Source organism: Culex quinquefasciatus, chromosome 2, assembly GCF_015732765.1.
Source record: "Culex quinquefasciatus strain JHB chromosome 2, VPISU_Cqui_1.0_pri_paternal, whole genome shotgun sequence".
Lineage (NCBI taxonomy): Eukaryota > Metazoa > Arthropoda > Insecta > Diptera > Culicidae > Culex > Culex quinquefasciatus.
Genome location: NC_051862.1, coordinates 214262468 through 214334556, shown reverse-complemented (window position 1 = coordinate 214334556; position 72089 = coordinate 214262468). Strand labels below are relative to the sequence as shown.

At 37.5% G+C, this 72089-nt stretch overlaps 1 protein-coding gene across 1 annotated transcript; it reads right to left on the bottom strand.

Annotated features, from left to right (window-relative positions):
• Positions 1–17751: 17751 nt before the first annotated feature.
• Positions 17752–54692, bottom strand: LOC6038012 (protein Wnt-6). The gene is made up of 4 exons (XM_038257801.1): positions 53515–54692; positions 29335–29582; positions 20220–20767; positions 17752–18592 (listed from the first exon to the last, which is right to left on the bottom strand). The coding sequence occupies exons 1-4, from the start codon at positions 53574–53576 to the stop codon at positions 18131–18133; spliced, it is 1320 nt and encodes a 439-aa protein (XP_038113729.1). The 5' UTR covers positions 53577–54692; the 3' UTR covers positions 17752–18130.
• Positions 54693–72089: the final 17397 nt, after the last annotated feature.

Genomic DNA, 72089 nt, shown 5'->3' with positions numbered 1-72089 from the left:
TTGAATTATTTTTTATGGTTTCAATTATGGTATGATTTTAGTTATATGGTTACATGGCCTAATCAATTAATTGGATTAAAATAATTTTCTTAGTGTAAAAGTGGTTGAAATCAAACGATATTTTATTTATATTTAGGTAACCCTCCAATGCCCTTGCTAGCTCACGTGCTTTATAAATTTATAACAAACAGTAATTTCTCGAATATTGTAAAACAAATTCTTATCTAACAACTCTTTTTGAATAATTTAATTATATCAATTCAATTTTCAACCAATAAACAAAAATGTCAAACAAATCTCAATTTTATTCCTGGCCGGAAGAGGTGAATATATATGAATGATATAACAAAAAAATCGTTAAAATAGGTTGTCGAAAATAAAATAGTGTATATTAAATCCATAATAGCCTAATTTTTGTTGCTCAACATATAAGCAAACAATTTTCCTAAATAATAAATAAATAAATATTATCTGAATTAAACCTTAACATAAAATTTACAGACAAGCTCAATATGAATGTGAAGGTTGAAATGAATTAAATTCTCTAATTATTATTTTTTTGCATAATTTCAAAAAAAGGTAGGTAAATGTATACTTACGCTTGTATTTCGGGAATTCCCGGGAAAAATACAAATTTCCAGGGAAACGGGAAATATTTTTTTCCGGGAAATTGGACGCTCTAGGTTTTGTACATCGAAAATTGAAATAAGTCAAAAGATTTTTGAACTAACCCAGACATGCTGAACATGATATTAAATGCAGGAAATTGCACTATGATCGATTTCAGTTGATTTCACATAAATTTACAACTTTTTGGAAAAAAACAATTTTTGTTCCCGATTTTTCGGGGTAACTTTAATTTTTCCTGGCATGTTACAACCAAAGCCATTTTTGCTGGAACTTTTCGTAAAACATTGTAGGGTAGGGTAGTCATCAATGAGACACTTTTGGTTTTCAACTTTCAAAAATTTTTCTCATTTTTTCATCAGCATGTTTTAATGAGCTTTTTGTTGCATTATCTTTCTTTTAATGTGTTCTAACATTGACCAAAATATGAGATCGATCCGACATCTACAGCCAGAGTTATTCAACTGTCTCATTGTAGACGCACTTGGCAGGAACAATGAGACAGCAGGGGGAACAATGAGACACACTACGAAAATCAAGATTTTTCTAGTAAAACATCATGTTTTTGTATTGCTCCATTGCAGGTAACTTGCCTTGAACATTTTAGAGCAATTTTGCCAACATGAAACTTTAATTAACAAAAGTTATACTAAAAAGTATTTAAATTTTGTAAAATCTGTATATTTATACCAAATAACTTTGTATTTTTGGTTAAATTAAGTTTAAACTCTATAAATATGCCAAAAATCACTTTTAATTCATGTTTTGAAAGATTTTCATAGATTTTGAAAAATTTAATGAAGAAAAATCAAAGTGTCTCATTGTTACCCATGAGCTGAAATGAGTGGGGAACAATGAGACAGCCCTGGATTCTGGGTATATTCTAAATTTTGGTCAAACCTAATGAAAGGACATTGTAGCCCAATTCAATTCCTATGGAACGTCAAAAGAAATTTGAAGAAATATTAGTTTTGGTGTTAATGGCAGCCTACGAGCGAAAAAGTAATTTTTGTCCATAATTTACTTTTACACCCCAGAATCAAACATTTATGAATAACTTTTCAAGGGAGCGTCCATAACCAAAGCCACTATAATGGCAGACGTGTATCCAGTAGGCACACCTTTCCCCCAAATATGAGCCTGATTGGTTGAAACTACGACTTGTGAAAGCCATTTTATCATTGTTCCCCGTGTCTCATTGATGACTACTCTACCCTAATGAACAATATCTTCAAGCATGACTTCCAAAATGCCTGTTAAAAATCTTGTGGGTTGTCTGAATTGAAAAAAAAAAATGTTTAAATGCTTCTTGAATGTAATATACTTTCGGTTTCATTTACATTGAAAATTGTAATGAAAAAGAATATAGGGTTATGCTTTTATTAAAAAAACGTTACTTAATCCACCCTTAGGTGGTTGTTGCCTTCCTCACATTTAGAGGGTAATGCTATCCAAAGTAGATACACAAGGGTGGACCTTTCAGTGTTCTATCAACTTGATTTATTATTCACCATCAGATTGGGTAGTCAGATCTTTATAATTCAGGGCACTTATGTGCTTATAACTTTTGATAGGGTTGTCAGATTTTAAATCTTTTGAACTCGTTGGAAAGGTCATTTGATCATCATTTATCCATCGACAGGTCGCATGGTAGATCCGGACAACGTTTTCATCGAAATATATGATATCCGGTCCTTAAAAAGTTCATAAATAACACTTAAGTGCTTATAACTTTTGATAGAGTTGTCAGGTCTTCAATCTTTTGAACTCGTTGGAAAGGTCTTTCAAATACCTTTCGAAAAATGTACAACATGACGGGGTTTCTCACAAAAACCACCCTTTTTACAATCTTCCGGACTTTTGTTAGAATTGTTTTTTTAGAATAACTTTTGAAGTACTTTACTAAACTTTATAATTTTCAATAGCGACGGATCGAATGAGACTAATACGGTCCAAATCGGTTCAGCCAGTGCCGAGATAATCCAGTGCAAATTATTTTGATCAGCATCCCACCACACACACAGACATTTGCTTAGAATGTGATTCTGAGTTGATAAGTATACATGAAGGTGGGTCTAGGAGGTCAAATTCAGAATTTCGTTTTTCGAGTGATTTTATAGCCTTTCCTCTGTAAGGTGAGGAAGGCAAAAATCATTTCCGGTTTTGGTGGATAATTGCTAATATATGACATCAACTTTTGGCCTGTTGGACTTGACCATCGACAATTTGAACCATATTTGAATTGAACGATGATCTTCTGATAACAATCTTAAATCCCAAGTTTTGTGTCAATTGGGTAAACTCTGATTGTCTAGAACCAAATTGTCGAAAAAATATTAAAAAAAGCATTCTTCTGGTTGCAAGAAATTCGATTAAAATAACATTTAAAACCTTCAATATCACTGAATTTAATATTAAATTGAGGTTTAAAATTGCTGATTCGGCAGGTTTAAAATTGCTGATTCTTATTTTTACTACTATTGATTCATCGTCTTTTTCAAGAAAAAAACATGTTTTAAAATAGTCAGTCTATTGGTAATGCTAGCATTTTTCGACTTTTTCTACCGAATAAATTCATTCAGTTTTAGTTGACTTTTTGGGCAAATCTTTACAGATTTTCATCTGATTTTGGTCAAAATTCACTCAATATCTAAGGGCCTCGTGGCGCGGTGGTTAGCGGCTTCGGCTGCCGATCCCTAAGTTGCTATGGGGCGCGGGTTCGATTCCCGCCTTATCCTCCTGGCTTTCTATCGGATGGGGAAGTAATAAGTCATTTGCGTAAAAGAGGTTTTGGGTGACTCACCACACATAACCTTCGGACGCCTAGAAATGAGCAGAAACTTGCAACAGAGCCCAGTTAAAGAGGATTGCTTTACTTTTTTTCACTGAATAATATTATCATGGATGATTTTTCAATTTCATTGAATCTATTAACATTTGTTTGGCCATCTTTAGTGATTAGTGAAAAACAAGGGATATTTTTTTCTTGAATTGAAATGACTCCATGTGTTTATCTGTATTTATAAAAAATGTTTTTATTCAACTCCGTTTGCCTTTCTTTAGTATTAGCCTTTTGGAAGTATCAAACGAATCTAACTAATATGGTGCAAATTTAATTAATTTAATTTGTTCACCAAAACCGCCATTTTCACATCATTATCCAATACGCAGTGTGGTGGTGGTCCCCACCGGGGACTCCAACCTGGTCCAAAAAGAAAGCCAGCAAAAACGTTGCTGCTCCCACTGCTCCCCACTTGCTGTCAGTCCGAGTTAGTGCGACTCCGGTCGGCGAAGTGTCCCCAGGGAGTAAAGATGGGGGGCGCCCAGCAGCGGTTTCACCAATCTCGGTGACTTGTCCCGTTGTGCAGCAGGCCTCTACGTGTGGCGTCAGAGATTAAAAGCGCAGTCATATCCATCAATATCAATAACCGTGGCTGCGGCGGAACTGCAGGTTGGGACCATGGCGTTGACGCGGCGCGCGATCCCCACGCGGATGATACGCGAGAAAAAGGCTAACGAATGGATTCGTCGAGGGGAATCGATAAGTGGTAAAAAGTTGCTGACTTGCTCGAGCTGGACTTGGGGAAAAAGTATTACATTTAGAGAAACCGGGCAAAACATTGTAATTACAGTTTTGAAATCCATTTTTCTAGCTCACGCGGTGTAGCGACGAACAAAGCGATCTGAGGGGGAGCTGTGGCGAATCGCGCCGGAGTTGATTACGCGCGGTGGCCCAACGGTGGAGGTTGTCGTGGTTTTACAAGGAGAAAAACGACAAACAAAATCGATCAGCTGCGCGAGGAGGGCAAGCTGTGCGCGAGAAGAATCATAAAAATTATTAAAGAAAAGTGAGCGTAATGAAATTAAAAAGTGTCCCGCTGTGCGCCAAGGTAACTCTTTCTTGATATGGCCACGGGACGGAACGGACCGGGTCCCGGGAGCCCATTTGACCAAATGTAGCCACGGCGATCGTCACTCTTTTATTGACGTGACTACCGAGGACCACCAGCTCTCGTTATGGACAGTTTGATGGGGCCCAGCGTAGCACCACCGGGAAACCATATTGGAAGCCCCGGTCGGGAAATTAATATGTCGTTATTATAAATTCAGTTGTTGGCGTTTTTTACTGGTTGTTGAGCTGACTCGATCGGTGATATATCGTCTCCCGGATGGGGTGGAAGTTATTGGTTGCGCTTGCGCAGTCAAGCTTACGCGCATAAATACTGGGATTTAAATGCCGTTTTGGTGTTGCAGCAACACCGGAGTAAAATGTTTGTATGTTGGCTTGTTTGTTGTTGTTGAATGGTGAGCAATGACAAGGGTTTGTGAACCTAGTGATTGTCAGGTAGGTTGGTTTTATCTGAATACACTACTCGACAAAACAAAACTTGTGTCAAGGGATTGACGATATCTCATCCGTTCCTGAGAGAAAAGGCATCCCCGAATCCGATGCAATCGACAGAATTTGATTTTATGTCCACGCGGACTGATGCGAATCTGGTAAATTTTTTAACATAAAAAATCGAACAATTTAAAAAAAACCATGCGTCTCCTCCAAATTATATGAGCCATCTACAAGAATATGGAAGCGCCTGGTGCATAGCCATTTCCTTATGCACAACGGAAACAACCAATACAAATGTATAAAAAAGTTGTCAAGTTCTCGGGGGGTCCACAGCTAGCATTTTTTGTACGATTATAAAAATAAATATAAAAGTTTAAAATTAATTTATTTAAAAAACATATTTTTGATTTATTTGTTTACTGAAATTTTATTTATCTCAAAGGTCTATGGGTATTTCGGGATGTCCATGGTCATCCAAGGACTGCCTGGAGTTAAGATCTACGAGTCTACCGCCGTAACAAGCAAGAGGTCGTCGGATTTTGACCCCGGATCTTGTGCGTATAGCATCAGTGGATATGGTAGACTACTGTATGAATGTGTTGGGATGTTCATGGTCATCCGAGGACTCCCTGGAGTTAAGATCTACGAGTCTACCGCCGTAACAAGCAAGAGGTCGTCGGATTTTGACCCCGGATCTTGTGCGTATAGCATCAGTGGATATGGTAAACTACTGTATGAATGTGTTGGGATGTTCATGGTCATCCAAGGACTCCCTGGAGTTAAGATCTACGAGTCTACCACCGTAACAAGCAAGAGGTCGTCTTATTTTGACCCCAGATCATGTGCGTATAGCATCAGTGCATATGGTAGACTACTATATGAATGTGTTGGGATGTCCATGGTCATCCAAGGACTCCCTGAAGTTAAGATCTACGAGTCTACCGCCGTAACAAGTAAGAGGTCGTCGGATTTTGACCCCGAATCTTGTGTGTATAGCATCAGTGCATATGGTAGACTACTGTATGAATGTGTTGGGATGTTCATGGTCATCCAAGGACTCCTGGAGTTAAGATCTACGAGTCTACCGCCGTAACAAGCAAGAGGTCGTCGGATTTTGACCCCAGATCATGTGCGTATAGCATCAGTGGATATGGTAGACTACTATATGAATGTGTTGGGATGTTCATGGTCATCCAAGGACTCCCTGGAGTTAAGATCTACGAGTCTACCGCCGTAACAAGCAAGAGGTCGTCGGATTTTAACCCCAGATCTTGTGCGTATAGCATCAGTGCATATGGTAGACTACTATATGAATGTGTTGGGATGTCCATGGTCATCCAAGGACTCCCTGGAGTTAAGATCTACGAGTCTACAGCCGTAACAAGCAAGAGGTCGTCTTATTTTGACCCCGGATCATGTGCGTATAGCATCAGTGCATATGGTAGACTACTATATGAATGTGTTGGGATGTTCATGGTCATCCAAGGACTCCCTGGAGTTAAGATCTACGAGTCTACCGCCGTAACAAGCAAGAGGTCGTCGGATTTTAACCCCAGATCTTGTGCGTATAGCATCAGTGCATATGGTAGACTACTATATGAATGTGTTGGGATGTCCATGGTCATCCAAGGACTCCCTGGAGTTAAGATCTACGAGTCTACCGCCGTATCAAGCAAGAGGTCGTCTTATTTTGACCCCGGATCTTGTGTGTATAGCATCAGTGGATATGGTAGACTACTATATGAATGTGTTGGGATGTTCATGGTCATCCAAGGACTCCCTGGAGTTAAGATCTACGAGTCTACAGCCGTAACAAGCAAGAGGTCGTCTTATTTTGACCCCGGATCTTGTGTGTATAGCATCAGTGCATATGGTAGACTACTGTATGAATGTGTTGGGATGTTCATGGTCGTCAGAGGAGTCCCTGGAGTCTACGAGTCTACCGCCGTAACAAACAATAGGTCGCCGTTTGGCTTAAGTGGTAAGCAAGGATATACGCACAAGATTCGGGGTCAAAATCCGACGACCTCTTGCTTGTTACGGCGGTAGACTCGTAGATTTTAACTCCAGGAGTCCTCGGATGACCATGGACATCCCAACACATTCATAGTAGTCTACCATATGCACTGATGCTATACGCCGGGATCCGGCGACCTCTTGCTGTTACGGTGGTAGACTCGTAGATCTGAACTCAGGGAGTCCTTGGATGACCATGAACATCCCAACACATTCATATAGTAGTCTACCATATCCACTGATGCTATACGCACATGATCCGGGGTCAAAATCCGACGACCTCTTGCTGGCGGCGGTAACTCAGATCCTGGAGTCCTTGGATGACCATGAACATCCCAACACATTCATACAGTAGTCTACCATATGCACTGATGCTATACGCACATGATCTGGGGTCAAAATCCGACGACCTCTTGCTTGTTACGGCGGTAGACTGAGATCTCTCCAAGTCATGCAGATGAACACATGGTGCTATACCACTGATGCTATCGGGGGGTCGACGACCTCTGTTACGGCGGTAGACTCGTAGATCTTAACTCCAGGGAGTCCTCGGATGACCATGGACATCCCAACATAGTCTACCATCTGCCTGATGCTATACGCACACGCGATCCGGGGTCAAATCCGACGACCTCTTGCTTACGGCGGTAGACTCGTAGATCTTAACTCCAGAGTCCTGGATGACCATGAACATCCCAACACATTCATATAGTAGTCTACCATATCCACTGATGCTATACGCACATGATCCGGGGTCAAAATCCGACGACCTCTTGCTTGTTACGGCGGTAGACTCGTAGATCTCCAGGAGTCCTTGGATGACCATGAACATCCCAACACATTCATATAGTAGTCTACCATATGCACTGATGCTATACACACAAGATCCGGGGTCAAAATAAGACGACCTCTTGCTTGATACGGCGGTTCGTAGATCTTAACTCCAGTCCTTGGATGACCATGGACATCCCAACATTCATATAGTAGTCTACCATATGCACTGATGCTATACGCACAAGATCTGGGGTTAAAATCCGACGACCTCTTGCTTGTTACGGCGGTAGACTCGTAGATCTTAACTCCAGGGAGTCCTTGGATGACCATGAACATCCCAACACATTCATATAGTAGTCTACCATATGCACTGATGCTATACGCACATGATCTGGGGTCAAAATAAGACGACCTCTTGCTTGTTACGGTGGTAGACTCGTAGATCTTAACTCCAGGGAGTCCTTGGATGACCATGAACATCCCAACACATTCATATAGTAGTCTACCATATCCACTGATGCTATACGCACATGATCCGGGGTCAAAATCCGACGACCTCTTGCTTGTTACGGCGGTAGACTCGTAGATCTTAACTTCAGGGAGTCCTTGGATGACCATGGACATCCCAACACATTCATATAGTAGTCTACCATATGCACTGATGCTATACGCACATGATCTGGGGTCAAAATAAGACGACCTCTTGCTTGTTACGGTGGTAGACTCGTAGATCTTAACTCCAGGGAGTCCTTGGATGACCATGGACATCCCAACACATTCATATAGTAGTCTACCATATCCACTGATGCTATACGCACATGATCTGGGGTCAAAATCCGACGACCTCTTGCTTGTTACGGCGGTAGACTCGTAGATCTTAACTCCAGGAGTCCTCTGATGACCATGAACATCCCAACACATTCATACAGTAGTCTACCATATCCACTGATGCTATACGCACAAGATCCGGGGTCAAAATCCGACGACCTCTTGCTTGTTACGGCGGTAGACTCGTAGATCTTAACTCCAGGCAGTCCTTGGATGACCATGGACATCCCGAAATACCCATAGACCTTTGAGATAAATAAAATTTCAGTAAACAAATAAATCAAAAAATATGTTTTTTAAATAAATTAATTTTAAACTTTTTATATTTATTTTTTATAATCGTACAAAAAATGCTAGCTGTGGACCCCCCGAGAACTTGACAACTTTTTTATACATTTATTGGTTGTTTCCGTTGTGCATAAAAATGGCTATGCACCAGGCGCTTCCATATTCTTGTAGATGGCTCATATAATTGGGAGGAGACGCATGGTTTTTTAAATTGTTCGATTTTTATGTTAAAAAAATTACCAGATTCGCATCAGTCCGCGTGGACATAAAATCAAATTCTGTCGATTGCATCGGATTCGGGGATGCCTTTTCTCTCAGGAACGGATGAGATATCGTCAATCCCTTGACACAAGTTTTGTTTTGTCGAGTAGTGATACTGAACAGTACACTGAACGGAACACTGAACTGTTCACTGAACTGAACACTGAACTGATCTCTGAACTGCACACTGAACTGAGCACTGAACTGAACAACTGAACTGAACACTGAACGGAAAATTGAACTGAACAACTGAACTGAACACTGAAATGAACAACGAAATTGAACACTGAACTGAACAATTGAACTGAACACTAGATTGAACACTGAACTAAACAACTGAACTGAAAACTGGACTGAACACTGAACTGTACACTGAACTGAACTCTGAACTGAACAACTGAACTGAACAACTGAACTGAACACTGAACTGAACAACTGAACTGATCACTGAACTGAACAACTAAAGTGAAAACTGGACTGAACACTGAACTGAACACTGCATTGAACACTGAACTGAACAACTGATCTGAACACTAAACTGAACAATTGAACTGAACACTGAACTGAACACTGCACTGAACAACTGAACTGAAAACTGGACTGAACACTGCATTGAACACTGAACTGAACAACTGATCTGAACACTAAACTGAACAATTGAACTGAACACTGAACTGAACACTGCACTGAACAACTGAACTGAAAACTGGACTGAACACTGAACTGAAACTGAATTGCAAACTTATCACATACTAATCACAAACGCAAAACAGTTGTTTACGTTGCTTTTTAGATCAACTCAAGTTCAACAAACCCTCGCCAACCTACTTTGGTGGGCCCTCCCACGGCGTGACTTGTCAAATTGGGAAATATGCATTTTCATACGTTTGCGTAATGTGGGGCTGTGCCACCCAAAAGCCGATCAGCCCAAAACAAGACGCAAGTGCCAAACGGTGGGAAATTATTAATTTTCGAGCAGTGTTGAGAAAACGAGAGCAGTGATGGCAGTGATTAATTGGGTTTTGATGCTAATGACACACCACACGCACACCCGCGGACTCGCGCGACTCATTCTGGGGGACTTAACCCTCTACTGCCATTTTTTTCTGGTTTTTTACCGTGTTTAGGAAGGACTTTTGTTTTATGTAAAACTTGTTTTACTCTTGATTTAATTTGAATTCAAATGTATTTGTCTGGGATTGTCATCGATTTTATTGATAGATGTAGATCTATTCAACAAGCTCCAGCTATTATCTTTTGACAGGTTTGGATTTTTTTTCAATTTTTCATAATATTTCATTAAATTTTTCGTTTGCTTTGTGTTTTTAAGCTAAAATCATACTCTTTTGAGTCGCTACCAAATTTCAAAACATAATATGGGTCAAAATACAGTCGACTCTTCGGTTGTCAATATTTAAGGGACCATCGAAGAAGAGAATCATCAGTTTACAGAACGTTGCAAAATGAAGACTCGATTGAAAATGTGTTTTCCAAGGTTAACGATAAAATTATCGAGGCTCGATAACGATAATGATAATTTTATCGTTATCGTTATCATTTCTTCATTAATTCTATGGGCGATAATCTTATTGCCGATAATGGACGATAGCTCATTTTCAAAATCCTTCTTAAATCGACTTAATTCAACCAAATCATGTTAAATCATGGATTTTTAGATTTGTTTTTGTAAATCATTTAAATTAAATAAAAATGGTAAGTTTTTGAAAACACAATATATATGCAATATGGGTATAAAACAACGCAAAATTTTATATAAAGCTTTAATAAAGTGAAAAAAATGTACACAATTTTGGTTCGTTCGACCCATATTGTAAGTTTTAAAAATTAGAGTTTTTTTGAAAAAATACGGTATTTTCTAAAATATTTTGTTTTAAACAAAAAAATGATACCCATATTGCAAAATTTTGAAAAATTGAGTATTTTCGAAAAAAATACAGTAGGGGAACTATACCCTTTCTCAGCCTATTTCTATTATCGGCCTATCAGCACTTTGATCATGAATTACAGCTTAAATAAAGTGTTTTTGACTGTTTCAAAGTAATAAATAGCTCAAACAAAAGTGAGCAAGCAACTCTTCATTGTTGATACATCTGAAAATGTTGATTTAATAGCGAAAAACGGCAAAAGTGATGAGAATTGGTCGAACGGCTTAGTGTGATTAAAATGGGTATATTTCCCCTATTTTGTGAAATTTTTAGTTTAAAAAACTCTATTGATGTGAAAAAGAATATAAAATTTCGCTGTGTTTAAAACCCCTAATATAGCGAATTATCAAAATTTGAGTTCTTTTGAAAAATACGATATTTTTGTGAGTGAAAGGAGCGGCCGTGGCTGACTAGTTACGGTGTTCCCTTTGTAAGCGAATGGTTCTGGGTTCGATTCCCATCTGCTCCCAACGAGAAAGTTAAGAACACTTAAATTTGAAATGATGAATATCAACGAAAAATCAAAGTCGCTCGAGGCGGGGTTCGACCCTCCGTCCTTTGGATTGGTAAGCAAAAATGCTAACCACTAGGCCATGACGACTTGGTGAGCGTGGACTGGAATTAGGAATACTGTTACAGAGAGCTAGTTGTGGCGCTATAACCACGGCAAATAGAGTCCAGGGCATTCGTGGAAATACAATGTCCCATCCCAGAGGGTCCCGGAGTACAAAACCTTCTTAGCATGGTGCTCCCAACGAATACAACCAAATCTCGGAGCGTATGGTGGTGTGTCCCCACGCTTCTTCCTCCCCTGTCGATTCAGAATTGTGTTGTTGTTCGAACACTCTGTGCTCAAACTCAACCCAATTACGAGTCATCTCTGCGATACGGCTTTACGCAGTAGGCCTGGCCGCTTTAACGCTTGTGATGTTTCACTGCAATCTAATGCAATGGCACACTACAAATGTTAATAAATGACAAGAAGAGTGCTAGGCGTCATCTAACCTAAGGCACTCTCCAGGATCCCTTCGAAAGATTGGCTGCGCTAGGGTCTGATCAGATTAGATTAGATTAGACTAGATTAGATACGATATTTTTGTGAGTGATTTCAGCAACTACATATCTCGAATTTTTTTAACAGGTTCAGTATACATATGTCGACTGTTATTATTGTGTCATAAAAAAGCAAACCGCAAAGTAAACATTTTTTTTGCTTTGACCCATAGTCTTAGAGGGTTAAGGCTGCTGCAGCTCGAGTTTCAACAGATATCGTGACGTGAAATTTTAATTAATAACTACCCAAACTGCAAAAGCAGGGGGAGAACGAACTGATATTAAAGTGAGTCCTTTCGTCTTGTGTGAGCTAATCGAAGGGGAATACAGTGTGGGTTCGATTGTTTGACACTATAAAGACATGAAGGTTACACGTGTGATGATAGAATTTCATATGAAGGACTCGTATTTAACATTTTGATCTGATAAGCAGTATTAAAACTGATACAGTGACTTCGAAACAATATATTTCAGATATTTTAAACCGGAGAACAACTTTATAGAACATTGCAACTCTCTCCCTTTTTGACATAGGACTATGTCTCTACTTACTATATTGGGGGGCCAGTTCAGAAATTCGATCCAAAGCGTCACTTTTAAGCGTTAAAAAAGGGGACATTTTGAACGCTTATATCTTTTTTCCCTGTGAATCAATCCAGATGGTTGGACCACCAATCGAAAGAGGAAGACTTCAGCTATTGTTTAACTACATAGATAGTCTGACTAAACATAGTTAAAGCACTTAAAACATGCAATCAAAATGAGTAATTTTTCAGTACAAATCGGACAGATGACCAATCAGAGCGAGCGTATGCATTCGAGACCGCGCCCCTTTGTGCCGTTCTCCGGTTGTGCCGCTATTTAAGCAGAAAATTTCGCAAAAGCAAGTCACTTTGGAACGAGCACTCGAACTGTGCACGTCGGGCCGGCGCGGAGCAGCAGCAGCAGCGGCCAATAGAAGAAGAGGACCAGCAACCAGAAGGAAGAACTACCGGCAGCAGAAGGAGGAAATTCGAGCGAAGCGGACGGCGTGGAAGTCGCTATGATGCGGCGGTTCTCATGAAAAATGGCCAATTCGACAGTGGTGGCCAAAACTAGGAGTGGCCGGTGGCCTCCCCCGGGGCCTGGGGGGACATTTACAGAAACATACGAGTTGTGGCAATATGGGTATCAAAATTCATGGTTTTTTATACTGAACATAATAATGGCCATTTCGACAGTAGTGGCCACAACCTGGAGTGGCCGGTGCCCTCAAAGAAGGTTCCCCCGGGGCCTGGGGGGACATTTACAAAAACATGCGAGTTGTGGCAATATGGGTATCAAAATTCATGGTTTTTTATACTGAACATAATAATGGCCATTTTGACAGTAGTGGCCACAACCTGGAGTGGCCGGTGCCCTCAAAGAAGGTTCCCCCGGGGCCTGGGGGGACATTTACAGAAACATGCGAGTTGTGGCAATATGGGTATCAAAATTCATGGTTTTTTATACTGAACATAATAATGGCCATTTTGACAGTAGTGGCCACAACCTGGAGTGGCCGGTGCCCTCAAAGAAGGTTCCCCCGGGGCCTGGGGGGACATTTACAGAAACATGCGAGTTGTGGCAATATGGGTATCAAAATTCATGGTTTTGATACTGAACATAATAATGGCCATTTTGACAGTAGTGGCCACAACCTGGAGTGGCCGGTGCCCTCAAAGAAGGTTCCCGGGGCCTGGGGGACATTTACAGAAACATGCGAGTTGTGGCAATATGGGTATCAAAATTCATGGTTTTTTATACTGAACATAATAATGGCCATTTCGACAGTAGTGGCCACAACCTGGAGTGGCCGGTGCCCTCAAAGAAGGTTCCCCCGGGGCCTGGGGGGACATTTACAGAAACATGCGAGTTGGCAATATGGGTATCAAAATTCATGGTTTTTTATACTGAACATAATAATGGCCATTTTGACAGTAGTGGCCACAACCTGGAGTGGCCGGTGCCCTCAAAGAAGGTTCCCCCGGGGCCTGGGGGGACATTTACAGAAACCTGCGAGTTGTGGCAATATGGGTATCAAAATTCATGGTTTTTGATACTGAACATAATAATGGCCATTTTGACAGTAGTGGCCACAACCTGGAGTGGCCGGTGCCCTCAAAGAAGGTTCCCCCGGGGCGTGGGGGGACATTTACAGAAACATGCGAGTTGTGGCAATATGGGTATCAAAATTCATGGTTTTTTATACTGAACATAATAATGGCCATTTCGACAGTAGTGGCCACAACCTGGAGTGGCCGGTGCCCTCAAAGAAGGTTCCCCCGGGGCCTGGGGGGACATTTACAGAAACATGCGAGTTGTGGCAATATGGGTATCAAAATTCATGGTTTTTGATACTGAACATAATAATGGCCATTTTGACAGTAGTGGCCACAACCTGGAGTGGCCGGTGCCCTCAAAGAAGGTTCCCCCGGGGCCTGGGGGGACATTTACAAAAACATGCGAGTTGTGGCAATATGGGTATCAAAATTCATGGTTTTTTATACTGAACATAATAATGGCCATTTTGACAGTAGTGGCCACAACCTGGAGTGGCCGGTGCCCTCAAAGAAGGTTCCCCCGGGGCGTGGGGGGACATTTACAGAAACATGCGAGTTGTGGCAATATGGGTATCAAAATTCATGGTTTTTTATACTGAACATAATAATGGCCATTTCGACAGTAGTGGCCACAACCTGGAGTGGCCGGTGCCCTCAAAGAAGGTTCCCCCGGGGCCTGGGGGGACATTTACAGAAACATGCGAGTTGTGGCAATATGGGTATCAAAATTCATGGTTTTTGATACTGAACATAATAATGGCCATTTTGACAGTAGTGGCCACAACCTGGAGTGGCCGGTGCCCTCAAAGAAGGTTCCCCCGGGGCCTGGGGGGACATTTACAGAAACATGCGAGTTGTGGCAATATGGGTATCAAAATTCATGGTTTTTTATACTGAACATAATAATGGCCATTTTGACAGTAGTGGCCACAACCTGGAGTGGCCGGTGCCCTCAAAGAAGGTTCCCCCGGGGCCTGGGGGGACATTTACAGAAACATGCGAGTTGTGGCAATATGGGTATCAAAATTCATGGTTTTTGATACTGAACATAATAATGGCCATTTTGACAGTAGTGGCCACAACCTGGAGTGGCCGGTGCCCTCAAAGAAGGTTCCCCCGGGGCCTGGGGGGACATTTACAGAAACATGCGAGTTGTGGCAATATGGGTATCAAAATTCATGGTTTTTTATACTGAACATAATAATGGCCATTTCGACAGTAGTGGCCACAACCTGGAGTGGCCGGTGCCCTCAAAGAAGGTTCCCCCGGGGCCTGGGGGGACATTTACAGAAACATGCGAGTTGTGGCAATATGGGTATCAAAATTCATGGTTTTGATACTGAACATAATAATGGCCATTTTGACAGTAGTGGCCACAACCTGGAGTGGCCGGTGCCCTCAAAGAAGGTTCCCCCGGGGCCTGGGGGGACATTTACAGAAACATGCGAGTTGTGGCAATATGGGTATCAAAATTCATGGTTTTTTATACTGAACATAATAATGGCCATGTCGACAGTAGTGGCCACAACCTGGAGTGGCCGGTGCCCTCAAAGAAGGTTCCCCCGGGGCCTGGGGGGACATTTACAGAATCATACGAGTTGTGGCAATATGGGTATCAAAATTCATGGTTTTTTATACTGAACATAATAATGGCCATTTTGACAGTAGTGGCCACAACCTGGAGTGGCCGGTGCCCTCAAAGAAGGTTCCCCCGGGGCCTGGGGGGACATTTACAGAAACCTGCGAGTTGTGGCAATATGGGTATCAAAATTCATGGTTTTTGATACTGAACATAATAATGGCCATTTTGACAGTAGTGGCCACAACCTGGAGTGGCCGGTGCCCTCAAAGAAGGTTCCCCCGGGGCGTGGGGGGACATTTACAGAAACATGCGAGTTGTGGCAATATGGGTATCAAAATTCATGGTTTTTGATACTGAACATAATAATGGCCATTTTGACAGTAATGGCCACAACCTGGAGTGGCCGGTGCCCTCAAAGAAGGTTCCCCCGGGGCCTGGGGGGACATTTACAGAAACATGCGAGTTGTGGCAATATGGGTATCAAAATTCATGGTTTTTTATACTGAACATAATAATGGCCATTTTGACAGTAGTGGCCACAACCTGGAGTGGCCGGTGCCCTCAAAGAAGGTTCCCCCGGGGCCTGGGGGGACATTTACAGAAACATGCGAGTTGTGGCAATATGGGTATCAAAATTCATGGTTTTTTATACTGAACATAATAATGGCCATGTCGACAGTAGTGGCCACAACCTGGAGTGGCCGGTGCCCTCAAAGAAGGTTCCTCCGGGGCCCGGAGGACTTTTTACAGAACCATACGAGTTGTGGCATATTGGTATCAAAATTCATGGTTTTTGATACTGTACATGAAAATTGACATTCCGACAGTAGTGGCCACAACCTTGAGTGACCGGTGATCTCAAAGCAGGTTTCCCCGGGGCCCGGAGGGTCTTTAACAGAACCATACGAGTTGTGGCAATATGGATATCAAAATTCATGGTTTTTGATACTGAACATGAAAATTGACATTTCGACCGTAGTGGCCACAACCTGGAGTTGCCGGTGCCCTCATAGAAGGTTCACCTTGGCAGAACATTTATGACAATTTTGCCGACAAATCTATGAAACAAAATAAAATAATCTTATTTCAGATTTCACTAGCAATCCAAAAACACATTCAAATTGTTTGGTCCTATGTCTTTCGGTTATGTCTCTGACATACCATCTTGAACTTTTTTTTCGTTACAACTTTTTTGGAGCCTTGGGCGTTGGTATGTTAAGCTGATTTCTCCTAAAAAGATTCCTTCTGATATTTTACAGGTATCAGCACGAAAGTTCACAATTCGTTTACTCTGAATCTGAGAATGAAGTTCGTGCCTCATAACCCGAATCCACCTGTATCTGGCCGGGGGTTGCCAGCGCAATCGCACACGAAGGCAGGGGCTTTTAAGAGTTGAAATATGATTTCCAGATAGGATTCACTTCGTCACCCTGTCCCGGTGAACCTTCCCTCGCGCAATCGGCGCGGGTGGCTGCTGGGAATTAAAACCGAGCCTTCTTACTCCTTCTTCTTGTGCACAAAAATATTACGACCATAAATTGTGATCACGAGAATGAGTGCGCGCGCGTCTCCGGCGACCCCAAAACAAGCCCTGGAACAAAACTGTTGCTTCTGGTGGTGGAGCTTCCCCGCCCGCAGAACATACTTACAACTAAATTAATGAAAGTTGTGCTGTTTAGGGAGGGAGGGGGGATTGTGAGGCTTGAGGAGGGAAATTGGAACAGCTTTTTTGTTATAACTTGTGGCTGCCGCAGGATCTCCCGGGAGGTATTTTCAGCACAAGTTCGCAGACAGCATCGCATATAAAGATGATATTAATGGTTTGGTTACACTGCAGCAGCTTTAATCACGCAATATTATTAATGATTCATGTGGCACTGACTGTGGGGCGTTGATGGTAATTGTTGGGAGATTTCTTTCAAAAAAGGGGGAATTTACAAACAAGAAAACTTTCGTAAGCCGGATTTAATGACACTTAACAATAAATATTGCAAACATAACCTAGTTATTAGTGTTGCGGCGGTTTTTTTATTTTTCTTAAAATGCTTCCTAAGTTGCTACAGATTGATTAAAGCTTATTTCAAAGATCTGGTAAGTAAGTACACTGCCATAACACAACAATACTTCGTTTCGATTTGGGTCGATTCCATGCCGATTTCTGAACATCCCCGATTCTTCAAGAAACGGAGGTATCCTCACAGTCCTCACAGTACAGCCAAATTTACGCCCCCACGTCATCGTTCCCTTTGGGTCCTCCGCCGTTGTCACTTGGATCAGTCTTCCGGATATTCACGTGGATAGAGAGAGTGAGAGAGAAACAGAACGAGGCCTATTTACAGGTGTAAACCTCTTTGATGTCAATGCAGGTGCTACACGTGACCTCGCAGCACCACTTGAAGCTGCACTTGCAGTTCCGCTTGACCTCCACGTGCTTCCGGGCTTGACCCCGCTCGCAGCACATCAGATTACACCCGTCCACCCCGTTCGAGGTTATGTTACACTCCCGGCCGTGCGTCCCCAGCGAGCCCGTTTTCGCGTTCACCTCGCAAAAGTCGTCCGAATCTTCCGTGTACACCAGATCCCGCTTCGTGGGCAGCTTGATCGAAGGGTCGTCCGGCATGAAGCTGTGGCCGTCGTTGCGCGCGATCACCTTCGTAGCGCCGTCAAAGTGTTCCTTGAGGCGAGTGGCCACCTCCGAGAACGGGGGCATCTTCATCCAGCAGGTGCGCATCGTGCACGAGCCGGACAGGCCGTGGCACTTGCACTCCATCCGCATGAACTGCTTGACGGCCTGGGGGAGGGAAAGGGGTGAATTAGATGAGTTAACAACATTTGTTTTTGTTTTTGTTTTTGTTTTTGTTTTTGTTTTTGTTTTTGTTTTTGTTTTTGTTTTTGTTTTTGTTTTTGTTTTTGTTTTTGTTTTTGTTTTTGTTTTTGTTTTTGTTTTTGTTTTTGTTTTTGTTTTTGTTTTTGTTTTTGTTTTTGTTTTTGTTTTTGTTTTTGTTTTTGTTTTTGTTTTTGTTTTTGTTTTTGTTTTTGTTTTTGTTTTTGTTTTTGTTTTTGTTTTTGTTTTTGTTTTTGTTTTTGTTTTTGTTTTTGTTTTTGTTTTTGTTTTTGTTTTTGTTTTTGTTTTGTTTTTGTTTTTGTTTTTGTTTTTGTTTTTGTTTTTGTTTTTGTTTTTGTTTTTGTTTTTGTTTTTGTTTTTGTTTTTGTTTTTGTTTTTGTTTTTGTTTTTGTTTTTGTTTTTGTTTTTGTTTTTGTTTTTGTTTGTTTTGTTTTTGTTTTTGTTTTTGTTTTTGTTTTGTTTTTGTTTTTGTTTTTGTTTTTGTTTTGTTTTGTTTTTGTTTTTGTTTTTGTTTTTGTTTTTGTTTTTGTTTTTGTTTTTGTTTTGTTTTTGTTTTTGTTTTTGTTTTTGTTTTTGTTTTTGTTTTTGTTTTGTTTTTGTTTTGTTTTTGTTTTTGTTTTTGTTTTTGTTTTGTTTTTGTTTTTGTTTTTGTTTTTGTTTTTGTTTTTGTTTTTGTTTTTGTTTTTGTTTTGTTTTTGTTTTTGTTTTTGTTTTTGTTTTTGTTTTTGTTTTTGTTTTTGTTTTTGTTTTGTTTTTGTTTTTGTTTTTGTTTTTGTTTTTGTTTTTGTTTTTGTTTTTGTTTGTTTTTGTTTTTGTTTTTGTTTTTGTTTTGTTTTTGTTTTTGTTTTTGTTTTTGTTTTTGTTTTTGTTTTTGTTTTTGTTTTTGTTTTTGTTTTTGTTTTTGTTTTTGTTTTGTTTTTGTTTTTGTTTTTGTTTTTGTTTTTGTTTTTGTTTTTGTTTTTGTTTTGTTTTGTTTTTGTTTTTGTTTTTGTTTTTGTTTTTGTTTTTGTTTTTGTTTTTGTTTTTGTTTTTGTTTTTGTTTTTGTTTTTGTTTTTGTTTTTGTTTTTGTTTTTGTTTTTGTTTTTGTTTTTGTTTTTGTTTTTGTTTTTGTTTTTGTTTTTGTTTTTGTTTTGTTTTGTTTTTGTTTTTGTTTTTGTTTTTGTTTTTGTTTTTGTTTTTGTTTTTGTTTTTGTTTTTGTTTTTGTTTTTGTTTTTGTTTTTGTTTTTGTTTTTGTTTTTGTTTTTGTTTTTGTTTTTGTTTTTGTTTTTGTTTTTGTTTTTGTTTTTGTTTTTGTTTTTGTTTTTGTTTTTGTTTTTGTTTTTGTTTTTGTTTTTGTTTTTGTTTTTGTTTTTGTTTTTGTTTTTGTTTTTGTTTTTGTTTTTGTTTTTGTTTTTGTTTTTGTTTTTGTTTTTGTTTTTGTTTTTGTTTTTGTTTTTGTTTTTGTTTTTGTTTTTTATAAAAAAGGGTGACATTTAAACTAGACAAAAAATAAGTTGGTTGAAATGACATTTCTCTTAAGCAAAACTCTTCGAATATCGGTGCTTCATCTTCATCTGTGTTTTCCAACTCACCAATCGCCCAGCATTGTTATTGTGCAACTTTACCAGCGTCCGTATGTCGCTCTTCTTCCGTAACCGAGCGTCTAAAAAGTCCTTCGACTTCCGGAAGCCAAAGTTGACGTTATCATCGCAACCTCCCCACTCCCAGCTACCATCCTGCCCGTTTCCACCCGTTTTGCTCGGCTTCTGCTGGTTCTTCTGTAGCGACTTGAGCACATCCTTCCGGTTCCCTCCGCCGGAACTCATCGTCGCCGCCGGCGGCGGCAGGTTGTTGTAGTTGGCGTAGGACGTGATCAGCATCGTGTTGCGGGCGTTCATCTTGCGGCCATTTTTCGCCGGTGTCCTTCGAGGACCTTTCGGACCGACGCCGGTCGCTGTGGAGGTGGTCAACGCCGACACCGGCAGGGGCTGCGCATTTCCGTTGACGTACTGCTGGACGCTCTTCTTGACGTGGTTCTGGCAGGAACACTCCACCAGGTCGCCCATCGTGCAGGCCTTCGTGACGGCGTACGTGATGCCGGCGGCCGTGATTGCGTGAACGAACGCCGTTTCGCGGGTATCTGGGGAGAATTGGGGGGAGAGAGAGGGGTACAAAAGTGAAATGAGTTGTCCGCGGAGCGAGATAAACAAGTGGCGTGTGAATTGGCCTCCCGGAGTAGTCTTCGGGTAAGATAAGACCCGAACTTAAATTGAAAGTCAATATAAATTTCAACTTGAAGGGAATTGATAAAATAAATATCGTTTAATTAAATTATGTGCTGCGACCACTTTCGACCTCCACAGGCGCTGGGAACCCACCACGAGATATCTAAATTAGCATAAATAAATACCGAAAAAACAGCGAAGAAGAAGATGAAGTTGCTGGTCTTGAGCAGCAGCCCCCGAAAAAATAAAACTCGCGGGTGGCGCTAATTGATTTCAAAATACGCAACCGTACGCGACGACTGGCAAAGATGGGATCATTTGCATTTGCTAAACGATGTTGCCACTCCACTAGCTTGTGTCTGCTGGATTCGTGGCCAAACCCACCCAATCCGTAATGGTAATGTATGTCCACATACGGCGCACATCTAATCAGTCAATATTTGCAAACCGCAATCGAGACTATCAGTTTTTTTGGGGTGATTTTTGTGCGGATCTACCGTAACGTTGGGTTCCTTTGTGAATTACAATTCAAAATTGTGTTCTTCAGTTTCTATAAAGTTTATGTTGGAATGTCCTTTTTTAAATTAAATTGTCCAAAGTATCCTCCCCTAACAGAAACCTCCCAAAAAAGAGGCAACAAACCATTTAACAAACCTCGTCAAACAAATCTCGGCCATCGACGGCGCTCAGCTTTGTTTGTTCCTTCCACAATCTTCAAGCAAATGTCTGAGTAAAAAAATCGACGCAAAAACTGATTAAGTCATTTTCGATGTTGTTGACTCTTCCACCAATTGCCGTGCCCAGCCCCAGTCAGGCTTTAAGAGCGAGTCCACGAACAGGGCATACCCCTTTGTATGGGACGTCGTTTGGACCTCACCAATCTGCCTTAAATTTTCAGGAGTTGTTTGTACATATAAAACTAGCATCTGGCCAAAATTTGAGTACTCTAGGTCAACGGGAAGTGGGGCAAATCGGGACACAAAGTTTAAAGGTTCAAAAACGTCAAATACCTTAAAAAGGCTATAACTTGGGCAAAATTCAATTTAATTTCAAAATTCAAAATGCATCTGAAAGGGCTCATAAAATGCAACAAAATGCATGGTAGAGCATCCCGATTGGTTAAATCTAAAGGGAGTTATTGGCATTTTAGTGAAAAAATAGCATAATTTTCAAACTCAAATAAAAAAGTGTTCCATCCAGATATCAACTCGGTTCGACCTGCAGCTTGTAGGGGACATCTGGGACTACCATCTGAGACTGAGAACGCTTTGGGTAAGGCAGTTTAACATATTAAATAGACATTTTTACTTTTAATGATTTTTTTAGTTGTAAATTTTTGCTCGGGGGACCCCTTAGATCCCATTTTCTGGTGGTAATTTTATTATATTCGTGTTCCTGAGACAATTTCACAATAGAAACATGCATAAAAATGTTTATTTTGATCCATTTTAACCCTTTAAAAAATAAAAGTTAAAAAAATTTATTAAGCTTCTTTTTTTCTGGTGTCATCTAGTATCCTTGGAAACGAGCTTGATTTTCAATAAATGTGAATCAAAGATTTTTTTTAACTTTTATTTTTTAAAGGGTTAAAATGGATCAAAATAAACATTTTTATGTATGTTTCTATTGTGAAATTGTCTCAGCAACACGAATATGATAAAAATATCATCAGAAAATGGGATCTAAGGGGTCCCCCGAGCAAAAAATTACAACTAAAAAAATCACTAAAAGTAAAAGTGTCTATTTAATATGTTAAACTGCCTTACCCAAAGCATTCTCAAACTCAGATGGTAGTCCCAGATGTCCTGTACAAGCTGCAAGTCGAACCGAGTAGATATCTGGATGGAACACTTTTTTATTTGAGTTTGAAAATTATGCTATTTTTTCACTAAAATGCCAATAACTCCCTTTAGATTTAACCAATCGGGATGCTCTACCCTGCATTTTGTTGCATTTTATGAGCCCTTTCAGATGCATTTTGAATTTTGAAGTTAAATTGAATTTTGCCTAAGTTATAGCCTTTTAAGATTTTTGACTTTTTTGAACATTTAAACTTTGTGTCCCGATTTGCCCCACTTCCCGTTGACCTAGAGTGCTCATATTTTGGCCAGATGCTAGTTTTATATGTACAAACAACTCCTGAAAATTTCAGGCAGATTGGTGAGGTCGATGCGAGATGGGTATGCTTTGCTCGTGGACTCGCTCTTAAGGTGTGGGGGTGGCATGGCGCCTCGACTGGTTAAGGTGTGGGGATTTTTGCGCTGGTGACTTTATTTGAACTGCGCCCGGTATTAGTTTCTTCACCCCCTTGGGCGGAGGAAAATCAACAAACAATTATCCACATGCGGTGCGATGAAGGAAAATCTCTTCCAAGAGATGATGATTTATAAACAGAGTGGCGCCTGCCTGGAATCTCAGATGTGGAAGCAATTGAGTGTGGGTGGATCTTGGGTAGTGGGATTATGTTGATTGGTTATTTCCATGCATGGTTGCCAACTGCGGAATGGGGGTATGACTTTGTAATGAGTTTTGTTTATTGTTACAACAATTGAGTGGATGCTAGAATTGGTCAGGGTCGAGGAAAACAGTTGCAGCTGATTTGGTGATGTCACTGGTATTTTAAAAGTATTAGCTAGTTGATCATAATCATCAAGATAAATAATGATCTACCAAGTATTGTACAGTGACTGCCACTTCTACAAATTATCAAAAAGGCACAGATCATTACCTCTGGCAGCAAAATTGTGACGCAAATTACTCGAATAGACATGCCCTTTCTCCCCTTCACCTTACCAAAGACCCTTCCATACCTGGCGACACTAATTTATGTCCATCCACGTCGACGCACCACGCCACACCGGAGTTAGCTCGCCAACAACCGCCGAGATTGACAAACGCAAAACGCAACAAATTTGATCAGGTTTCACTGTCTTTGGAACGTCGGAGTCGCCGCGTGTCAACCAGTCAATTCACCCGTCAGTAATCCGTCCTCGTCCGTCCGTGGCTTCGACCTATCGCGAAACCAAATTGATTGCAGGCCCATCTTAAGACACGGACCACGGAGAGACACACTCAGGGTGTCCTAAGGTGCAAAGGGACAACCGAGTTGAGTTCAGTCGAGTTGCGTCAGGTAGCCAACCAAGTTGATTGGCGTGTCGTGTCCGCTCGAAATAGGATCAAGCGAAAACTAGTGACTTGTGGACTAGTCCTCAACTCCCTCAGAGCCTGATCCGAACGGCTTTGACCAGATCAACCGGCGAGGGAGAGACAATTTACCTGTCAATTTGTGAATACCTTAAATTAACTTTATGCGATCGAATCACGGTTAATGTTTATTGAATTTAAGTGATGTAATCTTGACAATTTCAATAAGATTGTTTATCTTCAAATATAGAGTACCTACGCGGAGAAGCAACACACAAAAAACGACCCGGCAGAAATCGGAATTGCTGCTCTCCTCGTTTGCATCCATCCGACGACGACGTTGAAGAATTGCGGCAGCGGCCAAAAGGTGGCAAAAGGTGGTGGTCTGTGGAGTGGCACAAAGTGGAATGCCGGACCAGTGATCAGGACGGTGGCGGTGTGGGATGAATGTGATCCAAACAAGACATGCGCGGTCAATTCTCGTTACAACATGACTACCGAACTGGAAGTGGAGAGGAATTGATGAGGGGAGAACCCTTTCGAAACTTTTCCGAAATTTTGAAACTAAATTTGCCTAATTAAAAATTAAAATTTATTGTTAACTTTGAAATTTAATGTAGGCTAAAATAGTAAGATTTGTTTTTTTTTTTTCAACTGTAAGATATGATTTAAATCATTATTTTATGTATTATTTTGGCGAACTTCTGAACAAATTCATATGGCCAAGTGGCAAAATATCGTTTTTGTGACGATTTGACTGCTGCATTTGACGTTACACCTGCAAGTGGAGTAGTGAAATCGGTGTTCCGTCAAATAATCCAGATGATGATTTTTGGTGTATCTTTTAACCGAACTTTCGTGCGCGAGAAAGAAGGTCCATGTTCCCTTTGGATTTTTTTCTCTTGATGAGTGTAAACATTTTTTTAATGAAGATTCTTCCATCAATGATTGGTTTAAATATCAATTCATGTTGAATCTACTTTTTTTGTAAGTTAGGATAAGCATTTAATTTTTCAAACATTTTAATACATGTTTATGATAACTGGGTAGTATTCCGCAAACTCATACAGCAGTTGCACAGACACCTCTCCGTTTTGCGTGAAACCTTAGGGCTTTTGTTAATTTGATTTGGTTAACCGCGGTGGATTTTCTTGAAATAATTCGAACTGTCAAAAATCCACCAAAGCATCTACCACATTGATCGCACAAAAATCTGTGGTACAAAAGTATCCACCGGTAGATGCTTTGGTGGATTTTTGACAGTTCGAATTATTTTAAGAAAATCCACCGCGGTTAACCAAATCAAATTTACAAAAGCCCTCTTGTTTTAAGGGGTAATTTTTTACCCTGATCACTAATCCGAGCTCCATTTTTCGATTTCGCATGAAAGAGGGGAGTACGACCCCTTCAAATTTTGAACATTCGAAAAAATACTTGTTTTTTTTCAATAATTTATTTCCTGAAATGGTGATGGTTTGAAAACTACTCAGAATTCCGAAAAAAAAATTATTTTTATAATAAAAAAAAATCAAAAATAGTCAAATTCAGTAATTTCTTATCATTTTTTTGTCTTTTTTCAATGAAGGGTTATTTTTAAGAATTTGTCATTGTTATTCAAATTTATTGTGAATTAACTTTTGATTTCAACAACTGAATTTTACAACTTCTACCATTTTTTATGTGTATGTTCAAGTGAACAGAAAATAAAAAAAAATTAATCAGAGTGTTGGCGGAGCAAATTGTGGTTGGTCAAGTTGAAAAAAGGTTTATGGAATGAAATGAAAATTTTCTTGAAACAAAATTTTGATGTGAATTTTCTATTGCAGTCAAAAAGGAGATTTGTGAAATTATGTAAAATGCACCGTATTTTTTTAAAATAAATTTCAAACTTTTATAGAAATAATAGTTTGAAAGGCGATAAAAATCGTATTTAGCATATTCGAACTCCTTTAAAAATTGAATTTTTTAATAAGCCACAAAATGTTTTTTTTTTCGAGATTTTTTCTACCCAAATGGGCGTTCATTGGTCAAATGATTACATTTTTTCAGAATTTTATAACCATACTTTGACTTTTTCAAGGGTAAGAAAATACCTTTTTTAAAGTAAGAAATGATTTTAAAACTAAAAAAAAAAACAAAAAGAAATCGTTTTTTTTTAGTTTTTGCGTTGAAAACTGCTTCCAAGATTTTAAAACTACATGGAGAAATAAGAGATCCCAAAACCGTGAACAAGCGTTCATGAAAATGGGAACCACGAACAAAGTGTTCAAATGCCATGGTACGTTTTTCAAAATCGTACCAAAGGATTCGAACACTTTGTTCGTGGTTCCCGTTTTCATGAACGCTTGTTCACGATTTTGGGAAATCTTTTCTCTCCGTGTAGTACGTTATTCTAATTTTTTGAAAAATTACAGCAAATTTACGTTTTTGCCAGGCTCTTTAGGTTTCTGCATGCATTTTTTTTCTTCACATTATTGTAAGGATGAATTTGGCGAATTCGGTGTGATCGTTAATGTGAATTCAGGTTAATGTTTTAAAAAATATTTTATGCATTAATTTGTTTATTCGCTAAATTCATGGTTAATTTATTATCAAGCGTTTCAGAACTCAAAAAATCCCGATTTTCATCCAATTCAGAGTACCGCCTCTTTTTTGGCACCACCCAAAATTCCCAGCTGCTTCCATGAAAATTGTGATAAATCTCAAATTTCAAACTGTGAAATCTCGTGGATCTCAAATCGTAGAAGGTTGATGATCAACATTTTACGATTTGTGGTTCTAGAGATATCGTTTTTGGGTAAACTGGCGGTTTTACACCAAGAACCCGACGGACGTAGCGCAATGCCACCGTTGCCAGAAATTCGGCCACGGCTCGCGGAACTGCAACCTCCGGCCCCGCTGCGTGAAGTGCGGTGAGTCACACCTCTCGGAGGCGTGCGCACTGCCACGAAAGGCGGACTTGGGGGACAAGGCAGAACAAACCAAGCCGCGCGTAAAGTGCGCGAACTGTGACGGCAACCATACCGGCAATTACCGCGGATGCGTCGCGCGCAAGGCCTACCTCGAGGAGCAGGAAAAGAGGAAGAAGAAAGCAGCAGCGTCCCTCTCTCCTCAGCGGAGTACGAGCGCAGCCGTTCCTGCAGCTGGACAGCGTACGGTTCCAGCGGAAAACTCAGCGTTCCCTCCTGGTTGGGGGCGTTCGTTCGCCAGCGTGGTCGCTGCCGGTAGCGGCAGTACGGCCCAGCAAGAAGTCACCGGGGAAGATCTCTTCACCCTGCCGGAGTTCTTTGCTCTCGCGGGGGAGATGATGACGCGGTTTCGGAGCTGCCGGAACAAGGCAGAACAATTTCTGGCCCTTGGGGAACTGATGATCAAACACATCTACAAAGGATAAATTACCTGTGATCTAGATATAAGCTATCTCTTCCTCTATCCCCTTTCCTTTGCTATTTCTGTAAGTTTTTTTAATAGTTTTTTCTTACTCTTGCTAGTGCCTTAGTTAAAGAAATAATTGTTCCTAAATGGATTATGATGCAACACACAGCTGTAAGGAACTCCAAAACTCTGTTATGCACTTCAAAATAACTCATTGTATCTTGATTATTCACCAATAAAACCGAATTGAATTGAATTGAGATATCGTTTGGAAATTTTAGATTGTTCACAATTTTCTCAATAAAAGTGAAACATTGTTCGATGAAAATGGTGATTCTTGCTAGATTTGCTGATGTCAACAGATTGATTGAGCGTTATCAGAAAATATTAATTTCAATATTGCACCATTTTTGTGTACGATTGAGGTGAGATTACCCGTATTGAATTACAAAATAATTCTTATGAAAATTGTATTTTTATTGACTTAGAACCTTTTCATCACAATGTTAATGATTTTTTTTTCTTCAATTTCTCAATTACCATAATCTGGGGCGAAACGGAACGCATGGGGCGAATTGAGACAGCTGTTTTAGCCTTATAATGTTAAATATTTGGATATTTTTGATTAGTTTCGGATTTTTTTGTTATGAGTTTAGTGTTTTTTTTTTCTTTGTACCAATGCTAAGTTTTCATCTTGTCATTGACAATCTTTGGGTCATTTACACTCTTGAAATAAATTGTTAATCTTTTAGCTATTTCTTCAATTCGAATTTTGGTTTCGCAAGGGCCACCTGACATTTCATTGCAGTTCCATCTCCAGAACCATCTCGAGCCCGTATCCAACAACCGCCGCTTCCCAGATGGATGGGTGAGAACGTGCTGATAATCCGCACCGGCTCAATATACATTCATTTATTATAATGATCATGCGGTCTCTTTTCGTCTGCCCGAGTCGCGCGCGCACAAATCGCGTTTCTGCCCCAAAATGGCCTGATAGGAGCAGTAGCAGCAGCATCCGTGACATGGCCCCCATTTCCTCACCCTCCCACGATCCGACCTTCCCACGAAAGATTCCGTGATGTAAAAGAGAAAATTGCCCCCCCCCGCTCTCCCTGCCTCGCAGTTGACATGCCAATGCCACAATGTGATGCAAAGGAGGGGGCCCAATCGAGGGCAAAAACAATAACAGACCCTCGCGACAGACAAGCAGGAGAGCAGGAGGTTGTTTGTTTTATTGATCCGATCGCTAACAAATCTCCGACAGGCCAAGTCAGAGCATTTCACAGTGTGTCACGTCGCAGGCTTGGAAGAACCCGCGAAGACATCGGGCCAAGGACTCCTGACTGACTGCCAGCTGCAAAAGGGTGCAAGTGTAGTCGCTCTTATTTTTTCGGTTCCAACGACGACGACGACGAAGGGCACGAACTCTGCGGAATCCATTCCGTCAAAATATAATCGCAATTTACCTCCTGAAGACCCACAATGAATGGAGTCGGAACCGATTGCGGCGAGCCGGGGGAAAATGTAATTTATAGCGATGACAATATCGTTACATTCGATTTAAATTTTTCGATTCAAGGCGAAAAATAAAGTCGGAAACGGTCGGAAAAGTTAAAGCGACTGCGAGGTGACATTTGAAGTTTGGGAAATTTGGATGGCCGGTTGACGGTTAAGGACCCACTACTCCTGCTTGAGTGACCCGTCAATTATCGGAACATGAACATTTGGACATTCTTTGCTGTTTCGGCGTGATACTTTTGAGGAAGGGAAAGAGTTTAAAAATTTCGATAGCAGTCGGAAATAAATTCCCACGATTTTTAAGAAGGAATTCTGCTAAGCTGATTTTTCGATGAAAAAAAGGAAAAGCTGATTTTAAGATGAAAATGTAGAAAATCACAGAAAACATATTATTATCTTGTTTGCAAATTTACAAGTTTTGAACAAGCTGCAAAAAGTAACTCACCCTTGGTCAGTATCCTCCGCATGCTGCGCTTGATCGTCCACGAGCAGTTCCACATGTTGTTCCGGAACTGGTTCTCGCACTCGCGGAAGCCCAGGTTGATGCCGCGCTTGATTTCGCGCATCAGCGAGGTGTCGTTCTTGCAGATCTCCGCCAGCTTGCCGGTCAGCCGCTTCGCCTTCCGGTTGTTCCGGTGCGTGTTACCCTCGCAGACCTGCGCCGGATCCAGCAGGATGTTGCTGCCCTCGGCCCTGAAACCAGACCAAACAGAAGACGGTGGAATGTGTTACGCAAATCGTGGCCAGTTCTAAAAATAGGGTCGTGCACCACAGACGCATACACCATCAGGCCCCCGGTCATAATCGAGTTCGTTATTGTCGTAATAAAATTGAAATTATTCTCCCCGGCGCACGCGGCTAATGACTGCCAGCTCAAGTGGGAAAAGTGGATTACATTACGCCAGAGAGTACGGATATCTACGTGGTTTGGGATGTGGTGTAATTATTGAACATTACCGAAGTATTTTCCTCGTTTCGTGGTAAATCGTGCTGTGAAAGTGAGTTCAAATCGAGCGATGAGCAGACCGTCGTAAAAAAAATCAATTTTTTATCTCTGTTTACAATAAATAATCTCAAATTTAGTGGGGATTTGAAGATTATCCAGATCGTTATGACGAGTTTTACGAGCTTCCCAGTTATTCATGGAACAAATCTACATTTGCCTTTCGATAAGATTGTACCACAATGTAGCAACAACCAGTACTAGGCAAAAAGTTGATCTCTCAATTAATGCAAAACCCCCTTCAGCGACCTCTCTCCTTGAATGAAGTCATACACATGCATCGCCACATGAAAAAAAGACAACCATTAAAAGATGAATAATTTATTAACATTTTTAACGGCAACATAATTAGATATGCAAAACAGGTCTCGAGCCGAGCTCCGATTCTAGCACTTGACCCCTGGCTCTAGCGACGGCGGCGACGTTGACATTCGGGATGGCCCCAAAAGCTTCCATTCACAGAAACCGCGGTCACCAGTCAGTTTGTCAGATGATGCAGCAGCAGAGACGAGAGCTGAGATCGCATCTCTGGCGAGGCAGGAGGAACGCTCACTGCTGATGGTGTTATTCCTTTTATTTCGTAATAAAAATAATAAAGATTCAGATAAAAATGGGTTCGTTCCAGTGAGTTGGGACGGTGGAATTTCTTGGCAGTTTTGGACAGGGGTTCTGAAAAAAGATTCTTTAACGAATTGTCTACAGTTCATACAAAATTGAGTTATTTGGTTTGTATATATTTGAAGTTAAATGCAAGCAATGAAAAAACCGTCAGTTTTGTAAGTTTTATTAGAATTATCTTCTATCTATATATATAAAAAATTTCGACGGTTTTGTTCGAACGCGAATCAATTCAACACGGAACGTCGGATCGAGGTGCTCTTTGTTGCGTTGGGTTCGTATAAGTCCAAGGAAGGTTTTTGCGCTAATTAGTTGATACTTTGGCCACTCTGGAACCGATTCCGGAAAATCTGCATATTGTATGGGAAAAGCTGCGTAAAATCAAATTTTGATCACAGGAGGCTGAATAAGCAAACAAACTAAAAACGTCAAGAAACCTTAAAAAGGGCAGGACGAAGTTTGCCGGGTAAGGCTTGTTTTTTTATAAATTTTGGCATGTGGATCATTTTAGTGAATTTCCGTGTTTTCCGTGAACCTCTGCTCTAAGAGATAGTTTTAGTCCCTGATCATGAATCCAAGGTCCTTTTCCCGATATCTCGTGATTTATAGCTCGAAACCACAAAAAGATAGAAATTTGGTATCAAAGGGACTCTTGTATAAAATTAAACGCTATTTTTCAAAGGTTAAATTTATTTTTAACCGCTGTTATTTATTGTTACCCAACATTCAAAAACAGATAAAAATTTAATTTTATGAAAAATTCAATGTACTTATCAAATCTTCAATAACCCCGAGAGGTATTTTTTCATTCAAATAAAAAAAATATGTTTAAATAACGTGTTTTTGTAACATTGCAGATTTAATTTTAAGAGTTTACTAATGACAGACACAATCAAAAATTTGTATAATTATCAGAATTTTAAGCAAAAGTTTTTTCAGGTTATAATTTTGAATTTTTTTTCCAGTTTATGAAATTTTTAACCCTTAAAACTATTTTTAAGGAATGTTCAGCAAATTTTGAATAAGAACATTTCTATCGAACGATTTTTGCAATGAACGGTAGTATCTGTGTTTTTTTTTATTTATTAAAAAAAATCCACACATTCAACCCTCCAAAACCCAAGCCCCCCTAAAAAAATCGCCTAGAAATCATGTTTCAACCAATTTTTGATCTTTTGATTTAATCTTAGAACATTCTAGGGTTGGAAGTTTTACCAATTTTTAGAAAGATATATTTTTTTGAGTGGTCGACATTTCCTGTATTAAATGCATTAATAAGTAAGAAGTTAATTTTTGAAATGTTCCAGACTATGCCTCAAGACATTATTTAATTTTTTTCAATTCAATTCGGTTTTATTAGTGAATAATCAAGATACAATAAGTGCTTTTGAGGTACATAACAGAGTTTTGGAGATCCTTTCAGCTGTGTGTTACATCATAATCCATTTTGGAACAATTATTGCTTGTAAATAGAGGTGTCACCAAGAGTAAGAAAAAAATTTAAAAAAAACTTACTAAGATTGCAAGGGAACATTATTTAATAAATTAAAAAATAATGGTTTCATTCTGTAGTAGAAAATATGAAAAATAAAAAAAAATGGAAAAGTGACTGTTAAAACATGGAAAAACTAAAACGACAAAAGGAAAGGTAGCTTAAAATAATAAAAATGAAACAAAAAAACATAAAACAAGAGAAGTAAAACTTTTCGTAGAACAAAAGTTCCTCAAAATGACCTACTATCGGAAAAGGTGGGAGTTAGAGTTTTAAGCAGTGCACGAGCCGAAACAAAAACTAAAAAGGTTATGATGCAAAATTTGCTGAACCTTCCGAAAAAAAAGAAAAACTTTTTTCAAAAACTTTTTTGTGAAATTCTGATAACTTGTGAAGAATACATTCAAACCTGTGTTTTGGTGTTGTTTTCCTCCATGAAGTGTTTTTAGACTTCAAAAACTAATCATTTGAAGACAAATTTCACCTTGGAAACGATGCCCTTTATCATACGGTAAATCAAAATAAAAAAAGTGTAAAGCCATCAATCGCAAATTTGGTTGTCAATATTTTGGATTTTTTTTCCCAAAAATAAGATTCTTTATAGCATTTCATTTCTTTGGTACCATATTTGCAATTATCTAATATCTAGTGTAAAACTTATTTTTTTAAACTCCCAAAACATGTCAAATAAATTCGCTGATTAAAAAAACTTATTTCGGAAATTCATCTTTAAGTAATTAAAAGTCGTGTTAATGATTATATTTTATTTTCCGTCTTTCTTTTTTTCTTAAAAGTCCTATTCATAATCTACAGCTTTGCCGAAGACATCAATTCGATCAAAACATTCTTTTCGAAATATTCACATGCCCATTTTGTTAGACCAATCCGTAAAGTTGTGTGGTAAAATTAAAGGTTTAAAATTGTTTCTTTTGACGCCGGGAACGCAAGTTCATAGTTTTGATAAAACAAAATAAAAAAAAATCATTTTTTTTGCTTTCTGGCCAATCGCAGTTTTTCTCATAGTTTTTCGATTTTTGTACAGCAAACATTTTACAACGCCAATACTTCTAAGTAACGTGAAATTTTCCGAGGATTCTGAATATGACAAAATTGAGACCAAAAAGTGCCGCTATGGAGGCCTACAGGGCGAAAACTAACGTTGTGAAATGTTTGTTGTAGAAAAATCGAAAAACTATGAGAAAAACTGCAATTGGCCAAAAAGTTATTACCGTAGGCTAATAGTCCATGAAATTACCCATCTTTTGACCTATAAGAGTATGGGTGTTGGAGGCTGTTGCAAAAAGATATTGAGGTTTTAAAAAAATCAATTTTTAACAGTAATTAGCAAAAGCTATGAGAAAAAGTCAAACCGATCCTGGATGTCTATGGCCCATTATGAAGTGCTTCGAAAGACCTTTTAAATGCATCTACGAGAGTTGGAATTGATGAAGTTTTACGGAAATGCGAGCAATTTTAAGATTTTTTAGGTTTTTTGGACCTCAAACTTCGAAGCCCGTTTTACCTCACTTCCCTTTGTCGTAGAGGGCTCATATTTGGCATGAGTTCATCTCATGTATAGACAAACAAACGCTGAAAGTTTCTTCCAAATCGGAGCACCTCGATACGACCTCTAGAACAAACCGAGCAGAATTTACAAATACTGCCTCTTAAATAACTTTTTTGCTTTTTGAACCAGCATTTAAAAATAAAAAAAAAGATATTACGATATTTGGGTTTTATAAGCGTGAATTTTTAATTTTAATTTGTATTTAATATGCAAATAATCAAAATAATACTAGCCTGATTACTTTAAAAGTTGAAAAATGTGCTGATATTTAGATGTTAATTTTTTTGTCAATTTCCGGAACCACTGCATCGTGAGAAAACCGACGCTTGCGTTATGAGCGACAGTTAGTTTTCTTTTTGTCGTTGGTTTTGTTTTCGTCCAAAACCCTTCCAAAAGTCCACTTTACAGCCCATAAGTGTCCACCAACGCGCCCTGCACAGCTCCCGGTGCATGGCGCTTTCTGGAGGATGAATTCTTGGAAATTTTGATTTTTTGTGGGTTTACAGATTGACTCAAAATAGGAATGCAAAATTTAGAAATTTTGAAGATGATCTGGATTTTCAGAACACTTTCTTTGAAAAGCAATTGATGTTTAGATTCAAGCTCTTGTTTTATTTTCTGCAATTTTGTAAATACAAAAAATAATTCATTTTATTTGAAACTAAAAGATTTAAATTTCCAAAGCAAATCAAGAAGAAAAACACTGAGCGTCAGGTGCCATTGTTTCCGCAGTGGCACACAATTCCCTTAAATCATACAGTTTATCTTGAAGTCAAAAATGGATCGATTTGTTGTTCTTAGTGCTCACTGCATAATGCATCGTACAAAGTTTCACAACAATGAACTGTCTGGCACAAGTCTGCTCAAGTCCCACGGAGGGGGGAAGTCGTTGAGACCCCTTTGATGGTCCATATATGACAATGTCATTGTCTCGGACCCCAGCTCGGTGGCCTTTCCCTAGGTCGTGACCGTCCGCAGTAAAACACCGTTTTTTGAAAACAAAGAAACGTCGTATTTTGAACGAACGGAAATAAAAGTGAAAACAAATGTCCGAAAAAGTTGGCTGGCAGAAGAACAGGTCCAAACCTCGGTCCACAGCGCTTGTGCATCGATTCTTCCTAATGGATTAGCGATGCATCGTCAGGTTCAATTTGCTAAACTTAATTCAATAAAAATTCCTCTTTCGCGAGCGAGTGCGTTCCCAGCGAGTCAACGCTCTCCTGACTCGCTGAGTTCGAACGAGTTTATTGCAAACAAGATGTGTTAATATGTTAAACAAAATCTTAATTTATTTTAATTAATATTAAATGAGCCTTCGGGAGCATCTTTGCATCTTCAACTGCCAGAGTTGGGAGGGGGATCGTAACCGAAAAGAAGCGAACGAGCAAACGAAACGAATAAATATTATTGGTGTCAATAAAAAGCGCCGAGGTGGTTTTTCACAAATTCAAATTTGTGCTGCGTTAATTGACCGGCCAACTGACAGTGTTGGGCGCTGGCTTGGAAGTGGTGTGTTGGAGTTTTTATTTGTGTGAACCATCTGTGAACATTTATGAGAATTTGGAGAAAATTGAGAGATTTTTGCGTAAATTTAATCAACGTTTTGGACGGCATTTACCGCAAAACTAAATTTCAAATTCCAAAGGAATCATCTAATACATCTAGTGGAGTTATCACAAAAGGAGTGTCCTCACCAAGTGCAATAAAGTCTTATCGATGCAGTTTGCCGGAGTTCGTGCTAAAAACGTGGTTCAGCGTAACGTGATACGTGACAGTCTAATCGTTGGTCGCTATCTGTAGCACGAGATGTTTGCAAATTTTATTGCTTTATTAGCTGATGTCAATCCACGACCTTGTCAATACTTTTGATATTCAAACTGCTACTTCTGTTCGTCAAGTCAGCTCAAGTGCGAACCCGTGATACGAAGTGTGATACCTGTTTAAACCCTACACCGTATCATTGAGCAGCAACAACTAGCGTGACGACGGGATCACCCGTCCCGAGTATGAGCAGGACAGGCCACCGCACAGTGGTCGGAAACGCAAATTTAGCAGGAATAATTTATTTCTGCTTCAGGGATGCATTTTCGAGCTTCGGTGTCTAAGAAGCATTTGATAAAAATGAAATTCTACATCTTTTGGTCAAAACGATATTAGGGTGGTCCAACAATTTCTAATATTTTCAAAAACTATCTTCGCTTCTAGATGAGATAGAGGTATACTTTCTTCGACAGTATTGTAGTACTAGCCATTTCAAACAACTTTGTCGAAGACACCAAATCTCTATTTCTTAATCTGACCATTCTACAGCATTTTATATGAAAAGCAGTAGGGTGGCCCATCAAAAAAGTGTTTTTATTGCGTATCTTTTTTGTATTATTTTTGGCAATTTTGGTGTCTTCGGGACATATTTAGAGCATAAAAATACGCGTCTTTTGAAATGTCAACGAAGTCGCTAGGTCATTTTGGTAAAAAGTTACAGCGTTTTTAAAGTTTTTAATAGGCCTTTTTCAAATGTTTGTATCTTTTCGAGGGGGACACAAAAAAATACGCTCCGCGGTGCATCTGAAAGCTCAAAACTTCGTCTTTAATATGAATATAACATCTCAAAAGAGTTTTTCTTAAACCCAAGCTACAGCGATTTAAAAATGGTCATTTTATGAGATTTTGTACCATGCTCTATGAGAAAATTTACATGAATATCGCATTAATCAGTATCAAAACTGCTCTTAGTGAGCTCAAATGCAGGTGAAATTGGTTTGGGGACAAACGTGGTTGAACCTGGTTTTTGTGGCAACTAGGGTGGCTTTAGATGACCTAGGGTGGTTCATATTCGTTCATTCTTATAAGATATGATTTTTTTTTAAATTCGCATGGAAAGAAAAATTAAAAAAAAAACATTTAAACAAAATTCAAATACATAACCTGTTTTAAATAGTAAAGCAGCTGAGGATAAGATATCTGATTAGAGTGGCTCAAATTAATTAGAAAATAAAAAGATTAAAGATTAAAGATTTTATTCGTATGTATTTTAACATATTATTATTCCTCTACGTTTTGGTAAATCGTCTTTATTTGTATTTTTTTTAATAGGATAAAACTTTCCATGCATTTACTGTGTTAAAGGGTTCCACTTTGCATCATTAGTTGTTCCATACAAAATGGGAATGTGAATATTCGTAAGTATCATGTTTTTTTCTTATCGATTTAGCGTCTTGAAAAAGTTGTAGGTTATGATTTGAACCCTTAAAATAGTTTCAGGGAAAAATGCACACTTTAGAAATTATTATTGAAGTTGATTTCCCAAAACTCTTATTTTATTTCTGAAAATTTGTTATATTTGTAAGGAAACATCTTTTAGGCTAGTGTTCAGGTTTTGTTGTAAAACCTGGTACTAAATTTTAGGTAAAAGATATAAATTGGAAAAGGATCCTCGTATTGGCATACTAATTATATAAAATGAATCCTTTTGTCAAAGAAAATGCATGGAAAGTATTATCCTATTTAAAAAAATACAAATAAAAGACGATTTATCAAAACGTAGAGGAATAATAATATGTTAAATTACATTTTCTAACGAATAAAATCTTTAATCTTTAATCTTTTTATTTTCTAATTAATTTGAGCCATCCTAATCAAATATCTTATCCTCAGCTGCTTTACTATTTAAAACAGGTTATCTATTTAAATTTTGTTTAAATGTTTTTTTTTTAATTTTTCTTCTATGCGAATTTAAAAAAAATCATATCTTATAAGAGTGAACGAATATGAACCACCCTATGTCATCTAAGACCACCCTAGTTGCCACAAAAACCAGGTTCAACCACGTTTGTCCCCAAACCAATATTACCTGCATTTGCTACTAAGAGCAGTTTTGATACTGATTAATGCGATATTCATGTAAATTTTCTCATAGAGCATGGTACAAAATCTCATAAAATGACCATTTTTAAATCGCAGTAACTTGGGTTTAGGAAAAACCCTTTTGAGATGTTATATTCATATTAAAGAAGACGTTTTGAGCTTTCAGATGCACCGCGGAGCGTATTTTTTTGTGTCCCCCTCGAAAAGATACAAACATTTGAAAAAGGCCTATTAAAAACTTTAAAAACGCTGTAACTTTTTACCAAAATGACCTAGCGACTTCGTTGACATTTCAAAAGACGCGTATTTTTATGCTTTAAATATGTCCCGAAGACACCAAAATTGCCAAAAATAATACAAAAAAGATACGCAATAAAAACACTTTTTTGATGGGCCACCCTACTGCTTTTCATATAAAATGCTGTAGAATGATCAGATTAAGAGATAGAGATTTGGTGTCTTCGACAAAGTTGTTTGAAATGGCTAGTACTACAATACTGTCGAAGAAAGTATACCTCTATCTCATCTAGAAGCGAAGACAGTTTTTGAAAATATTAGAAATTGTTGGACCACCCTAATATCGTTTTGACCAAAAGATGTAGAATTTCATTTTTATCAAATGCTTCTTAGACACCGAAGCTCGAAAATGCATCCCTGAAGCGGAAATAAATTATTCCTGCTAAATTTGCGTTTCCGACCACTGTGCACCGTAATGATGATGATGGCTTGTGTGAAGATTTGGACTCGTCAGCGACAGACTTTGCGATGATGTTTACTCGCCAAGAAATGCAAACAAGATTGTACGTACGACCAGAACTGCTGAGCTCTCTTATCACAAAGTCATCGTTAATGATATAATACACCTGCCTGGTTGACTGCTTCTGCAGCTCTCGTAAGAAGAGGCTGGGCTTGTAATATTTATAATCGCGTTTAAAAGCGTAAATGCAATTAAGGATGCATTTAATGACCTGGCTGAGTGGCTCTGGTTCTTCCCGGCCACCGCACAGAAATACCATATGTCTTTTTATCGCGCGGCCTGATGCTCGAGCTCGAGGTTGAGAACGCGTGCAACACTGTTCGAGCTTCAAGTTCTACGAGAGGTACCGGTGAAGAGTGGTTGAGCGAAGACACACCAAGCGCAAGATGAGATAGACTAATGATCTTCAACCAGAAGTCGAGTCGGGCGATGCAATTTTGCTTCCATAATGCGGTTAATTATGAAATTATTAAGATAAAGTGTTGGATTTATTGGGAGAGACTCCCGGTGCAGCTCCCGCAGTAATTTAATGAATCATAACCTCAACCTGGGGCTGGAACGAGACGAGACGCTACGCTGTTATCATCTACCGAGACCATTTCGAGTAACCACCGGCCACCGGGTGATGACGATGAGTTAAAAGCTTTTTGCTGTTTTTAACTGATTTACTTCGCTGGAAACTGTGACTGAGGCTGAGTCACTCATTATGGCCACCCCGTGGGAAAAAAGAAGTGCGTGCGTCACACCCGGGGAGGGCTACCGCCGCCGTTTGATGAACTAATGGGCCGCGCGAATTTCACCTGATGACAGCGCGGTTTCGCGATATTGATCTGTCAATCGGTGGGAGGTGATGAAAGCTTCAGGTTGAAGAAGTTGGGGTGAGTTATACTGCTGGAGAATCATATTAAATATAAGTTTGACAATTTGATGCCTGTTTTATTGACATTGAATCAGCCTTATGTCATCAAATAAAACGAAGGAACCGGTGTCATGATATATAAAGCATTAAGCAAAGTATATTCACTTCAACACATATTTCACCTAAATATATTGTGACGCCATGTGGTCACACAAAAAACAATTACCCAGTAAGACCCAACCATGCCTTTAGACAGGTTTCGACCTTAAAAAATTGCCAAAATCAGCATTTAAATCAATTTTGAATCTTGGAAAATATTTAAAAATAGAATTTTTCATTTACTCATTAGGCCGATGCAAATATTTAAAAAAAATACAAAAATTTAAATAACAAGCCATAGTCTTCACATTTAAATGAAAAAAGGGTTTTAAAATGCGTTTTACACTAGTTCAGTTGTTTTGCAATCATTAGTTTTCAAAAAATCTAAGATCTGACAAAAACAAAAATTGTATCGAAAAAAAAAGATTTTGCATCGAAAATTTTCAAAAAATCTTAAGATTTTTTAATAAACCCAAACGTGCTAAAAATGATTTTAAACGCAGAAGAATGTATTTTAATTTGATTTCAGCTGGTTGCACTTGAATTTTCATTGAAATTTTGAAGTTTATTGTAAAAATATTTTTTTTGCCCCCTGATTTTTCAGGCCAATTTTGAAGGGGGGGGGGAGTGACAAAAACTTTTAAAAATATTTGTACCAGCCTTACCTTTATTAAAAAATTACAATTGTTATCGAGATTTAAATTTTGAAATCATTTTAAATTTCGATGAAATTTTATCCGTACATTCTCTTTGTCAAAAGAAGTCATATTGCATACATGTAAAGCTCAATAGAAGAATAGAATATTTTCCCTTGCCAAATGAAGTTTAAAGAAACACAAGAACGATATTCTTAACTATGCAAAATTCCATAAAGAATGTTAAATAATGTTATTCAAAGATTCAATGAAAAAATAAAAACATGCAAGGCAGTTTGTGCTATTTTATTTTGAAAGCATTTTTTTTAAATGAGTAAATGGCATAAAACGTCGGTAAATAAAAAAAATATTCCATTTGGTGCAAAATAGAAATATATATTCTAAGGAAATTTGATGGGCATTTGTAATGTATTTAGTTTTAAGGAATCATTAATCTTATAAATGTGCCAAGAATGTTTTTTTTTCTAAGGTTGTTTGAAATACAGTTTAGACTCGATTATATTTGTTGTACGGAACTTTGAACAATCAAATAGTGAATAAAAAATCGTTTTTTTTTAATTTTCTTGCTTTTAACATCAAATTTGAGTTCTGCCAGCCCGTTTTAATCAAATTTGAATATTTAATTGCCTATTTAAAGAAAAATATATTAATTAAATATCTTTTACGTAATATAGGTATCATAAAAAGCTCGATTTTTGATTAGATTATCCAAATTGAAAATGCATTCGGATAATCGAGTCTGGACTGTACTCAAATTTCCCTTTTTCGAAAATCCATGACCATTTTATTTAACTTATTTTACTCATTATACTTTTAATGAATCTTCTGTGTGAAAGGATAGCTAAATCGTTAATTCGAAACTTGAAAACTTGACGGTTTCTCACAAAGTCTAAACTGTTATAAAATAAAAAAAATCGTCAAGTTTAAGCAGACTGGAGTACAGTAAAATTATTTTTTTACTGTTGAAATGCCGTGAAAATTCATTTTTTTTATCATGAAAAATTGCTAGCCCCGGTTATAATTAATTTTTTTGAACAAAAAAAATTGATGCGTTGAATTTTTATCATATTCTTCATATGAATTTGTACAGCATAAATTTTAGCTCCAAAATCACGTAATTTTCGTGTTTTAATGGTTGTCACCTTTTACGCCGCAATGGTTTAGGATGATGCAAAATCTGCTTTGAGAACTATACGATTTTCAAAAATAGAGTTTTTAAAGAAACAAAATCGTAAATAAAAAATTTGAAAATTCAAATTTAGATGCAATATTAAAATTCTATCCTAAGATGACATAACTTTTTTGTTGTTGATAAATTGCACTGTTTTCATGTTTGCATTTTAAAGTATTTAAAGTAAAAAACACCCAGCGAAAAATATTCCCAAAATCTTAGAAAATTTAACATCTGTTTTGAAATTTTAACTTGATTTTAACTTTAATGTTTCGAAGATTTTTGATTTGCAAATTTGATTTTGCTTTTGCTAATGATTTTAGCTTAATAATAGGATGTTGAAGAAAAGGCCTGGAATTACTATTAAAAATTTGAACTTAACAATTAAAATGCATTTAAAATACTAAAATCAAGGATTAAAACTTTGATCAAGAGTGTTTTGCCTTCCTCACTGAGGTAAGGCTATAATCCTGCTCGAAAAATTAACTTTTAAAAAACAGCTCGTAGACCTATATTCATGTATACCTATCGACTCAGAATCGAAAACTGAACACATGTCTATGTGTGTGTGTGTGTGTGTTGTGTGCGTATTCCCCTTGGTGCTCAAAATTCTTGCCAAGTTTTCTCGGCACTGGTTGATCCGATTTGAGTCAAATAAGTTGCATTCGATCCGGTTTGATGCCCCATACTGCACTATTGAATTGTTTGAAGATCCGATAAGTAGTTCAAAAGTTACGTATAAAAAAGTGTCAGAGTTGTGAATCGGATCTCACCTAAATGTATGTAAACTATGTCCGGATCCATCATCCAACCCATCGTTGGGTAGATAATCGAAAGACCTTTCCAATGAGTCCAAAACATTGAAGATCTGGCAACCCTGTCTCGAGTTATGACCACTTAAGTGTACTTATGTACTTATGTACTTTTTTGAAGCCGGATCTCACCCAAATGTATGTAAACTATGTCCGGATCCATCATCCAACCCATCGTTGGATAGGTAATCGATAGACCATTCCGAAGAATCCACAACATTGAAGATCTGGCAACCCTGTCTCGAGTTATGACCACTTAAGTAATATTTATGTACTTTTTTGAAGCCGGATCTCAATTAAATGTATGCAAACGATGTCCGGATCCATCACCCGACCCACTGTTGGTTAGGTTATCGAAAACCCTTTCCAACGAGTTCAATAGATTGCAGATCTGACAACCCTGTCTCGAGTTATGACCACTTAAGTTATAACTGTTTATTTGTACCCATTGCTGGTGAAAAGTGAGGAAGGCATTAACCACATTGGTGGATTATGTTAGTTTTTTGTAAAGCAAACATTTCTAAAATTGACTTATTTTTTCAATACATCGCATGAATTGTATTGAGAAAATTAAAATTATACACTCCTTTTCAACTGCAACCAGTTTACTAAATTCAGTAGATGCCTTAAAATATTCAACACTCACAATATAAAACGACAAATATCGTTTTTTGTTTACATTGGAATCAATAAAAATGGAATAAAACTAAAACATTTTTTTATACATTATTTTCCCTGAAAGAGTCCACCTATTTTATGGATGGCATCAAAACAATTATTCTAGTGTCAGAAATTGACTGAGTTTCTATGAATGCATGAACATATTTTTCCTGAAGTTTTACGCGATTTTCCGATCTTAGGTGTCATATATCAAAATAAGTAAATTTTTTTTCTTCTTAAAGTGACGCACTTGATACATGCAAATGAACTCATCATTCAATAAATTATAAATAGTTACAATCGATTGTAAGTTTTTTTTTCCTGAAAATTTGTACACTGGAACTCTGTTTCTTAAATTTTTAAATAATCATTAAAGTGATTTTAATTTTGAAATTTTGTCAGCATAAAATTTTTACGATTACCAATGGATATTTAAAAACAATTCGATCAGTTTAGTGGGTTTATTTCATATTGCAAATATGTTTAAATTGATAATTTTGAATCAAATATATCAAAAAGAAAGAACAGATTTTATCATGTTATTTTTTATGTATTTAGACGAATTGTTTATATTTTGTGTTTTGCTTCATTTTTTTTTGATGCCATATTAGCAATAAAACAGTTTTATTTTTAAGATGATAGCTTTCGGTGGCTGCTACAAAACATCAAACCTCCCGTTCCACCACCTATCGCACCATCGCTCGCCACTAATAAAGACATAAATTAGTCAAGTCGACCGGGCCAGTTCGGTGACCAGTCCCGGGGACCACCAACCGTCAAAGACAGCTCCGGATCATAAAGATGTTGATTTTATAGTTTATCGATCTTGTCCCCTGCCAACCGTTGCATGGCGGCGGCGACGGAATCAGGTTCCCGACACCACGCCGTTAATATACAGTTTAATTTGATCAATTAACACTTGATTCGGATCAAACCGTTCAAGTCAGGTTGGGCTTTCGGGCAGGGTGGGCACGTTCCGCAATTAATTAGTACAAATTGGAGCAGCAATTCGAACATCACGAATCGTGGTGATTTGAGGCCCACCCCGACGGCGACGGATGGAGATGCTGTCAGCTACCAAGCGGCTCCTGACGACGGGCTAACTTGGCGGTTGATTAGACGTCTGTCAGACCCTCTGGACAGAGCTGTGTGGTGTGGCTCAGCGGGAGGTGGATTCGCTGCTGTTTAATTTACTGCTTCTGCGCCGGGTTGAGTACAAGGCTGCAGTGCAAATTTGCACTTTACCTTAACAAACGGCGCGCGGTTATGGGAAAGGAAAATAGTCATTCCCTAATCCGCAATGCTATTAACACCTTTCAGCGGTGGGACTTGGCTAGAGAGTGGTGAGTGCAGAGTTTCTATGTTTATGGACCTGCCGTCTTTCTCTGTAAGCGGTATGATATAGTGTTGAGTAAACGTTTATCCAAGGAAATTGACGCTTTTCTTTTTTTTGCTAGATTGCATATCTCGGGTAAGTTTTCAAAAAGCCGTAAGAGCCACCGTGACCTCCGACACTAATTGTCGTTTTTCTTCAAATTGCAACAATAATTAATTTGTTTTTAGTTTAGGACACTTGAAGGACGTGTAGATGAACAGTCTTAAGCATTTTTGAAATTTGTTTATCGTATGTAGATACGATACAGCTTTTTGAAAATTCACCCGAGATATTACCTTATTATTTGAATGAGAAGAATCAACTGAATTTTAAAGTGTTTTTAGCTCTAGATTTTATTCTTGCAGGCACAATTACGACGACGTGAAATTTAAAGATATGTCTTATTATTCCTTTATCTCAAAGGCCTTCAAAACATCAAATTATTATCTTATCTTCCATTCAGAATGTTAAACCCCAGCTCTTTGAAACAATCGATCCGACCCTTTTAATGAGCGATCCTTGTCTCTGCGATACGGATATCACTGCGTTTCAACTCTCCCGGTTCCATTAAGCAGCTGAACTCCAAACTAAGTGCAAATAAATCAGTTGCATCTGAAATCACGGAAAATCTTGGCCACGCGTGTGTGGGAAAATACACCTTGGAATGCACCGTTCTTGTAGCTTTGCGGAGGCAGCAGAGAGCGCCAGCTGGAACCGATCACGGAACGCCAACCCTGGACGCTGGATGATGTACAAGAATTCGGTTCGTTTGGTCCGCGCGTTTAAGGTGAAGGTAAAGTGCCAACTTGTGGCCGGACCAGGTCGTGTAAACTTTACGTAACCTTCTCTCCAAGTTGAGGAAACAAACACAATCCATGAATTGTTGCTGCTAGCGAGAGATGAAGTGTTGATGTCAGAGAAAAAAAAGGACGAAACGATCCCAAGATCAAACAGTTCACCAGTCGGTCGGAGAGTTGTTATGTAAACTTGCTGACATGTCCATTAATTGACTCGCGGAGAGCAGAGCAGCGTCTTCTTAAGTTCTTCAAAGGCTCCGAAGCATGTCGTGTTTCTCAAGAGTATCAGTTCCGTTCTGCTTTTGCGCTCTCCGGTGCTGTCGCTGATGCTGCCGATCGAGCGGTGGTCAGAAGTATCGATCAGCAACCGATCGCAAAAGTATCGAGTTACAGGCGCTGGAATGCGAAGCTAAGGAGAGGTCCTTTTGGACGGTCTGATTAGCGATTCTTTGTGAAGTTGGTATTAGCTGATGTGATTATTACTTTACATTTTTTAATAAACCCAAAAAACCCGATTGGTTTTAAAATCAAACTTTAATTTTTAATGTTAATAATTGTGCATAGAATGTTTCATTTGTTTTCCAAAAACATAACTTTTTAGCACCGTAAAACGGGGTGACTTTGATAGGTTTGAGATTTTTCCGTAAAATCATGATCACAATCATTCTGAACATGGTAGAGAACAGTCATGCTTTTGAACGGGTTCTCCGTTCGTTCAAGTTCACACAGCAGCACGAAAAATAGAGAAGTGTTTCAACTTCAAGATAAAGTTTTCATAAAATTTTGAAGATTTGAATAGTTAGTTAACTATAATTGGGTAATTCTCCGCCAACCCACACAGCAGTTGCCCCGACCCCTCTTCGATTTGCGTGAAACTTTGTCCTAAGAGGTAACTTTTGTCCATGATCACGAATCCGAGGTCCGTTTTTTGTTATATCGTGACGGAGGGGCGGTACGACCCCTTCCATTTTTGAACATGCGAAAAAAGAGATGTTTTTCAATAATTTGCAGTCTGAAACGGTGATGAGATAGAAATTTGGTGTCAAAGAAACTTTTATGTAAAATTAGACGCCCGATTTGATGGTGAACTCAGATTTCCGAAAAAAAAAGTATTTTTCATCGAAAAAAAGCACTAAAAAAGATAAACTAAAAATTCTCCCATTTTCCTTTACTTGACTGTAAAAAAATTTGGAGCATGTCATTTAATGGGAAATTTAATGTACTTTTCGAATCTACATTGACCCAGAGGGGTAATTTTTTCATTTAGAACAAAATTTTCCATTTTAAAATTTCGTGTTTTTTTTCTAACTTTTGACTTTTTTTTCTAATTTTGATATATTGACATAAGGGGTTTGCTTAGAAACTTTTTTATGAACCAATACAATAATAAAGTAGTCTTAACATTGCACTAATGATGCATATCATTATATCTTTATGGGCAAAACACAGTTGATGAAATTGTTAGGATTTTGTCTGCAATAATATTTGTTTTAACTAAACTCATTTGATTTAAAAAATTATGCAGATTTGAATGAAAATTGCTTTTTAATTAGTGTTTGGACTTATTTTGAAATGTTCAAAAAATCAAAAAATCAAACAGATAAAATCGTTACAGATTTCACAGATATTCCCTCTGCCGCCAGTTGCAAAAATCACCTTTAGCCGGGGACATTCTTTCGACACTGTGCCGCGACGCGTCCTGAAGGGTCCAGCTTGATTGACTTTGCCCCCGATGATCCACCCTCCGATCAAGGGATCAACGCCGGGCCGGGTGGATTAATATTTGCATGGTCAACTACTCGAAATTACTCGCTTCGGTGACTTTATTTGAAAAGTTATACCTGCGTGCGGTGTGTGATCCCTTCGATATTTTTTTTCCCCGTTGTTGTTGTGTGTCCCACAAGGGACGATCGATGGAGAGGGGCCACTTGAGCATTAAAATATTTGACAAAGATGATGTTTCGGGCGTGCACTTTGCACACACGATGCACAAAGTGCGAGAAAGGCAAAACACAACAAACTTTCCAGCAGAGGGGCTCCGTCCTGAAGAGCACTTCTTCAGATGCACTTCTCCCACCACGTGGGTTCCAAGCACACACACATGTGGTCCCATGGAGGAAGGGTTTCAGGTTAAACACCATCACGGTCTGGCACGGATCGGATCGGATCGGCCGACGACGATCAGGTTCTCCTAGCTCAAATGACGATGGCGAAACGGCGATGGCGGCGATCAAAGAAAAGTGTGACGGTTTTCCGCCTCGTTAGTGACCGACCCCCTCTCTCCGTCTGGTGATGATGGTCCTAGGGATGTGTTTTTGTTGGCTCAAGTGAAATATTGATCTTTTATGTCTTCCTTGATCGGACAGGGACACACCGGCCGGCCTCCATCACCGCCAGCAGTGCATCGAGCGAGTCTTTTAGTTTCTTTTCTTGTGGTGCATGCAAACAAAAGTGCAGGTTGAAATACAAGAACAAGTGTTTCGATGGGTAAATACAGGAAGAGAGTTCAGTATGAGATGGCTAGGAATCTGGGAACGGTGGGATGATGTGGAGTTTTGCAAAATTATTTGCTGACTTTTAAACCTTATTTGAAAGTTGATTGACTTAATAAATGTTGGTGCCAAGCAGAAAAATTGTTAGAACTTGATACCAATGTCAAAAATAAAGTTATTAGGCTATTCTTGAAATAAAATTATTCTTTATTGGAGCACTTTTTTACCTACTACAGTAAAATTTGGAGGAGAAAGTCTTTACGAAACTATCAAAGCAACATCAATGGGTAAATTATATTTTTGCAATTCCGTCGTGGAACTACATACTTTTCCTGTCATTCTTGAACGACGAACGACTGTACCAAAAATAACAGAATCGAATAGCAACACTTTTCAGCACTTGTTTCGAAAAGTAACACTTTTCAACATTTTTTTGATTTAAACGATTTATTGCCAAAATACATGAAAATTGGACATAAAATTTCACTCAGTGTGTGTTTTTTGGAATTGCAAAAAATGTTGTATGGAACTCGTTGCAAAACTTGATTTTTTTAGCACTCTTCGTATTTATCCAACTCGGTGAACCTCGTTGGATAAATACGACTAGTGCTGAAAAAATCCTCTTTTTGCAACTTGTTGCATAAACTACTATTTCATGAATCTACCTAAGAACCTGCTAGTGTTAATGTGATAAAAATTCCATTTGATTCAATTTTCAATAGGTTTTTTGTGCTTTGAGCTATTTTATTGTCAATCCTCTGTTAAATTTTGTAAAATAACCATGAATAAGTTGCATTGTTGACCGGGAGTAAAAATTCAAAATGATTTGAATATTTTAGGTAGATATTAAGTTTTCTATTTAATGTTAAAATATAAAACATGATTATAAATATTTCAATTTTAAAGTACTTTTGAATGTTTTAATTTGTTTTTGTCAATCTCAATTAGTCCGAGAAGTCTGATCAACTGAGAGCAATCTTAAATTGCCTTTTCTGCATTGATAATCATATTTATCATATTTCACATGTTTGGGCTGGAATAAAAATATTTTAATTTTGTATGAAATTACAATGTACAGCACCTCAAAAACTTTTTGTCTCGCAAAAAAATTTTTTTTTTTGCCAATAATTATAAATCTTGGAAATTAATTATTGCAAAACTACTGGACAAGTGTAAAATGCATTTTAAAACACTTTTTCTATTCAAACGTTGATACTGTGACCAATTATTTGTTTATTTTTTACTATTTTAAATTTTTTGCCCCCTCCCTCCTCGACTTTGATCAGAGTTGAGGGACATAAACTTCAAAAAACATTTGCAACGGCCTTATTATACCAAATGCTGCAAAAACTGTTGGGTAATTCTCTACCAACTCACACGAAATCGGGAAAAGTTGCCCCGACCCCTCTTCGATTTGCGTGAAACTTTGTCCTAAGGGGTAACTTTTGTCCCTGATCACGAATCCGAGGTCCGTTTTTTGATATCTCGTGACGGAGGGGCGGTACGACCCCTTCCATTTTTGAACATGTGAAAAAAGAGGTGTTTTTCAATAATTTGCAGCCTGAAACGGTGATGAGATAGAAATTTGGTGTCAAAAGGACTTTTATGTAAAATTAGACGCCCGATTTGATGGCGTACTCAGAATTCTGAAAAAAACGTATTTTTCATCGAAAAAAACACTAAAAAAGTTTTAAAAACTCTCCCATTTTCCGTTACTCGACTTTAAAAAATTTTGGAACATGTCATTTATGGGAAATTTAATGTACTTTTTGAATCTACATTGTCGCAGAAGGGTCATTTTTTCATTTAGAACAAAATTTTTCATTTTAAAATTTCGTGTTTTTTCTAACTTTGCAGGGTTATTTTTTAGAGTGTAACAATGTTGTACAAAGTTGTAGAGCAGACAATTACAAAAATTTTGATATCGACGTCGTCGTGCTATCTTGTCGCACCCGCCATTTTGACGTTCCGAGAAAAACGCGTTTTAATGTTTGACCTTGAATATTCAAAAACGAGAGCACGCAATGTAAACAATAACAAACAAGTTTTGTTTGGCTCACCATTCTGTGCATTGTCCCAAAGTTTGGTTGAAGTTGGTTGCTGGAGTCCCGAGTTATAATTACAAATGTTTACGGTAGTCTAGCTTGTACGTGCGACAAACGCATCCTGACTTTCCTGGCCTGAAATCCCTTTGGCTTTTTGTCGCATTTACATCAATTTTCATGGAGTGACAAGATAGCACGACAACATTGAAACTACTTTCATATGTAAAGTGACAAAAATGCACGGAGTTTTTTCGGTTTTTGTTGAATATCTCAGGATTGAAATCGAATTTTGGGGATCTGTGAAGGTCAAAAGGTAAGGCATTGTGAGCTGCACAAAATGGCGTTCTTAACTCAATTTGGCCCAAAATGCACGTACGACAAGTTAGCACGATGGCGACGATATATTGACATAAGGGGTTTGCTTATAAACATCACGAGTTATCGCGATTTTACGAAAAAAAGTTTTGAAAAAGTTACTTTTTGCGTTTCTCTTTGTTTCGTCGTCCGTGTCTGTCGCGGATGACCATGAATGGCCATGATCGATGACGACCAACTTTTTCAAAACTTTTTTTTCGTAAAATCGCGATAACTCGTGATGTTTATAAGCAAACCCCTTATGTCTATATATCAAAATTCTTGTAATTCTACATTTTAAAACACTTTTTCATTTAAATGTGAAGATTATGGCTTGTTATTTAAATTTTTATTTTTTTTATTCCCCCCCCCCCCCTTGACCTCGGCCAGGGCCGAGGGACAAAAACTTTTTTAAATATTTGAATCGGCCTAATTGGCATGCCACGAAATTTAAATGTTTGAGCCGTAAAAAATCACTAGCCCTATTCATTGCATAACATATATGGGTAATTCTCTACCAACTCACACGAAATCGGGAAAAGTTGCCCCGACCCCTCTTCGATTTGCGTGAAACTTTGTCCTAAGGGGTAACTTTTGTCCCTGATCACGAATCCGAGGTCCGTTTTTTGATATCTCGTGACGGAGGGCGGTACGACCTTCCATTTTGAACATGCGAAAAAGAGGTGTTTTTCAACAATTTGCAGCCTGAAACGGTGATGAGATAGAAATTTGGTGTCAAAGGGACTTTTATGTAAAATTAGACGCCCGATTTGATGGCGTACTCAGAATTCCGAAAAACGTATTTTCATCGAAAAAACACTAAAAAGTTTTAAAAATTCTCCCATTTTCCGTTACTCGACTGTAAAATTTTGGAACATGTCATTTTATGGGAAATTTAATGTACTTTTCGAATCTACATTGTCCCAGAAGGGTCATTTTTCATTTAGAACAAAATTTTTCATTTTAAAATTTCGTGTTTTTCTAACTTTGCAGGGTTATTTTTAGAGTGTAACAATGTTCTACAAAGTTGTAGAGCAGACAATTACAAAAATTTTGATGTATAGACATAAGGGGTTTGCTTATAAACATCACGAGTTATCACGATTTTACGAAAAAAAGTTTTGAAAAAGTTAATTTTTGCGTTTCTCTTTGTTTCGTCGTCCGTGTCTGTCGCGGGTGACCATGAATGGCCATGATCGATGACGACCAACTTTTTCAAAACTTTTTTTCGTAAAATCGCGATAACTCGTGATGGTTATAAGCAAACCCCTTATGTCTATATATCAAAATTTTTGCAATTGTCTGCTCTACAACTTTGTGGAACATTGTTACACTCTAAAAATAACCCTGCAAAGTTAGAAAAACACGAAATTTTAAAATGAAAAATTTTGTTCTAAATGAAAAATGACCCTTCTGGGACAATGTAGATTCGAAAAGTACATTAAATTTCCCATAAAATGACATGTTCCAAAATTTTTACAGTCGAGTAACGGAAAATGGGAGAATTTTAAAACTTTTTAGTGTTTTTTCGATAAAAATACGTTTATTCGGAATTCTGAGTACGCCATCAAATCGGGCGTCTAATTTTACACAAAAGTCCCTTTGACACCAAATTTCTATCTCATCACCGTTTCAGGCTGCAAATTATTGAAAAACACCTCTTTTTCACATGTTCAAAATGGAAGGGTCGTACCGCCCCTCCGTCACGAGATATCAAAAAACGGACCTCGGATTCGTGATCAGGGACAAAAGTTACCCCTTAGGACAAAGTTTCACGCAAATCGAAGAGGGGTCGGGGCAACTGCTGTGTGAGTTGGCGGAGAATTACCCATATCAAATTTACATTCAGTAATTGTATAAATCGTAAATTGTGTATCTTCAAGGTTTGTGGATTTCTCTGACAGTTATTATGTGAATTCTGAAGCTATTCATGAAAAAATAAATCATTTCATTCTTTTCAAATAAAAGAAAATGATAAAAACCTTATTTCTGGGACCATCTACAAACCACGTGGACACTTTTTTTTTTGTAAATCCTAACCCCCCCCCCCCTCGTGGACAATTGTCCATACAAAAAAAAACTTTTTTGTATGGAGCGTGGACAATCACCATACCCCCTAAAGTGTCCACGTGGTTTATGGATGGTCCCTCTATTCAATGTTATTTTTAAACTTTTTCTTGTAAAACTTTTGTTTTACGTACATTTTTATAAAATTCAGGCAAATTGTATTTTTTGTGAAATTTGACAATTTTTATTTGTCAGATTACAATGAGTTCATTTAGGTAAATAACAGAGTTTTGGAGTTCTTTTAGCTATATGTTACATCGCAATTCAATCTAAGATATTATTTTTTAAAACTTTTGAATAGACAAGAGTAAAAAAAAAAAGTTTTCAAAAAACGTAGAGAAAGAATTTGAAATGAGACCAGGCAAGTTTGAGGCAAGTCGTCCAATATGCATTTAATAATCGCAAAAACAGTACCATTCTAAATGTTGGTTTCCTGAATTATACAATCAATCAACAAAGTGACAGAGAATCACGAACATTTTAAAATGTTTTTTTTTTTACAAATTTTAGATGCAGATTAATGAAATTGCATGCAATAAGTACAAATAGCTAAACAATTTAAATTACACAAATTTAGATTTGATCAAATAGAGTTCTGAAAAATTCTAGAATCATTTAAACAACCTAACATATCTCTGGATAAATGATTCGTCTCGATTGGTTGAGCTATGTCCAAGATACAGTGTGTTGAAGTTATCGTTCCGACTGTTCGGGGGCTTGGGATTTTAATTACTTTCCTACTTTAATCGATTTTTTTTTAGTCCAAAAATCACCTTTTTGGTTAAAAAAATCTTTTCAAATATTTCTGTCAAAAATATTTTGAATTTTGTTGAAATTTGATTCAGATTGAACTTGTACTTTATGTCTACAAACCCGCAAATTCGTCGCCGTCGTGCTATCTTGTCGTACGTGCATTTTAGGCCAAATTGAGTTAAGAACGCCATTTTGAGCAGCTCACAATGCCCCACCTTTTGTCCTTCACAGATCCCCAAAATTCGATTTCAATCCTGAGATATTCAATAAAAACCGAAAAAACTCCGTGCATTTTTGTCACTTTACATATGAAGAAGTTTCAATCTCGTCGTGCTATCTTGTCACTCCCTGAAAAATGATGTAAGTGCGACAACTGGCCAAAGGGATTTCAGGTCAGAACGCGTTTGACGCACGTGCAAGTTAGATTACCGTAAACATTTCTAATTATAACTCGGGACTCCGGCAACAAATTTCAACCAAACTTTGGGACAATGCACAGAATGGTCAGCCAAACAAAACGATGTTGTTTTTGTTTCCATTGCTTGCTCTAGTTTTCGTTTATTCAAGGTCGAACATTAAAAAGTGTTTTTTTCTCGGAATGTCGAAATGGCTGGTGTGACAAGATAGCACGACGACGTCGAAATGTTTACGTTTTATGAAAGTTGTAATGATCAAACAGTTTTTATTTGGAAAAAATGTAAAAAGGTTGTTATAAATTATAGTTCTTCCTTCAATCAATGCCTAATTCGAAAAAAATACCATCTCCAAGTGAAGCGAAGCGAAATAATGGTTGAAAATGACTTCTCCCCTTAAAGTGTTAAATATGTATATTTATTGATTTTTGATTATTGATTTCAATTTAGCAGAACTTATTTTTTTCTTTTTGAATTCAAATTTTAATGTAGTTGAATATCTTTTTTTAAACTTCTTATTTTAATCCTTTTTATGATGTTGTTCCAAAATGTAAAAAAAAATATTAACGGTTCAATAATCTACAGTTTAATCTGAATTCAGAATGGATGAGAAAGGCGTGTTATCATATAAATCGTCATAACAAACAAACATTTACAATCAATTGTTGGCTCACTACACTCCAATAAATATCCGCGTTCAATCCGCGTAACTCTTCCTTTCACATTTCCCCCTTCCTTGCCCTTCAATTCCCTGTCCCACTTGCAACTTACCACCAAGACCCGGTGATGGGCATAATTAATATCAAATAAATTGCAATCAGCACAAAACGCATGTTGCTCTCCTCTAGGCTCTCGGACCACTTCTTCGTCGTCGTCCTCTTCTCACTGTCAGCCACTTTCTCGCCACCACCACCGTCGTCGTCGTCGTCCACCTGTTTCCACGTGAATTTCCACGCAGCGCTCACTCACTCACTCACTTTTTCAAACCGCGCGCGGTTCGGGGATTTCTCTTGCGTATTGATTTTATTGAATTTTAATTAAGTCGTGATCCCCAACTCGAATCACAGGCGTCACTTGGGATTTACAGTCATCAATTACTTCGCCGGGATCCCCCCCTCTGAAACGGAGGGGTAGTGTGGGGGGTGACTTTGGACCACTGGTTCGGCCCCGCAGGCTGGGAACCGTTTTTCTTTTCCTCGCAAAATTCGTGCCCCTCGGGGCAGTTATCACACGACGACTTCTTGGACTTGGCCGCACTGTTTCTGACGATGGAGTTGCTGCTGTGGTCTTGGTTCCGTCGTGGCCAGGATTGGGCCGTCGTTGGCCTTAATTATGATTGCGGCCCACCAGCACCACCACCAACACCGTAGTTGCTGCTGCTGCTTTTGTGTCAATGAGTAATTATTCACTTTGGAAGTCATTTTCGGTGAAAAGGAAGACATTAATTTCGCGGAGGTCGCGTCGATGGGTTGCGTGTGAACCGCAATATCAACTCCATTGGTCTCGCGGACGGGGCGAGGGGCGGGGTAAGTGGGACCCCCCTCACTCGCACACACATACACACACTAACACACAACACGAGGGACCACCTGGTTCCCCTGGGGGGGGCTTACTTCCAAGACCACCCTACGCGCGTAGACCTCTGCGCTTTCTTCGCGGATATTGTGCGTTCCGGAAAAACTTTCACGTGGCACCTTCGAAAATCCGCCGTCACTACTTCACAGACAAACTTCAGGGTCCAAAAAGAACTCCGGGTTGCCCGGCCACGTCCTAGTACATTTGGCCGGCTCAAGCACACTTCCCGAACTAAATACTAATTATCTTTCGGATTTTATCTGACTGCGCGGCTGATTTTCATGGCAAAGTGCGGTGGCGGCGGCTCGAGGAGGTTGGTGGCGGCGGCCGGGTCAGGCCAGGAAACGCACACCACCAAGAAGGCGAAAAGCACTCTGACTGTGGGCCTGGACGAACTGCCGATGCTGCCGTGGTTGAGAATCCAACGTGAAACCGACTCGACGATAATAACACAGGCGGCTGGAAGCGGCGAGCGCGCGCGCGCAACGAACCTTGCGCTTGGTGGCGGCGGCGGCGTAGATCTTCAAACGTGAATGCGCGGCGGCTCTCTGCTTTTTGATTGCGACGCGGTGATGGTGTAGGTTGCAACGGCAGCCAGCGCATCTGCTGAATCTGAATTGAGCGAGCGCGCGCGCGCGAGGGGTAGCGTTTTGCGACAGAGTGACTGATACAGACGGGTTTTTATTGATTTTTTAATTGATTGTTTCAAGTAAAATTGTTATCAAATATTTAACTGGATGAATTATTGTACGATACCAAATGCATTTTCTCAATATTTTATCTCTTTCTATCGTTATTGTCGAAAAGATAACGATCTTAAAATCTTTCTTAAACCAACTTAACTCAACCAAATCATGTTGAATTTTCAATGCTTTCACTAAACACTAAATATCTGGAGTTTTTTTAATGGTCCAATAAACCAAATTTCCAGTTTTTTGCTTTTTCGGTGTTTTTGAAACCGCCTTGAGTCAGGAGTATTAAAAAACACCCAAAAAGCTAAAACTAAAAATTGGGTTTATTGGACCTTTTTTAAAAAAAACTCCAGATATTTTTTGAAAATGAAGTCAGTTTCAAAGTAAAATATGTATTCAAAATTGTATTTTTTCGAAAGTGTTATACGGGTATCAACCGAAGCAAAATTTTGTTTGTTTTTTCACTTTATTAGAGTTTTTTTTGAAAATACTAAAATTTTCACAAATTACCGGATGTTTTCGAAACACGTTTATTAGATATTTTTTTTGAAAATACAAAAATTTTCACAAATTACCGTGTTTCTACGAAAATAATATTTTTTTTTAAATTTGTATGTTTTTTTTTACTTTTATAGAGTGTTTTTGGAAAACACTTAAATTTTCACAAAATAGTGTATTTTCTCGAAAATACTAAAATTTCAAATATGCAATATGAATATCAAACGAAGCGAAATTTTGTATGCTTTTTTAAAGTACTCAAATTTTCATAATTTTCAATATGGGTATCAACCGGAGCGAAATTGTATATGCTTTTTCAATGTTTTAGAGTTTTTTTTTGAAAAAAAAAAAAACAAAATTATCACAGATTACCGTATTTTTCGAATAGAATCAATTTTTTAAATTGGCAATATGGGTATCAATTGAAGCGAAATTTTGTATGCCTTTTCAGTTTATAGAGTTTTTTCAATGCTAAAATTTTCACAAATATTGAATGCTTGTTCACTTCATTTAAGCTTTTTCTTGTAAAATATAAAAAAAATCACATAATTTTGTTTTTTCCAAAATTCTCAAATTTTCTAAATTTACATTGTTGGCATCAAACAAGTAGAAATTTTGTTCGCTTTTTCGTTTTAATATAGTTTTTTTTTGTAAAATACTCAAATCTTGGAAAATACTTTTTTTTTTAATTTTTAATATGAGTATCAAACGACGCAAAATTTTGTATGAAGCATACACAATTTTAATGTATGTATAAGGTCGGAAAAATTTTGCTTCGTTTGATACCCATACTGTATATTTTCAAAATTTACTTCGATAAAAATACGGTAATCTGTGATTTTTTTTTTGAATTTTCCAAAAAGAAATCTTATAAATTGAAAAAGCGTAATACTAATAATACTAATGTTGCAAATTATGAAATTTGAGTATTTTAGAAAAAAAAAAAAAATTTTGTGAAAAAATTTGAGCAAATAATCATGCTGTGAAACTTACTTCATTTCTAAAAAATATATTTTTAATGAAAGCATTTATAAGCATTGGTTGAATTGATCGATTTTAGAAAGATTTAAAAAAATAGTTATTGTCCATTATCGGCGATAAGATTATCGCCGATAGAATCATCGAAATAACGATAACGATATCGATAGATTATCGTTATCGCCCCGACGATGTATTTTATAATTAATCTGAAAATCGAGAGCAGAATTTTTTCAATTCCAAAATTTTAATGAAAAAGCATTCCTTAAGAAATTTTCCTGCGTTTAGAATCAATTTAATCAGGTTTCGGCAAGTTAACTTTTTTATGAAAACTGGTTGAATTACAGTATACAGAACCGTAATACATTTTTTGCAATTCCATCATAAAACTTATTTAGTAAAATTGAGCTTTTGGACCTTATGGTATGTTAGTCTCTCCTAAATTTACAAAATATATTATATATTTTATATACCGGCAAATATTCTAAATAGTCCTCACTTACAGCGTTGCCGAAGACATCAAATCGATCAGTAAATTCCTTAGAAAATACAGGTTTGTCGATTATTTCCGTACCATTTTTGACATTTATGGTTAAAAAATACAAATAAAATCCATTTCTGAAATTTGGGGAGAATTGCTTGAAGACAGTGCTAGCAAATAATAGTTTGAACTATGACTTAAAAGTTGCAGTTCAATATCCATACAAAGTTGAAATAATTATAAATTTCCATAAATTTATGAAAAATAGAGCAATTAATCGTTTTATTATAATTTTGGATTTTTTTGTTATTTTGAGCATACGTTGAGACATTTTATGTTTTTTTTGTGGTATTCAAAAAAAAAAATGAAATGACTTTTTAAATTTCAGTGTCGTAATTTAAAAGAAATATTTACATAATTTCAACTTAAATTTACTGAAAAAAGATATCTTAAACCAGGCTAAGTAGCCACCCTGCCAAATAATTTTATTAGTTCATCCTAAAGCGGCTGAACTGAGTTGCGGCGGCTGCTTCTGCTTGATGGGCGGCCGTTAATGGCGAGGGCAACCCCCGCAAAATTTTGGCCAACATCAACAGCGACGAGTGGAGGATTTGGGCTTCATTTTATTTTTCGGAGAAGAACACACTCTGTTTCGCAAAGTTGAGCAGTGTTTGTATAATTGTGCGCGCGCTTCGAGCGATTTTTGGTTGTGTGCGAGAAAAGAATGAAAAATGTTAGTGTGAACGGACTTCGTACGCAAATCGGAGTTACCTTGACTTGAGGTGAATTAGTTTAAGCTTTCCGAGTTCTTCCGAGTTGCAAAAATGAATAATTTATGCATAATTTTAGTTAAAATTTCATTATTAAAATGCATTTAAAAATGTTTTTTTAAATACCATAATGACACCGTGCTACGGTTAACTTCTTGCAACAGTTCACCGACATCAGTTCCAGATGATTCCTTTGATCTGTTGCTAAGCTACTCTCCTATTACCTTAATTATCGATTACTCCCACGCTGCATAGCTAGGCGTAAAGATTTATGAAACTATTTCGGCTGCAATCCGGCTGCTCATCGCCAGCATTTGATCTCGTCAGCACCTTAACTCTTACTTTCGATCAGCATTCAACGTTTTCCACTTCTGGTTTGTTGGTCTTGGAAAATTTATAAACTGATCAGCAATAAATATCTAAGAGTTTTTATTAAGGTATTTTTTAATTTTGATAAATTTTCTGACTAATTACGAGTGTTTCTTCATTTTTCAGTTCAATTATTTGAGTAGACTCGCTTACACTTCCAGCAATTTTATAGAAACTTTATACGGTACCATTTCTTCCCAAAACTTGCTCTCGCATACGTAATACAATCCCACAACTTTGCAGCCGGCAGAAAAGCTCCAACCACGATACATAATCTGTCACAGCGGAAGACACGCGCGTGAAGGATTTATGACATCAAATACGCGAGGGTACAGGCCAACAGGTAAGTCAAAGCACACGAAGCCAGACCTGGCCGCTCAATATTTGTCCACACACTAGACTCTCGGAGGCAGGCTTTATGGCCGAGAGTTGGAGGGGCACGATTTGCTGGGCTAAATATGATGGAAAGACTGTAAACGTCACAGCACAGCAAACGTTATCTAAAAGGTTAACTGCTGGAGCTGTGATGAGAAATGGTGAAAGTAGTTCACTGAAATTGAGTGCAATGTTTGGGTTGTTCTTGCTCCATGAAAAAATGAACTTCAAGGAAAAAAAGATATATATATATATACAAAGCAAATTCAAAATTAATGAGAAAAAAAATGCACGAAAGACGATTCTTTTGAAAACCTTGAGTTTTTGAGTGGAATTTTCTGATGGGTTTGGCGTCTTCGGCAAAGTTGTAGGAATTGCTGAGGACTACTCAGAAGCAGGGATGGAATAATCGCAAAAAAATCAATTTCGCTTGCGAACTTTCTTCACCCGCGAAAGAGAGAGGAGGCAAATCACGGAGAAGAAAATCGCTCCCGAACTTCTCCAAAAAAATCAATCTGCTGGTGATTTTTTGTGAATTTCCTTGTCAGCCCCACTTAAAAATATTTATTTCACTTTGTTTGCACACATTGCCCATCTACAAAATGTGACAGGTCATATTTCGACGTGAGACGTTACACTTGCTAGTGTAGTAGTGAAAAAGATATTCCGCCAAATAATCAAGATGATGATTTTTTTAGATTATTTTTACCGATCTTTCGTGCGCGAGAGAGAAGAGCCATACTCCCTTCGGATTTTTTCTCTTGATGAACGTCCAATGATTTTCTTTTCATGATGATTATTCCATGGCTGCTCAGAAGAAAAAGATTTTCTCAAAACATAAATAATTTAATCAAAATATAGGATTCACTAAAGTGTTGCGTTCATTTGAAATATGTGACCCACAAAATGCTTTTTTTCAAAAGTCAAATGTGCTCTATTTGATAAAAATAAAAAAAATCAAAAATAATCGTTATACAAACTATCCCAAATTGCTTACAAAAAAAAATAAATGAAAAAAATCATTGAAAAAGTCAACATTTAGAAATGTGATCCGTTCTCAGAATCTGTCTCTGCGGTTAATGCAACGCAGTAGGCCTGGCCGCTTTAATTTTTGCAATACATGTTCGGGGTTACTCAGATGTAATGCAATCATTAATATTGACAAGAAAGGACTTGGGGCGTAATCTAACTGCAAGTTCTTCCAGGATGCTTTCTTCGGACTGGCTGCGCTTGTGTTCGATTAGATTAGATTAGATTAGATTAGATTAGAAAAAGTCAACATTTAGAAAAAAATGGCCTAAAACTTTTAAAAAATTCCCACAATTGAAAAATATTTAGAAATTTTTGAAGCGCAACACGCAATCTCTTTGAAGAAAAAAATTCAAACAGTCGGTTACCAGTAAAAAAATTGTGATGATTTTCAAGTTTAGTGGACATGTTTAATTATTATGTTAACTTCATTATTTTAAACTGTGTCATCATGTACTTTTATAAAATGAGTTTAAAGATTCATTGTTATTAGTTCAATAAACACTGCCTTTTTTTAATTTAAATTTTTACTATAAATATATAAATATTTTTAAATGCATTTCCCTACATTTTTGATTATTTCAAGCTTGTTTGAGCTTAACATTATTTCGAATATCAGTGAAATTTCCATGTTCAGGAATAATTGATCATCGAAGAATAGCAAGCATTCTTCAAGAGTAACTTTATCCGGGCAGGTGGTAATAACATAATTCAAAACATAACATAACATAACAAAAACTGTTATGGAACATCCTTGAAAAATCCATTTTTGCATTATAGTTTTATAACAGTTTATATTATCATAACAACATTTGTCATTGGTCTGATATTGGTTGAAAGCCAAAACAACTTTGGAATATTTTTTTTTGTTATGGAAGAATACCTCCAACTGTTATTGGGATAATCGGATTAGTTGTTAAAATAACAAAAAATATTAACAAAGATTTGTTCGAAGAATGACTAAAAATGTTATTAGCCCGTTATTGCAATAACAATTGAATAACAAAACTTGTTATAAACAACATAAAATGTTATTAGCTTAGTATTTTCAAATATCGAAAAATGTTATTCCCACGTTATTTTCGTCTGCTCGGGTAGGTAGATAAGTTTCAGTAAATTTTCTTTGAATCATTAAAATTGAGACTAGGATAAGAGGAAGAAATCAGGATATAAAATGATATAATATTTTTATTGTGCTGTGTTTCAGTCCCTTAGACTAAATCTCCTATTGAAAAATCGTCAATCGTCATCTTAAAGTTATATTTTGAAAAGAAAATTGAATATTCAAACATCATTTATTTAGGATATAATAAATGGGTATTTCAAATATTTCTTTCAATATTAAAAATAACCCATTTTTAATATTTAAGATTTCTTCTGAGTCTCGTGAAAATTCCATTAATTTTATGTGATTTGATTGGTTCCCACAAAAACCTCGCCGATATGATTTTCATTCTAAAATGAATATAATATTTTTAAACATTATATACTTAAAATTTGTATTCACAATCCACTTAATTAACGCGTAATTTTGTGTTGCTGAATAATGGTTGCTTTGAAAATTGCATTTTTATAGCATGAAAATCACTAGGCCTGCCAATAACAATAACTTCTGGAACAAAATTTAAAAAGGGCGCATAAGCATTTTGGAAACTGCAACTATTTTGCAATTTCTCAGGTAATAGGCAACTTTTTTACTAAACCCATAGGGTTAAATGGTAGATGCGGAAGCCGGCTATTGTTTCCCATTTCGTATTTTGAGAATAAGTAACCTGAAGCTTGAGAAATAGCAATATAGTTCAAACTGTCAAAATGCTTATCCGCCCTTTACTCGTGTTGCTCCTGACTTTACTGAGGTTATCCAAAAATTATATGAAAAATAATTTAAACTGCTATTTTAATCAATGTTTTTTTAAAAGGTTGTTAAAAACTTAATGTATTTAAAAAGAATTCAGTTGTTTATTAGACAAAATAATTTCTGTTCAGCCTTAACCTGAATGATGTTAACTGAAGAAAAGATTAAGTGGAGAATATTCCCTTTGGAAGACCCTGCCACAACCAGGACAGACAGTAACAAAATTGTGACAGGATAGAAGGGGGGAAAAAATAACCAAATGAAACAGCTAAAAAACCGTATGCCCATACAGAAAAATGCTGAAATAACTCGAGCAAAAAGTGCTCAACCTCGGTCGTTCCCAAAAGCTTCAGATGCTGCTGCTGCTGCCGTCCAAATCTTCGTCATCATCTCCTCCTGAAGGGACACTGCTGGGGCTGCTGAAGAAGTTGCATAAAAACGGATTTTTTCGTTCACTTTGATTGCTGGTTAAAAAGCAAACCCCCGAAATGGATTGCCCCTCGCAAAACGACCAAAAAAAGTTCATCTCTGTTGGGCGACTTTTTGTAGGGCTTTTTCCAAGTCGCGTCGACGCATGGAATGAAAATCACATGTTTTTTTGTTTGGTTGAACTCATCTCGAGTTGGTTACATTCGCGTTGACACGGGCGCGCGAGCAAAAAGCATAAATGCCCACTTGAGATATGGCAGTGCGTTGGAGAGGTTTGACATTGGTCAACTTTGGGGCACGGTTTGGTCTTTTTTTGCGAGCGCGCCCTTAAGCTCAATCAAAAGCCACCAAAAAGATGCGACGAGGGACTTCAGGTTCGGAGGGTTTTTTTTCTCGATAGTTTAAAATTCCTTATTTGGTAGCAGCTGAAATTACTTTTTTGTACACTTCTGACTGACGAATATCTGTGAGCTTCGGTCGGGGTCGTTTCCCACAGGATTTTTGCTCCAGCCTTGCCAGTATCCAGCCGCGAGGGGAAAATAATTGCTGCATTTAATTTGCCCTTCTCGAGAAACAATGAGAAACTGAATCAATTAGAAATGATTTATTTTTATGGTGAAAATTTTCTGCGGCCTTTGCAATGCTAAATCTCGTCTGAATATGCGCCCGGAATCAGAATGTGATCAAAACGTTAGATTTAACCGGGGTAAAATATGATACAGTTCTTGCATGAATTCTAAATCAACTGCCGTAATCGTGGATGCATGCAGGTAATAAAAACCAGCCGACAAGAGCTGATCTGTAATCCGTTCAGAATAAAGATGTAAACATTTGTTTGCTGGTTGGCCAGACTGAGCACATTCAAACTGACCACCGTAGACAGATTTGGTAAAAAAAGTGTTTAAGTGTACCAATCAACCGGGAAGCGTTTGTCTTCGTTTTTGTCTTTTACCGACTCAAATCTGTAGAATTTTGTTAAAAACACAAATAGCAAATCCTTTTGAAGATCATGCAATCTCAGGTTGAAATTGAAATCGATTCGCTAGAGTGGGAGTCGGAGTCGGCTAAATTTAATGGGCTGGAGTCGATGTCAGGTCAGATCGAAGAATTTTTATACACGGAGAAAAAAGAGTTCCCAAAATCATGATTCACGATTTTGGGAACACTTTTTTCTTCGTGTATATTTTATTTTTTTTTTGTATCGAGAATTAATTTAAGAAATTTATTAGATGCCATATTGTTTTTGAAGCATTTTTATTTTCGATTGGATAGCTCTAATTGTGTTATTTCACTATGATCACTAAATGATAACCTGCTAATCCTTTCTTACCCATGTTTGTAGTGTCACAACTAAAAAAAAAATAAAAAAATATAAAAATTTAAATAACAAGCCATAGTCTTCACATTTAAATGAAAAAAGTGTTTTAAAATGCATTTTACACTAGTTCAGTTGTTTTACAATCATTAGTTTTCAAAAAATCTAAGATCTGACAAAAACAAAAAATGGATCGGAAAAAAAGATTTTGCATCGAAAATTTTCAAAAAATCTTAAAATTTTTAATAAACCCAAGCATGCTAAAAATGATTTTAAACGCAGAAGAATGTATTTTAATTTGATTTCAGCTGGTTGAAATTTATTGTAAAAATATTTTTTTGCCCCCTGATTTTTCGGGCCAATTTTGAAGGGGGGGAGGGGGGGGGGGGTGACAAAAACTTTTAAAAATATTTGTACCAGCCTAATCATTTTTTTGCTGAAAAAAAGAACTTTTTTTATTTTTTAATATTATAAGTAAAAAATTATTGTATTAACATTGTAAATGTTCTAAAATTGGAAGGACTTATTTTCTATAATTATATTATTTGGTTACAAAAATCTCTTAATTCTTTTTTTGTTGATAATATTTCCAATTCAAGTCCGAATAATTCATAAATAAATTCTGAAAATTCAAAACAAAAATTATTTCTAATTCTTAAAATTGTTTTGGTTCTGAATATTTAAATCATATTAGGACGTTGCAAATATTTTTCAAAGTTTATGTCGCCTTCCCCTCCCCTTCAAAATCGGTCCGAAAAATTCGGGGGCAAAAAAATTTTTTTTTCAAAAATCTTCAAAATTTTAATGAAAATAGAAGTCAAATCAACTTAAAACAATCTATAACGCAAACTTTGGCCAGAGTCGAGGGACATAAACTTCAAAAAATATTTGCAACGGCCTTAAATAAAATAAAATATTCCTGAAGTTTGAAAACATAGTGTTCAAACAAATTGTGATTCTCTTGAAATATAAAAATAAATCTTTTATTTATTCAAAATTCTTGATCTTTTTTTGAAATTGAATTTTAAAAGATACTAAAATCAAATAAAAATCTTTGTTTTTGAAACATATCTAGCGGTTTTAAAAAGTATTTAAGATTTTAGGAGCATTAAATAACAAAAGGAACAAATTATAAGTTGCATAAAAAAGGCATTTCTATGAAAATAATTGAATCACTGTTTTTTGAAATCATAAAAAATAAAGGTTCACTACCAGTACTTAAAAAAATTAAAACGATTTTTTTTCTCTTGTGCTAAGCTTGCTGGTTTTCCTATCTAGTTAGTATAAGAGAGCACAAAGGCATCCATATGTTAGATTGACAGTATAACTATACCAACAAAGTATCAACTATTATATCAATCTTTTACTTGGCACTCTGCATGCTCATTTTGTATGGAAATTCCAAAAATATCAAAGTATCGTGTTGAAAATATTTGAAACCAACAAAACATATCAAAACTATCAAAACTAATGAATACCTTAATGTTCACAATTTCACTGCAAAAATCTTAAAAGTAATGATCCTTAAAAATCGCTGAACAAATTAAAAAAAAATAAATGCCATTAATCAGGGTGACCTTGATAATTTTTCAATTTATTTTTCAAATATTATTATTTATCCGGTAAGAATTTTCACAAGATTTATATGTTTGAAATGTTTACCTGTCTTATTTTAATCAAAAAATACATGACATTTTGAGAGTATTTAAATAGTCATATTGATCAATGTATTCATAATTATAGGTAACACTTGTCTACCAAGCTTAGTGTGATTCCATACCATTATGTTTGTATTTAATTCGTATTAAACATTTTGTAAAACAAAAGTCGGAGTCGGAGATGGCAAGTGTTGGTAAGCAGGAGTTGGAGTCGGAGTCGGTTGGAGTTGAAAGCTGGAGCCGGATTCGGAAACAGCTTAACTCAGGAAGCCCGAGTCTGAGTCGGAGACTGAGTCATTTGAAATAATACCCGACTCCGCAGCCCTGGATGTAACGTATCCCTTAAAAATTATAACCTAAGTCGCTGATAAACCATCTAGTTTCATGAAAAGACACTAATTGTGAAAAGAAGCAACCTTAAATCCGGTCCAAGTCAGATCGGTTCGTGGTACTGAGAAAATTTACCCATTTCCAGCAGCGGGTTTGCTTCCTAGAAGCAAAAGCAGTCGGGGAAGCAGCCAGCAGCAGCGGGTAGACTATTTTAACGATCAATTAACAGCTCTAAATCGCCAATTACGGGCCGGGTTTTATGGCCGTTTGCGCGCTTCTCGCGGTGCGTTCACTTTGAAGTGGCGCGCAACATTTTAAGCCGAGTCGGCTTAGCCGAGGTGCAAAAATTAATGTCTATTTGAGCAACCCAGATATTTGTGGATTTTTTGATGTTGCCAGCTCGGCTCCGATGAAGTTGAGCTGTTGAAATCGGCCAACCTGTTCGCGGCCGGTAGTTGGTCATGAACTTAACCTCCAAAGCCGATTCCGTACCGATTCAGTTCTAACCAAAGGAATGCAAATGAGATTCTCCAATCCGAAGTTCTTACCGCAAAAAAAAAGTGACACAAACCATTTCCGACAGATCGTACAAAAGCACCTCTCCTCGCCATAAAACTGACATAATAAATTGTCATCTCATTGCCACCAGGGGAGTAGGAGTGTGTGACAAAAAGGAAGGCTGGCGTGAGGACAATTATTGTAACGCGCGGGGTCCCAAACCACAAAACCAACCAGCCCAAGGGTTGATTGACTGACCCGACATTCCAGAACGGTACACACTCGGTTGGTGGTGGGTGACGAAAGTGCATCTCATGTTGGTATCATTTATAATATTTTTCACAGTCAATTTCCTCAATCATTAAGGCTCCGTCGTCGTCGTCGTCGTCGGTAACATTGTCCGGAGGTAGGTAGCCTTCACACGGGCCAGCTCAGTACAAGCCAGTCAGCCAGCGTGAAGTCCATTGAAGGAAGCCTTACATGCGGTTGAGCCAAGTGACGACTAAGTGGCTGTTTGGTTCGTGGGGGTGTGCACTAAAACATGAGTAATCCAAGCGGACAGTCGAAACTGTTTGGTAAACATGGGGCTATTTGTAGTGGGAACTGTCACTTGTGGTGTCAAGAAATGTGTCAGTAGCGTGTTATGTAACCGCTCGTAATGTTTGTTTAGCATTGGGTAATACATTTATCGATAAGTTTCAAAGTAGGGGAGTGTGGGGTAATTTGGACACCCTAAGGAAATTGCTCTGCCACGGGCTGTATGGATATTTAAGGGAATGTGGATGACACCAGAGGATAATAGAGACTATTTTATGGAAAACTGTCATTTATTTCGATAAATTTACAATTTATCATTTTTATCGCAAAAATTAAAAGGTGTCCAAATTACCCCCACTTTTTTTGTGAGGGTAATATGAACGTATAAAATGGATAAAATTCACAATATTTATACGTACATATCTCAGGCATCGGCCAAGTAACCCCCTTAAAAAAAATTGTCCACTTTGTTGCCATATAATCCCTAGAAATCCTTATTTCCCAACCCTCAAAAATTAGAACATAAGGCAGTACCAACCGGCCTATGGAAACTTTTACATATTATACCAAAACTACTTAACCTATTCCAACTTTTTTGGTTTGTCCATACTCCTAGGCCATTACTAGTACTAGCCTTATCACTTGAATTGCCGTTTTCACTTTATATCCGAAGAAAAGGTGATTTTTAAAGGGGTGTCCGAATTACCCTCACTGTCCATATTACCCCAAACTCCCTACAGATGGCCAATCAGCGTATCGATAGCATTTTTTTTAATATTTCTGTTTCGAAATAGTCTCAATAATTGCCAGTTAAAGTTTAAACTTACTTTTAATATTTTTTCTAGAGGGTTGAAATGCAAAGAAATACTTGCAGCTGTTACACTTTTCACGAGAACTTGTGCTGGTTGAACTTATCTGCTATAAAAAAAATACTATAATTGATTGCAGTGGTATTATGGCTCGACAAAAAAAACATTGCCCAAGTATGAAAAATATTATAGACTTCTTACTCATAAATCTAAACAAGATTACGAAAAACTAGTTTCAAAACAGATTCAAGAATAAAATAAACGCCCTTATTTAGCAATTTTTGGTGAAATTGCGGATGTAATATTTTATTCAATTTAAGTTATAATTTTGTAAGTTGCTTTTCTTCAAAGCAATTTGTTGAAATTTTCACAAATCAATAAAAATTAAGCCATCAAACTTCCCAAAAAAACCCAATCTTTCGAGACCTCCGAAGAAGCTTCTGCTGCTGCTTTTTTTGTCCCTTTCGGAATCCCTCCCAACGTTATTTTCGATTGTTCAGGCTGCCGTTAATATAATTAACACCCGCTGCGTAACATTTCTATCCCGGCGGCCGACCAGCCGGCCCGCTGCAGCCAACAGAACACGGCAGCAGCTCCTCCACAGAGTACTAGGGCTGAAAAGGAAGGAAGCTGCGCAAAGATCCCATCCAGCATCCAGGTCAAAGAAGGAAGAAAAAACTCGAGCTTTGTGTTGTGTTGTGTTGCAGGTCTATTCTTGCGTTTCAAGAGCTGTCACTGGAGCGTGCCGGATTGGCCGCCGAAAGTTCGCAGAGTCGTTCGTCGCGTCGTGATGAATGATCGTGGCTGTGCTCTGGGAGTATTTAAATGTATAAAGTTCTACAAAGTTTAGGGCGATCCTCCCGCGCCCGAGCAACGGTACCTATGCGTGTTCCTGGCGTGTCAATTGGCCTCACTACGGCGACCACCTTGGGTCGACTACAGCTGGAAAAGGGCACGGATGGAAGTTCTGAGAAATTTAGTCAGTTTTTCCATTTTTTAATTTAACAAAAATGAAGAAATTTGATCGCGATGACTAAGTTTTCAAAACCATGATTAAAATTTTCGATAAAGCTGTAACGATTTCTCTCCGTGCACCTTTAAAAAGCAGTATCGTGTTAGTGTGCAAATTGGCGATAATTGGAGAACAACAGTCGCAACAATATTGAAAACACAGGAACTACGAACACTGCTACGCGAGGCTCTAGCCAAGAGTTGTTGTTGTTGTTGCTGAAGTTGTTGAGCACCGTGTGAGGTCGCGTTTAATGCCACCCATAGCCAATAAGGCGAACCCCCTGCCTCGAGCCCGACTTGACGTGCAGTTTTCATATTTGCATTTTTTGTTAAACTGTTACATGTTAATAAATCGTTATCTTATTCATCGGCATGTGTGCGTCGTTGCACCACCGATACTAAGGAGGACGACGACGATCGTTGAGTGAAAATTAGTCGAGGCGAGAGATTGATGGATATGTGGCTTATAAATAAGTGAGTTGTTGGGGGTCTCTCCCCCTTAAGGCAGTGTTGCTGGTATAGGGTAATGGAAACATAAGCCTGAACGATCAGCGAGAGTTGGTTGCTGCAACAAGATTAGTGACAAGATTGGTGACGAGGAAAACATGATGTACAAATTATCATTGCGTTGATATCGGTGAACTGGTGAACCAGTGCCGGTGGCACGTTTACGAACTGGAAATCTTGGTCTGGTTTCAACGTAACGGAAGTTCCGGACATTTTGGCATGCGCTATTGCTTTTTTTATCATGCCATAAATCTATTTTAAAACTTTTCTTACAAAAGGTTTAATAAAAAATATCAGACATAATAAACTGTAAATAAATATAAAATTTAGGAGGATCTTCAAAATTTGGATAATAAATACTGTTTTAAATTTAATAAACAATTTATTCCAATTTCATTTTAAAAATATTTACTTTGCCTGTTAGCCTATAAGTGACGAAATGGCCCACTTATCATCACCAATATGTTATGAAAAAGTAATGTTCTTAAAAGTTTTACTTTCCGGCATATTTATCAAAAGCGAGAAAGCATATTCATCAAAAGCGAGTTTTTTTTTAAATTGCTAAAAAAACTGATTGCAACTCAATTTTCCAGCACTTGGCAGTGTCTCGTTGGGCAAATCTGCTAAAAAAAACATCATTTTACAACTTGTTGCATAAACTGCTACTTCAGTTTAGTTTAATTCACGTAATTGAAAACAAAAAATAGTTTGACTTAACTGAGCATTTGTTTTTGCTGATGGCTATAGTTTTTGTCACCCCCTTCTTCAAAATCTGGTCAAAAAATCAGTAGGACTAAAAATATTGTTTTCAAAGATCTTTAAAATTTTATTGGAAATTTATGTGCAATAAGCTAAAAACAATTTTTGCAATCAAACTGTGAAACTGTCAACTTTTCCTGTCCTTCTGGAGAAACGAAACGGCCTACTTTTCCTTACCAAAAATAACAGAATTGAAAATTAATACCTTTCAATTAGTGCACTGAAATGGGTGCTGAAAAGTTGAACTTTTAAACACTAGTATCGAAATGTAACATTGTTCATTTTTTTGTTTTGAAAGATGAAATTACTAACCACATTAATGTTTGACATAAAATTCCATTAGAGAAGCGTTTTTCGAAATTGCAAAAAATGTTGTAAGCAACTCGTTGCAAAAATTGATTTTTTCAGCACTCGTGGTATTTATCCAACTTGGTAAACCTCGTTGGATAAATGTACAACTCGTGCTGAAAAAGTCTTCTTTTTGCAACTTGTTGCATAAACTACTATTATATTCTCTGCGTTTAAAATCATTTTTAGCATATGATGTACAGCACCATTTTTTTGTCAAATCCTACATTTCTTAAAAACTATTGATGATGACTAATCAACTGTATAATGCATTCAAAAAAGTCATTGAAATGTTGAAATTGTAGCTTGTTATTTATCAATATTTGCATTGCAATTTAATACAAAAATTACAGTTTTTTTATTGAAAAAGGGGAGAAAACAAGCCAATCAAATATCCAAAGTGTTTTGAAAAATATGAACACAAAATAAGCAAAAATGTTAGTGATTTAGGAAGCACCAGAAAAATTATAAGTCCTTCGCAAAAAAACTTATTTGATGAAAAAAAAGTTTAAAAGAAAATACAACAACAATTTCAAATAAAGGCAAAGAACCTTCATCACAATTCGTAGCTCTAATCGATTTCAAACTATTCTCATTTTGCTCTTACTAAACTAAGTGAATTTTTCCGTTCGCATGCGGGGTGGTCTTAATATTACAAAAAAAAAAAAAGACAGATCCCACTAAGAAAAGTCCATTTTCCATCCAGCTCTCTACGATATCGACGAAGGTGCGCAACAAAAAGTTTATTACTTCACGTTAAAATTGCTCACTTTTTACCACGATGAAACGCGATGAATCATCAAAGTCTTGGGAACAACAAAAAAAAACTCTTAAACTATTTGATCCCAGGTTATGAGCGCAAAAGACTTGCGGTTCCAGAGTTGTTCGCAGAACAAGGGCACATTAAGTTTGATGGGATTCGTTTTGTGCACAACACCCACTGTTTGAAGTTATTATTAGTATTTTGAAGTTTATAAACAATTTCTGTCCACCACAAAAACATCCAAAATTGACGCGGTGGAAAATTCCTTTGAATCATCTTTCAAGAATCACTCAAACGCGATGAATTCAACTGAGAGGCTGGTAACGAAAAATTGAGAATAACCGAGAGAGTGAGTTACTTGGAGGGGAATCGAATGAACTTGAGTGTTCTGCGGAGCGTCCAAAGAGTGATGACAATGATTTGGTTTGTGGAAAGGATGGAGAATTGAAAATGAATGAACTTTATTTCAGTTCCTTAATTAAATTCTGAAAATAACTTTGTTTTCTCAATTTTTTATTTGTATTCGTCATGTTATTTATGCATTCTTTATATCAAAGAAATTTGGACTCTGTATTTTGAGGAGGAATTTTGTAATCGATTGAGTATATTTTACAAAAGAGGACTTTACAGTACAACATATTTCCATTTCAATTTGTATGCATGAAATTCAAAATTTATCGGAGTTTTACAGTAAATTAGCTTTTTCGTCATTACAGAAGTCTATACATAGGCAGCATTTTATCGAATGTTTTGATGAGAGTGATTTTTATGTTTAATACTGAATAATTGAAACATTAAAAAAAATATTATTTTACTGAATGATTTAAAAATTAATTCATTATTTGAAGATAAAATTAATTAAAACTTTACATTCTGAGTAATTTTTGAGGTATTGGCTATTTTTTAATACGGCAATTCAAATATTGCAAAGAATGTATTAACAAACATTTCCATCGAAATCCAACCTGAAAACAATGTATTTCCCCCTTCAATATCAGATTCGAAAACCCATCGCTCAGCCCGCTAATCGCCAATTTTCAACCTGGGAGGTCCCGATCAACACGAAGAGCCCATGTTGCTTGCTTTACGGCGGTGTGTTGCGGGTCAGACAATCATCTCACGAACTCCTCACAAATTACGTGTTCCACGCCGGGAGCATCCCGGAGGCCATTTTGGACCACAGCTCTCCTTCTACGCCGCGCAATCTCTCCATTTTGGACCTCCCCACAATGGTCTGAAAATAAAAAATAAAAAACGGGGAGGAAATCTGGAGGCGAGAATGGAGCCATTACTTCGAACCTCAGCCCTGGACTTCTCTGACCCTGGTTCGTCTTTATTTTTTTTGGGTGGAAGATCGAAGGGATCCTGCTGATTATAGGTTATGTGTTCCGTTGGGGGGTCCCCGACGGACGCTCCTTCGCCGAAGATTTTGCTCATTTGCATTTTGACACGATTTTCCACCTTCTTCCCGCACCTCCTCCCTGCAAATGGAATGTTAATAGCCTCCACGAGGTGGCCATTGTCCAAGAGGAGGGGGAAGTGTTGATTTAGGTTGAAAAGTGAGTTCATTTGGGAAATCCCACAACAAAAAACGGTAATGCTTACTGTCTGTCTCTCAGTTTGTTGTAGGTAACTTCTTTTTTTCGGGTTATTTAATAAATTTAATTTCTACACGCCCACAACCCCGCTCGAGCAAACCGGCCCCGGTGTTGGTCCACGGAATCGGAAACCTGGTGCGGCCAGTATAATTTATGTGGCCA

Bases quoted from the DNA above. Each gene is read 5' to 3' on its own strand.
- LOC6038012 (XM_038257801.1), bottom strand. From the start codon at position 53,576: ATGCGTTTTGTGCTGATTGCAATTTATTTGATATTAATTATGCCCATC. The intron at 29,583-53,514 runs GTAAGTTGCAAG...GTCTGGTTTCAG, and splicing joins CCCATCACCGGGTCTTGGTG to GGCCGAGGGCAGCAACATCC. The intron at 20,768-29,334 runs GTGAGTTACTTT...AATTCTCCCCAG, and splicing joins GCGGAGGATACTGACCAAGG to ATACCCGCGAAACGGCGTTC.